The 70233-nt window shown below is 54.6% G+C and overlaps 1 protein-coding gene across 1 annotated transcript; it reads left to right on the top strand.

Annotated features, from left to right (window-relative positions):
- Positions 1 to 9763: 9763 nt before the first annotated feature.
- Positions 9764 to 46583, top strand: KLF13 (KLF transcription factor 13; the record flags this gene model as incomplete). Its single annotated transcript, XM_084254482.1, has 2 exons — positions 9764 to 10343; positions 46294 to 46583. The coding sequence occupies 2 exons, from the start codon at positions 9764 to 9766 to the stop codon at positions 46581 to 46583; spliced, it is 870 nt and encodes a 289-aa protein (XP_084110608.1).
- Between the last annotated feature and the right edge of the window lie 23650 nt (positions 46584 to 70233).

Raw genomic sequence — 70233 nt, 5'->3', positions numbered from 1 at the left:
TTTATTTTTTTGTTTTTTAAACAAAATCAGCTCTAGTAACTACTGACTCTCAGTGCACCATTCAACATAGGCAGCCCAAAGCCCAGAAAACCAACTGAACACACAGAGAGGAGGGTGTCTCCCAGAAGTTGACCGTAGACGCCGGTACCCAACTGAGGACCTCAGCTGACTGGAAGTGGGGTGTCTCAGCAGATCACTTCTGGCTCCACTTTCTTTGCTTTTCAATGCTGCTTTCTACCCCCTTCAACCAAGAACACTGCTTCATTTGTAACACCTCAGATACCCCTTACCATCCTTTAGTTCTTCACCAAATCCTAGAACACAAAGAGCCAAATATCAAAGTCTCACCCTACATTGTTCACAGAAAAACCTTGCAATCCCATTAATGGAATGCTCAGTATACAGGATTCCCAGGAAAGCCCCACTTAGACCAACATTGCTTTTATTTATTTGATTTGATGAGTCCCCACATTAATTAACTAGCTTCCCATAGGCTGGCGGTGGGGGGCCGTTGAGAGGTGAGAGAACTCCTGGCTGAGACTCAGGGCTCTGTGTCTTGCTATGTGTGGCCTTGGAATGTCTGCTGGTTTCCCTGAGGCTCAGTTTTCTCCCCTACAAAATGGAAGGAATGGCACTTACCCCACAGCATGTGTCAATGTCACCTTCCACGTGTGTCAAGGTGTCAGAGTATCTAAAGTGTTCCTGAGGTTTGGGTCTTACTGTGATTGATCACAGCTTGGCAGGAATCTCAGAGTCAAGTCCAAAGGAGGAAATGTAACATTTGACCCTGAGCAGCCACCCAGGGAGGGTATTACAAATTAAAAACGACAGATGACCAATTTGTTGGTGGGAGGGATGCACAGAAGGATGGACAATGATCACCGAGACTGACCGGAGACCCTCCCAGATCATCCTGAAGGAGAATGGGACCCCATGTCAGCTGTGTTGCTTGGGAGGGGGCCATTTGCTCCAGCAAGTCTGGAATTGACCATCATTTCAACATGCTTTCCTGTAGATTTGCAGACACTGTAAATACCTCTGTCTTTCAATGGTTCAGTCTCAGAAGCTTGCTGGTTCTAATCCCATGTAAATGTGTCCCAAATGTGGAGTCAGCTTTGGCCACTTAGGACCTGATGAATTATTTTGTACTCTGGATCGCTGCGAAACAGGACATGAAGATGGAGTTTTCAACTCCACCCCCAAGTCTATATATAGAGAATGGCTTGTTCTTTTCACAAGTTCAGCCATCGGTGACTGTGATGAGACTTCAACGAGAAATTTCTCCTTCAACCATTCCATTCTCAAATGGTCAGGCTTGAAGGGGGCAAAACTCTAGGGTCATAGTCCTTTTTGGAGTTCTTTATGGTCTTGTGAGTAAGTCAGGAGATAGGTAGAAGTGGGGAAGAATTTGGGGGAGACTCGGAGTTTAACAAGTGACCTCTGGACTGGGTGAAGAGGACACTGCTTACCCTCTGTGAATGGGAGCACTGAGCCTCATGAGATGATCCTGGATAAGCTCCAGCCACCTCCTGCTCAGCCCCAGGCCATGACTTGAGAGCAGATGCAAGGTCTATAGAAAGAGCTCACCTTGGGATGGAGAGAGGATGATCCCCAGTCTACACCCCATAACCTGGCTGCCACCAGGATGCTAACCCCAGGGAAGAATAAAGTACAATCTCACTCTGCTGGGCACCATACTCTCTCTTCTTCCTCTCCACCCCCTTCCACTTTATATCAGCTAAGGTGGGCTACCCTCCAATAACAGTGAAGCCCCCCCCATTATCATGGCTCCAAATATAGCGCTTTGGCAGGCTCCTGGGTCGCAGGCTCCATCATCTTCTAGGGGTTTGTGCTCTTCAGCATCCAGCTGGCAGAAGGGGAAAGAGAAGTTGCAGGATAGAGAGCCACTCTGTTCAAAGTCCCTGTGCAGCGCTGAGCCACCTGGTCACCCCCTAATTCTAAAGGTGTGTGGGAAGTAGGGTCAGTCACTGCTTTGGAAAGAGGGGATGGATTTTGCTGTAGTTTAGTCTGTGTTATGCTGCTATAACAGAATCCCACAGACTGGGGGCTTATAAATAGCAGACATTTATTATCTGTACTTCTGGAGGCTGCAAGTCCAAGATCAAGATGCAGGCAGACTCAATGTCTAGTGAGAGTCTGCTTTCTGGTTCACAGAGGCCATCTTCACCTTCTGGCTCTATCCTTGCTAGGTAGGAGGCAGGGAGCTCTCTGCGCCTCTTTCACAAGGACGTTAATCCTATTCATGGGGGCTGAATAGGACCTGACTTAATCACCCCACAAGACCCAACTTCCTATTTGAAGGAGGGTTAGGCCTTATGAATTTATTTTGGGGGACACAGACATTCTATGTACAAAAATTGGGTGACTGGTTGTCTTGGACACAATCTTTTAATCTTAGTTTCTCCTTATAGCAGAGTTATACATACAGTTAACTAAAGCTTCAAGGTTTGAGATGAAAACTAGCAGTCCTACCCCTTCCTCTCCCCAGACAATCCCTCCGGCCTCTTCTACCTGATTACTTCCATGACTCAAACAGCCTGTGCTTCTATTTTCTACTGGTGGTAACAAATTACCACAAGTTAAGTGGCCACAAACAGCACCCACTTAAGATCTGGTGGTTCCAGAGGTCAGAAGTCTGGACCGGTGTGGCTAGATTTTTACTCAGGTTGTCACAGGGCTGAATCAAGGCATTGTCATGGCTCTGTTCTCCTGTGGAGCCCAGGGCCCTGCTTCAAACTAATGGGGTTGGGATAGGCTGTGTCCTTGTGGTAGGGCTGAGTCTCCAGTTGTCTGTCGCTGGATAACTCTCCCCTCCCAGAGGTTCCTTGTCATGCAATTGCTACATCTTCAAAGTTAGCCACAGAGAATCTCCCTGACCTCAAATCTTTCTCATGCTTCCAGTTTCTCTGAGCTTCATGCCTCTGAACCCTAAAACCAGATAAAAGGGGACCCATTCAGACCATCTCCTTATCTCTAAGTGAACTAATCTGGGATCTTAATCACATCTGCAAAATCTCTGCACAGACACATGTAGTATTTGACTAACAGGGAGAAGTTGTGTCTAAGTCACAGGCCAGAATGCTGGGGCCATCTTCAAATTCTGTGGCTCACAGCATGATCGCCTTGCTCCCCACTGGGTTCTCAGTTTGCTGGATCTTTCCCTAGGTAGAGGGTACACTTAGCTTCTTTTCCTCCTGCCACCCCAACCCCTAACACAAAACAGAGTCCCCAGCACACCCTCCACATACTGAGCATGAAACCTTTGGTATTTGAAGACACTGCACTTTTGCAATTATTTGTTACTGTGGCTCAGTTTAGCTGCTCCTGATTGATTCTGAGAATGAAAACCAGAAGTGGGAGTTGCTGCCACAGAAGAGGGATGGGTGCCCTTGGCTGCAAGTCTGGCCAACCAGGCAGTAGAAAAACTCAGGTGACAGTAAAGGTGAAGGATGGTCATCATGGATCAAATGGTAGAATCTTAGGTAACTGTCACTGGGGATTACTAAGAAGTTTCAGAGAAAAGAGATTTAAGGGTATTCTAGCATCAAAGATCTAGAGGCTGGAAGAAACTGTAACGAAGCTGAGAAGCATGTCTTGAAAAGCTCTATCAGAGAAGCTATTGCAATGAAGCTAACTGGAATCCAACAGATTAGGTAAGAAGTTAACTAAGATTTTGAGAAACTAGTAATGCCATAAAACCACATACAAAGACTAACAGTTTGTGTTGGGAACTTAAGATAAAATCCTTCAACTTAAGGGAACAGAAGATTGCTCAGTCTCTAGTGACCCTCGCTCCTACCCACTATGCAGCCAAGTAGGATGATGGTGAAGGAGCAACCTTGTTCCTTCTGCTAAGAGTGTAGCAAGGCCCCATAGAACAGTGGACTTTTCAAGGAACATTCTCACTCCAGGATTGGGGGCAGGATCTGCCCAGCAGGACTGGGTGATGTGTGCGGGGCATCTTTTACTGCTCCACTTTCTGAAATGGGCTCTTTGTTTTCTGGCCCTATCTGTGCGTTGGAACAGTGTATAGGGGCTGGCGGTGGGATGGGTTAAGATAATTTATCTTTAGGTCATAAATCTCCAGGCCAAGAAGAACCACATGAACTAGCCCCACGAGCTACACACAGAAATCACTAAGACTGACTAGGCGGCCAGACCTGGAGTGGGTGCTGTGGAACCTTCCTTACCTCCAACCTGTCATCCTTCCAATCGCTGATGCCTTTTTGTCTCTGGCCTCTAGATCCAGATTGAAAGGACTCACGAGAGGGGGATCAAATCCACTGGGGCAGGGAAATTATATTTCATGGGTGCACAGTGCTCTCCCTCCCGCTCCGTGCCAGTGACCAGTGTGCTCTAGATGAAGGCTACTTCCTTACCCCATGTGTCCCTGGGGCCGGAAAGAAGCCTTTGAGATTTGCAGGTTGTGGGCCTGTCAGTGCAGTCCAGCTTCTCCTGAATCCACAGGGGTTCTATCTAGCATGCTTCCAGAAGTGCCCCCGGACTTCTGGCCTGCTCTGACCTGGCCAGGTGAACCCCTGTGCCTCTCCCCTCCCTCCTTTGGTAAATACCTACTTTGTGGCTCACCTGCTTTCCTCTTTCTTGGCTGGTTTCTTAATTTTTTTTTTTTTTTTTTTAGAGGCATGTTTTATTTATTTATTTTTTTGTTTGTTTGTTTATTTATACAAGCACTGGGTACAGTCAGAAGCGCGGGAGGGTGAGAGAATTCACTAGAGCCAGAGCGGGGAGCAGAGCAGGCAGAAGGACCGAAGCACACTGCTGAGGGGAGCAGGGGGCGGCAGGAGAGGTCTGCGCGCCATGTGGGACCCTCCTCCGGCGGCCGGGGAGCAGCCGGAGATTGAACCGGCGCCGCAGAGGCCGCGGGCAGCTTCGCAACCCAGCGCTCAACCGCTGCGCCACTGGGGAGGCCCTGACTTCTTAATATTGGTGAAGTATCTCTCGTAGCATCCAGGAGAGGATGATGCCTCTAAAGTAATTTTTTTGAGATCTTGTGCATCTAAAAATACTTGGTTTGTGCTTATCCAGGTAAAAATGGTTTACTCATTGTCCTTTAGATTTCCCAAGGCTTTGTCCTGTGTCTCTTAACTTCTGTCACCGTGAAGGCCACAGCCATTTAAAGTCATGCACATCTGTCTGTGACCTGCTTCTAGCATCGGGACACTTTGGGTTTCCAATATTCTGAACTTCAACAATCATATGACTCAGAAGAAGCAGAAGAAGGCTATTTCTCCCGCCCCCCCCCCCCATTTTGCTGAGTGTTCTGTGGGGCCTTTCAACATATATTTGTCTGTCGTGAAGATAATTTTTGGATCAATTCATTGGTGATTTCCCCATTCCTTACATGCTGTTTACTCTGATCACCCTTTTGGGGGTTTCCCTTACTTAATCAATGGGTTTTCTGGGTGTTCCTCTAAATTTTAAATCTTACCTCTCCTATTTCCCATTTCTTAACGATTTATTCAAATTTATCTTCCAAACCCTCTTCTGAGGGTTTATTTTCCCTTTTTCATTTCTGCTGCCTTGTTTCAAATTTCTAAGAATGCTTTGTGTTTGTTCTCTGACTGTTTACATAAGTCCTGCTTTCATGGATTGCAACATCTTTAATTTCTCTGATGAGAAATTATGAGAGTTATGATGACATGTCCTTCTCTCTGCATAGTCCCTATTTCCTCCAAGATGCTTTTAAAAAAATCTGCCAGGGCTTTAGATTTCATGGCACCAGCTTGCCGAGATGCTGGGTCAGCTTTGACTGCCTGTGAGAGGATTAAAGCTCTGCATGTGTGTGGGGCCTGCCTGGCCTCCCCTCTAGAGTGCTCTGTCTGTTTAGTCGGGGAGTGGTAGATGACAGGATGCTTAGGTGTCCCCTTGGCCGGGTCTGATGCCCTAAGCAAGACCCTTCCACCCTTGTCTGTGTGTGTTCCAAAATCCCAGGAGGGGGTGCGGTGGTCATAACATCCAATATCCTTATGTTCATTTAATTCCTCTGTTCCATTTTGGCACTTTTGTCCTTTCACACTGTGCTGCCTCCCAGTCTGAGAGGCTTCCTTTTACCTTCTTCAGACAATGCAGGTCTTCCTCATTCTCCTAAAGTAGAATGTTCCTATTTGGTATGATCTAGTAGGTTATTTTCAGGGTCTGGGAATGCTATTACTATTAATTTATATGGAAAAATCTTGAACTTTCCTGACTCACCAAATAACCTACCAAATCATACCAAATAGGAGTGTTCAGGGAGTGGAGAAAACTGCAAACATAGAGTCTTTTGTCAGGAGGGGAAGGCTGCACAAAGCTAGGAGGGGTTCTGGGTGTAAGCACTTCTTAGGCAGACTTTTCCCTAGTCATCCTTACTTTAACTCCATTCACACCCATCTTGTGCCACCCATTCCTAAACCTTCTGGAGAGTTCAGAGTTTGTTCTTGGCTTTCCTTCCTGGTTACCATTTCAAGCTTTCTTTTTCTCAGATCTGCTATAATAATTATGCTGCTGTTACTTCCTACCTGCTTTCCCCATCCCCGCCAATGTCTGCCTTACAGCAAATTATTATTTCAGGAGGCTCCAGAAGTGAGAGGCAATACATGCTGTCACCCCACCACCTTCAGAAACCGTGGCCCCTTAAGCAGTCTTTAGTCTCTTTACTCACAGACACACCTCCATCCAAGAGTTCTCTGATCTTCCCTAGCATCCTTCGTTTATTGTTTCTTCCACTCAACACCTCGATCCCCACCCACCCTCCTACATACTTAAGCCACCTCTGTCAGAATTCTATGTAGCAAGGAGAATAGGGACTGTGGCTATGGTAAGATTTCCTTTGGGAAAGAGAACTGTATCTATATGGAAGATACTTCCACAGGGGTTTGGCATCAAATAGGGCTGGTGAGATGCGGGTCTCCGGGTCTCACCAGCCGAGACTTCCTTCAGTGAGCTCCTAAACAGTCATTGACTACTTGAGAAATCAGCTAAGGGATTGAGTTTTGCAATTAGAATGTCATGGGACACAGCTGAACCCCTCGGGGAGGCTGCACTCATAGGGAGGTCTGTGCATTGTTTCTCGTTGTGGGTGGAGAGGCGTGTGTGCCAATGCAGAAGACCTTGACCCAGGGCAGGTGCCCTGTCCAGGGTTACCACTCGATACGTAGTACAGTGCATAAGCCTAAGAGGCCATCAGTGGGTGCAGGCTGGGGCCACCCAGCAGGGCTCAGGGAGAAGGCAGAGAATTGTGTTACCTTGAAGGCTGGTTGGGTAGACTCCTTGCGGCTAGAGTGCAGTGGGAGGTGGATGGGTGACTAGCAAGTCCGTGCAAGGCCAGCTCCGTCCTTAATGAAGTGACTGATTGTAACATGTGGTGGGACTAGAGGAATACTCTGAATCATGATTTGGTCAGAATGCAAATCTCTTAAATGTCATCCACACAATATGCCTGGAAGGAGAATGACTATTTTCTGCCAAGAAAAGACCCCCTAGAAGGATATTACCCAGTGGGCCAGACAGAACCCAACCCACAAGCTGGGTGGCTCCCCAGAGAACCAGTGCCAGGAGGAAGAGGACAGTTAGGGCTTTCGTTAGATACCCAGAAGAGAGCAAACGTCCAGGCCAGTATGCAGTTCACCAGAACATGCAACCCACAATGCCTGTTTTAAGTCCTCCTTGGTTGCCTGCAAAGACAATTATTTTTTCTACTCAAAATTAATTCCGTGAGAAATGGCGGCTCTTTGTTTTCCGACCGGGATGTCTTTGCCCCATCCACTCCTTCTCTTCTCATCCTCAGGGGTGGGCGTGCTAAGGCTCCCTCCTTCTCTAGCCCCCCCCCCCCACCCCAGCAGGCCTGGAGGCTGACAAACTCCAAAGTCCATTAAAGCAAATGAGCCAGGGGTTGCAGGCACTCTCACCCCCCTCAATTTCCTGGGATCAGGGGCTGCTGGCAAGGGTCCGGGAAGCAGCCTGCAGCGCTTGGTTCCTAAGTGGCAGGAAACTACGCACTGGCCTTTCTGGGATGGTGACCTAGGCCAGGAGAAGGGAGAATGGGAGAATGGGGCGGGGCGGGGCGGGGCGGGGGAGGGGGTGTTGGAGGGCAGTCCTGGGGATAAGGATTGGGGCGCCCGTGAGAGTCAAGGGCAAGTTGGCAGGTCTGGGGAGACCACAGCAGGACGCAGTTTCTCTGGGAGGCCCAGACAGCGGGTGGGTGGGGCGCGGTGGGCGGGGTCCTAACAGCTGGTGGCATTTGAAGCCTCCGGTGCCGCGGTGCGCGAAGGGCAGCCTGGAGAAGTTGGCAGCAGGCCGAGGGCGGAGGGGGGGCGAGGAGGAAGAGACCCCGCGTTCTCTGTCTAGCGACGCCGGCTGCCCCAGCACGTAGTGCACTCCCGCAAGCGCAGGGCGCGGTGGGCACGTCACCCTCGCCCCTGTGCAGCCACCGTCCCGGGGACAGTCCAGCTCCCGCAGCCCGGACTCCAGAGCAGCTCAGTCTGGCCCGGTTCCCGTCCAGCAGGAGCCAGTCGGGGGAGCTCCGGGTCTCACCAGCGCATCGGCCCCGCCAGCGGCGATCTCGCCACCGCTCGGCCGCGCGGAGGGCCCGGGGCTAGCACAGGGGAGCGCGGAGAGGGCGAGCGAGCGATCGCAGCGGCCTGAGCCCAGGGCGCGGCCGCCCGGGCTGCGGCGTGGGGCGCAGGGAGCTGTTCCGCCCCCAGACGAGGCCCGCCGCCCGGCGCGCAGCCGGCGCGGACACGCCTCCTCGACGTGCAACCCTCACTCCGCGGGGCAAAGAGGAGCAGCGGCGAGCGCCTCCGGGGCGCACCCACCCACGGAGCCCTTCCCGGGCGAGGCTGGAGGGACAAAGGCGCGCCCTCGGGAGCGCTCGCCCGCGCGCCGGGTCCAAGGCTGTCACGGTACAAAAGCCTTGGCAGGAAAATGCCCCGCGGGGTCCCCGCTGCGGGGGAGGGGGGCGGGGACCGGCCCCCGCGACCACGCCCCGGCCTGCCACCCTCGGACGTCGTGCGTCAGCGTGCCCAGCTCCGGCTCCAATTTCCGCCCCTCCTCCCGCCGGCCAAGGTGTCACGCCCATTGGCGCACGTCGGTCCCGAGACCGGTGAGGCCCCTTCGGCGGCCCGGATTGGCCCGGTCCCGCACCCACGGGCCAATGGCGCGCGCCCCGGCGCCCGGCCACGCCCCCTCCCCAGGAGCGGGCGCGCGGCCGCGCTCCCCGGCCGGTGCGCGCTCCGGGGTCCCCGCCCCCCGAGCGCGCGCAGCGCCCCGCGGCCGCCGCCTGTAACCTGCGCCGCCAGGATGTGGCTGGGGGCTGACGTCGGGTCCAGATGTGGCCCCGGCCCCGCCCACCCCCGGAGCCGGGCCGCCCACACCGAGCCGCGGCGCGCACGGCGGCTGTCCCGCCTGCTACAATGCGCGGCGAGGCTGCGGCCGCCACTCGGCGCGGGCGTCCTTAGCGTCGCCGCTCCGCATCCCTAGGGCCGGCCGCCCCTGACGCCGCGCGGGGCCCCCACACGCCCGCGCCCCCCATGCGCTCACTCCTCGGGGCCGGGTCGGGCGGGCGCCTCGGGGACGCGGAGCCGCGCGGGTGACGGCAGAGGCGGCTGCGCGCCCAGCCCAGCCCGCGGAGAGGGCGCTGCGCCCCCGCCCCCCGTCCGCTCTCCGGAGGCCGTGGGCGCGGATGCGCCGCTGACGACGCGCGGCGAGGAGCAGTGTCGCCGGCCCGCTGGCCGCCGCGCGCAGCATGGCAGCCGCCGCCTATGTGGACCACTTCGCCGCCGAGTGCCTCGTGTCCATGTCCAGCCGCGCGGTCGTGCACGGGCCGCGGGGGGAGGCCGAGCCCGGCCCCGAGGGCGCGGCCGCCGCGGTGGCCGGCGCGCTGCCCCGCGTGGAGGAGCGCCGCGAGGGCAAGGACAGCGCCTCGCTCTTCGTGGTGGCCCGGATCCTGGCGGACCTCAACCAGCAGGCGCCCGCGCCCGCCCCGGCGGAGCGCAGGGAGGGCGCCGCGGCCCGGAAGGCGAGGACCCCCTGCCGCCTGCCGCCCGCGCCGCCGCCCGCGCCCGCGCCCGCCTGCCCCGGCGGCCAGGGCGCCGCGGCCGCGCCCCTCAGCCCCGCGTGGAGCGAGCCCGAGGCGGGGCTGGAGCCCGAGCGGGAGCCGGGGGCGGCGGGGGGCGGCGAGCCCGGCCTGAGACAAAGGGGCCGGCGGGGCCGCAGCCGCGGCGACCTGGAGTCCCCGCAGCGGAAGCACAAGTGCCACTACTCGGGCTGCGAGAAAGTTTACGGGAAATCCTCGCACCTCAAGGCGCACCTGAGAACTCACACAGGTCAGTGCTGCGGCGCGGGCGCCCCGCGCGCGCGGACCCCGGCCGGCCCCGCGCCCCACCGCGCCCCCGGGGCGGCGGCGGGCCCCGCGGGGCTCCCCCTTCCCCGCCGACCTCGCGCGGCGCGAGGCGGGTCCCCGCGCTCCGAGCCGGCGCCCGCCCGGCGACCGCGCCCCCGCCGGGCACGCCCCCTCCCCGGGCGCTCGGGCGGGGCGCGGGGGCGGATGTCGTCATCGGGGCTGGGGGCGGGGACCCCGCCCGGGCCGGGGGGCGGCGCGGGCAGGTGCCGGCGGGCGGGGCGGGGGCCGTGGGCGCCGCCGGGGGCGCCTCGGGGCGGGGGGGGCCGCTCCCCGGCCGGCCCCGGCGCGCGCGCGGAGGGGAGGGGCCGCCGGGCCGGGCGCGCGGGCGAAGTTCACGCGGGGACAGGGCTCGCTCCGGCCGCGCGGCGCCTTCTTCGCTCGCCCCTTCCTGTAATTTTTCCAGCGCTCTAAGGTTTAATTTGTGGAAACCGGAGCCAGAGGCGGCCAGCGGGGCAGGGGTGAGGGGGGCGGTCCCCGTTCCCGCCGGGCTCTCTTTGTGGGAGCCCCGCCCTGCGGGCCGGCGGGGGCGCGCCCGGCCGGGGGGCTCCGTGGCCCGGCGGCGCTTTCCCCGCGGAGCCGCCCCACGCGCGTCGCCCCGCGGGCCCCTTCCCGGCCCGGCGCTCACCTGCCGGGGCTGCGCGCGGGCGGACGCACCTGCCCGGGCGGGGGGCGGCGGGAGGCCCGGGCCGGCGGCCCCCGCCTTTCCCCGGGGCGGCGTTTCCCTCCTGGCCGCTGGGACCTTGTAGTTGTCGCTTGTGCGCTTGTTTTTGCTTCTTCAGCGCAGACCTGGAAACAACATTTTAACGCGTGGCAGACCCGACCCCTTTTTCAGTTCGATTTACCGAATTGTGCATGTCCGCGGCACCCACCCCCGCTGCTCTGGGACTCTTCAGTCTCCCCGGTTTGGGGCAGGGTCCAGACCCCTATACTTAGGCTGTTACCTTGTTCCCAAAGGTTTAATAGATTACGAGCAGATTAAAAGGCCGACTTAAAAACAAAAACTAAAAAAAACTGCAGCTTTCAAGACCGTAAAGCCGAAGGGCCTTTCCCTCCCTTCAATTTAAGCGGGTGGCAGAGATCGGCCGGTGTCCAGGCCCCCGAATCTCAGGGGACCCCTGCCTAGGAGGCTGGACCCGCTTTTCTGGGCCGCTGTGGTGGCCCCAAATCACGTGGCAGGCTGTGGGGTCGAGGGTGAAGGCGGGGCCATTTCTAGGCGTTCTGGTCAGAATTAGGGGTTTGTGTACCCAGGAGAGGGGTGGGGTTAGGAGAGGGGTGTTGGCTCAGCTGGGGAACATGGCTGCGAGGGTGGGTGTGGTCCTGCGGGAGGGCCCGGACTGAGATCCCAGCCTTTGGGCGCTGAGTACCCACTTGGGGCGTGACCGGTCGAGGACCACTTTGGGGGGGCGGGGCCGGTACTGGGAGGGAAAATGAGTGGAAAATCTCTCTGCAGTTAGTTTCACAGCAATGTGGCCGCTGGGGTTTTAGAATCGCAGAGGGCTTGGTGGAGGGGCGGGTTCCCTGTGCCGAGCCAGGTGGGCTGGCCTGGGCCTGATCCAGACTCTGGGTTTTCAGCCATCCCCTTGGCAGGAGGGGGCGAAGGAGCTGGGAAGTGGGGCCTGCCTCCCTCGGTGTGAGGGGCTTCAGTTTCTCTGGGGTGCCTGGGAACCTAGACAGTGAATAAGCGGGTGGAGCTAAGACTGCAGTGTGCTTTACCTCTTTAGCCGTTATTAGAACTGGAGTCATTCTCTCCCCGCTCCATCCCCGAGGTGTACGAAAATTTGAGGCCCTAACTCTAGAGTGGGTGCAGACCTCAGAGCTAGCAGGGCACAGGGTTCCCTTGGGAAATGCAGATTTCCAGGTTCTAGATGCCCCCCCCCTTTAACCCTGCACTGCCATTTAAATGCTGTCCCAGGTGACTTTCACCGTCAACCAAGAACCTGCCCCTGGAGGAAACCTCTTTCACGCTCTGACCCAGGGCAACTCTAGGGCACCCACTTCCACCCCAGCCCAGGTGTGCAGGGTATAAGTACTGTAAATGGTGTTCAGAAGACAGACTGGCCCTGGGGAGACTGAGAGGCCGCACCAGGCTGGGATGGCTGAAGCTTCAGCCCTGCTCTCAGGTGGCTGAGGTTTGCTTTGTGGGCTTCTAGCAGGTTGTGGGGGAGGAGGGATCTGTGCAGGCAGTGGCTCAAATCACCCCAGGCCTTCTATTCCACTAGTAACCACCCTCCCCCACCCACGGGGATTTCATGGCGGAGGCTGAAAAGCAAAACCACTTTAATGGGTGGGTAAATCTGGTAAAGGGATCAAATATACGGTGTATGGAAACTAGACTTCTGGTGGCGAACATAGTGTCATATATGCAGATGCAGATTTTAATTTATAAAGTTGTATACCTGAACCTTACATGTTAATAATTAAAAAAAGAAGTAGAAGCCTTTTATATGGCAATGGTAATAATAAAAAGCAATTCTATAGAAAAACGAAACAAAAAACTCACTTTAACCAAAGAGGTTGTCGATGACTTGCTCTGTCTAATCAGGGTCAGACAGATTTGTGACCTGGGATTGGCCCCAGACCTCTCTGAAGTGTGTTGTCTCCCCACACCCCCCTGGAGAGTCTGTGGCAAATGAGGGCGTGTGTGTGTGTGCGTGTGTGCGTGTGTGTGTGTGTGTGTGTGTGTGTGTGTGTGCTGCCTGCAGAGAGCTACCTGCCCGGGCTAGCTGTATGGCAGTCTGGTCCTCCCCTCCCATCCCCAGGTGTCATCTTGGGCACTGATCACCCTCTGTCACATTTAGTAACTAGTTGAGGTTATGGCAACTGCATGATAAAGTGATTCAAGACACTTAATATTTGCTTAACCAGAACTTCCCAGCCCAGACCTGGAAAGTTTGCTAAGATGTCTTTGGGGAGAAGCAAGGCCAGGCACAGAGTTCATGTGAAAAATTTGGGGATTACAGAAGGAAGGCCCTGGGGGGCATCTGAGGAAGACACCCCATGACTCCCATGAGCATGGTCACTCAGCCCCGGCAGGGACGCCCCAGTGCATGCCTACCTTTTTGTTCCCACAAATAATTGTTTTCAGAATGCCTGTCTACTCTGTTTCCCCTCCAGCCCCAGTAGCTGAAGCCTCTTGTGCACTGCCTGGGCCATGTCCCTCTCAGACCCCTGTGCAGACCCCAAGGCTCATCCTGGTCACCTGGCCCTGTTTGGGATCAGGTGGCGACTAGAACAAGATTGTATTCTCTTAGGCAGTTCTTGTGATAATTTGGGTGAGGTTAGTTTGAAACGTATCTCTTCCCCACTGAACATGGGGTTTGATCCTGAATGGCATTATTGAATGGGTATTTAGCCTCCCACAGCCCCTCTCCAGCACCAGCTCTGCCTGCAGAACCTGGTTCTCCAGCACACTGTTCTCCCCGACCCCTTGCAGGTGCTCCCTGGTGCAGCTGCCGGGAGAGGCAGCCTGTCAGAGCTGGGGCTGAGTGGCCCGGATCTCCTTCCACACACCGCGAAGCCAGGCTAGGCTGGCTGTGGGCCAGCACTTTGTCCCAGACACATCCAGGCCGGCGGCCGGCCGCTCCCGTCCCTGCACCCCCACAGCCCAGCCTGCCAGGGGGCCTTGTTGTGAAACTCTTCAAAGAATGCAGAAGCATATAGACAGAGTGTGCAAACTTTCTCCTTCCCCTGCTAACCCTCTTCCCCTGGGTTGGTGTGTCTCTTTCCAGACCCCTCTGATGGGTTTGCACCTCAGCACTCATATAGACACGTACAAAATACACGTGCCGGATCCTCCAAATCACACTCTGCCATAGGCTTTGTGTTGTGTGTTTGCTTAGCGAGCATATTCCTCCTTTTCCTGGCTTAGTTGTGCTCCAGGTTGTGGGATGTGGCTCTTCTGTCATTATTGTCCCTTGCCTGTTGGAAGGACAGCTTGGGTGTCTTGTTTTTTGCTGTTTCTAGCCTGCATCAGTGGCCTCTGGGTGTGTCCTGGTCCAGAGGAGTTGGTATTTCTGTAGGAATGAGACCAGGCAGTGGTGTTGACTGTAGTGTAGGCAGCATTTAAATCAGATGCAGAGTTACTGTGTTGATTTAAAATACCCATTATGTGTTTTTTAGGGAAATAGACCAAGACATTCTGCTGTGCTGCTGTGTTACACCCTGTCTTTCCTCTTTGACTTCTACTTCTCCTTTTGCACGTGTGAGAGCATCACATGAGCTTGTGAAACAACAACACTGCTGTCACTCTCACCTCAAGGCGGCCTGCCCTCCATCTTCATGCCCCGGGACATCTCTCAGACCTCAAGGCGGTCAGGCCTGCTCCCCCACCACAATCCTTCCTCCACTGACTGACAGAGGGCTCTGGGCCCCCTGTGTGCATAGGCGGTAGGGCCACACTTCACTTAACCCTATGTCTGGGGCTTCCGATCTCTGGGATACAGTAGAGCTGGGGGCTCTGCCCTTTCTGAGTAGGTGTCTTGAAGTTCACTCATTGAAATGGGCCGGGGACAGCCGCACACTTGTAGGCCTTTTTTGTTCTGACTTTATTCTGAACCCAGTTGGTTGGTTGGTTGAGACCGAGATAGAGTAAATCAAAAGTTGGAAGGCCAGGGAGGTTGGTAATGGCTAAAAGAAAGGGAAGAAACAAGCCAACAAGTTACTGAGATGTCTGCATGTATGTGCTTACTTCAATCTATAACTCAAGAAACCCCACAGAATGTGGCAGTCCTGGAACAAATGGGCCATTTGTGGATGGCCTGTCATCTCCCCAGGAGTCCCTGTGGGCTGCGTTCTGTCACAACTGACATCCATTCAAACTACGATCTTGACATGCTAGGGTGCTGTTAATTTGTGCCTGGTTTGTGATTGAGGAAGGCAGTCAAAATAGTTTTTAAAATAAAAACTTCTAGAATGGTACACTCAGTGCTTATGGTTATATCTCATATTTCGATGCGACTTGCCAGGGGCAGCCGTTGTGCTGTTTCCATTAGTTAACAAGAAATTGTTTGGTCTCATAAGGATCCTATGAAATAGGCACTATTTTAATTATTAGTTTTCAAATAAGAGAACCAGAGCTCCAATGGGTTAAGAAATAAATCCAACATCACACAGCAAAATGAGGGTAGAGCCAGGACTTGTGCCTGGGCAGCTGCACTCTGGGATACACCTGCCGTGCTGACTGCCCCTCCTGCCCAGACCTGCATTTCAGGTGGTGACAGGTGAGCAGGGGCCTGTGGTGATAGATGCCTTCATGTCCCTGGTACACTGCTTCCCCGCAAAGTTGTAGTACTTCTGAAATCTTTTCTTTTCTTTTTTTTTTAAAGATTTATTTATTTATGCATACAAGTGCTGGGGTACAGGCCAGAGGTGTGGTGGGGTGAGAGGATTCACCAGAGATAGAGTGGGGAACAGAGCAGGCAGATCGACGGAAGTACACTGCTGAGGGGAGCAGTAGGCGAGACAGGAGAGGTCTGCTGCGCCATGTGGGTTGCTCCCTGGCCAGCCGGGATGGAACTTGCGCTGCAGAGGCTGCGGACAGCTCTGCAGGCTGCGTCTTAACCCCTTGCGCCACCAGGGAGGCCTTACTTCTGAAATCTTAAGGGAGGTGCAGTGAACACTCAGGTACCCTTCTAGATTTGTCAGTTAATCTTCTATTGTGCTTTTTAGCCTTCCCTCCTCTCTGACCTCCCTCTAAATACACTTTCTCTTGTCCCTGCCTCTCTTCTCTGTAAATACTACATGTTATCTTACATACAGTCTGTATTCAGTTTCCCTAACAAGCCTCACAGTGTTCCATGTAGGATTCTGGATCCAGCTAAGCACACATTGCATCCCTTTGTCCTATCTTTTTGGTTTCCTTTCATCTAGAAAAGCCCCCTTCCCACCCCCAACCTCCCAGCCCCCCAGTTTTTGGACTTTTGTTGTATTGGCATCTTAGGGCTCCAGGTCTGTTGTCATGTAGACCACCCCACACTCTTGATTGGTTGGACTGTTTCCTCACGATTAGATCCAGTTTAAACAATTTTGGGTCGAAAATATGACCCAGAGGATGTTAGGTGTGTCTGTGGCACCAAGGTAGGGGGGCCGATGGTGTCAGGTTGTCCCAGTGCTGGGTCACGTGGTTAAGGTGGTGTCTGCCAGGTTTCTCCCCTGTAAAGGGACATTCTCTTCTTGATCATTAATAAGTAACCTGTGGGGTGAACTCTGAGACTCAGGCATTTTGGAGGGTCAGGTTGCTGCCGCTCCTGCGCACAGCCAGGTGCCCTGTGGGGGCAGGTGTGATATCTCTTCACCTTTAGATGTTCATCCCCTTTTGTCCAGGCTAGCTGGTAGGTTTCTACTTCATCTTCCAACTTCCTGCACTGCACAGGTGCTGGGTTGTGCAGGTACCCCTGCTGGGAGTCTTTTTAAAGTCAAAGAACAACAGGGTGAGTCTTAGGCGCTCCCTTACCCAAACAAACAAGACACTCTAATTTTACCTTGAATGAAAATGTCTCCAGATGATATTTATAGCCAGCTCAGAAGGTGGTTATGGGCATTTTCTTGGCCAAACCACCCTTGCTCTGTGGCCACAGGTGACCCGCCTCCCAGACCTGGGCAGAGCCTGTCCTGGTGACACACACGTAAGGTCCTGGTGAGTCTCTGTGCTTTTCTTAAAAACAACACAAAAAGCAGAACCCACTCTCCAGGTCTACACATTTAATTTGAGCCAGTTTTTCTCCCTTCTCGTTGCCCCAATTGGGATTATTTTCTTGAGATGTCAACTTCCTGTCAGGATAGGAAAAACTTTGGGGTGTTCTCTCCAGTGTGACAGTTCAGAAACAGGTGCTGCAGGGTGACTGGAATGGGAGGCAGGGGTGCCTCCCTCCCCAGTGGGTTGCTGAGCTCAGAGGCTTTGGCTACTGTGCTGGATCAGTAGAATGGAGACTACCCTTTTACCCTTTTACCCACATTGCTGGTTGGCAAGCAGTTTGACATTATGCCCCTAAAGTAAGACAGAGAAATCCTTACCCAACCGAAAGCTCTGCAAAGCGCGCGCACACGCACACACACACACACCCCACTCTCAGACACACAGACGTGGTCACCTCTTCCTTGCTGGGCAGAACTGAGCACTCAAACCTGGGACATGTTTGTGCGGAACCTGTGATTTCTGGCTCATTTGTTCATTTGTAGATCTTAGAGTTCCCTCTGACCAACACCTCCCCTGCTCCTGTGTATCGGGCAACTGTGAATCCGCTGTGTGAGAGTTAGGCCTCCTGGGGTGGGAGGGGGCACGGAGTTCCCTTGGCGGGAATGGGCCGTGGTAAAGATGCTGTTCCTCTGTACCTCTCCACCCCCTCGCTCCCTCCAGTGAGTGCCCACAGCTGGGGTGGTTTCCACCTGCTTCCCTTGCCCTTGCATCCAGGGTGGCAGCCTTGTCCCTATTTGCTGTTGGGTTATGTGTGCATGGGGGAGCACACAGCCCCCATCTCTAGTTTTTACCTTGGGGTACGCGTGTGTATGCATGGGGGCATCTGTTTATTGTTCTCCTTTATTGAAGTTCATCACACAAAAACACTTGCTAACCAGGAACTTGGCCACACTCTGTGGCCACTGGCCAGTTTGTCCCAAGGTGACCTGTTCGGAAAAGCGCTGAGGCTTGATGTCTCAGATTAAATGTCCCTGTGCCACTGCCACGGGGGTGTGGCCTGCCCTGCCTGGGTGGGTGACCTGGGGTTCCTGAGCACAGGGCACGTCTCCTTGTTGCTGAGCCCATAGTACATCACGGAATAGCACTGCAAGAAACAGTGGCACAAATTAAAAATCTCTTGCTAGGGGCACGTGATTCCATGCCTGGCGGGGCTCCTGTCTCAGAAGGTGCTTGTAAAGGGGGAGCTCTGGCCTGTGCCTGTCTTCTGTAAACACGGGCTGGGTGGAAGGAAGCTTGGGCCAGGAGAGAGGCCCAAGTTGGCTCAGAGGAGTTCAGGGTGACGCACAGACACGGAGTGGGGGGTTAGCAAGGAGACAGCGGGCAGCCTGATGGGTGGTGGAGGACTCCTCAAGGCCAGGGGATAAGTCCCCTTAAGTGAGTGCAGGGCCTGTGATGGGCCCAGGCGTCTCTGAGCCTCTCACTTGTTTCTAGCTCTTGTCTGTTGTATAAATGCTCTTTTTTTATTTCTCTTATGTACATCCAAGGAAAAAGTACTTGGATTAGAACTACAAGTAGAAACCGAAGAACAGAGGTTTTTGCAAGGATGTGTCAGAAAAGAGAGAGGAAGCAGTAAGGCCTAGGTGGGCCCAGAACTACACCATTTTGGAGAGGAAGAGCAGAGACCCAGGGTCTGGGCGTGTCCTTGGCGCAGGGTGATGTTTTGCCTGGACGGTTGGCTGGGTGTGTTGCCCAGAGCCACGTGGGGAGTCACAGGGAGGGCCTGGGAGTTGGAGGTTGACACCATGGGTACCCAGCATCTTAAGCTGGTATCAGACAGTGCAGTGCATTTGACAGTATGTGGTTGAGTGGGTTACATAGTTGCTACTGTGTAATACTAATCTGTATTATGTAACCATTGATGGTTACTCACTTACTGCCCATTGGCCTCAGTCCCCTCACTGGCAAGGTCTGGTTTGCCCCCTGGTGATTGGTGGCTTCCACGTGTCCACCGAGGTCCTCTCCCTGGCTGTGCCAGTGATGGTGGAGGGGGGTGGGGACACAGGCCTGTCAGTGTCTGCCCACAGGTCTCCTCCGCCCCAGCACCGAGGTCTTGCCAGCTTCCTCCTGCGCCAGGCGCTCTGGAAGGAGTTCCCCCCGCCTGTTGCTGTTTCCATTTCTTAGCAAGGGCGGTCAGCAGTCAGCGCCGTGGAGGAGGGGACCCACAGGGACGGGCTCCCTGCAGCCCTGCGTGCGAAGGGTGGTTTCCCAGAGCTTCATTGTCTTTCACAAAGTGCCCCTTTTGGTCTGCTCGCATGGCAGATCCTGTTTTCTAACATGACTGTGCACTTGGCCTCAAAGAACAGGGAGTTCTCTAGGAGAGCGGCTTTGCAGGATGCCATCCTTTACATGATTGCCATGTAGGTCCAGCCTTCTCAACACAGTGTCCTCACTGCGGTGGGGTCCTGCGACTGTCCACTCGCAGGCGTCGCGGGGATATGCTGGCAGGCACACAGCGGGTTGTCTGGAGTTACCACCCGGTCTTGAGGTCCTGCAGGAAATTCCGTCCTGGCTTCCAGTCGCGTCTGATTTGAAGCTGCCCTCCTCTCAGAGCTGGCTGGGCAGCACATGTTAGCATTTTGCTGTGGACACGTTGCATCATTCTCCAGTTCAGCCGCTATCCTTTGCAAATCTGCAACCTCCTTTCTTTTCCCTGGTCTTCCTCATCTCTCTAAATTATTCTCGAGCATTCAAACGTCCCACGTTCATTCCCTTCTGCTGCACATTCGACACTGCGTGGAGCCTTGAAGACAGATATGTGTGTGTGTGCAGGTGTGCCTGATTACGTGTGTCCACGCGTATGTGTTCCTGTAATTGTGTGTGTGCGTCGATATGTTCCTGTGTGGTTTGCCTATGTGTGTGTGCATGTGTGTGCCTGCAGATGTCCCTGTGTAAGTACACGCATGTACATGTGTGTATGATTCCGAGTGTGTCTACATGGTCAACTGCCCGCCAGGTCTCAGGACAGTAGTTTTGGGGAAGCAAGTCAGTCATGAGGCGTCTGGCCAAGGGGTGCAGCCTGCGGCGAGGGTGTTTGTTTCTCCACGACCCCCGGTGGGGCTCTGCCACGGGAGGCGGTGTGTGCTGGCCTGGCCGCAGAGGTCCGTGGAGCTGCGCTGGAGGATGTGAGTTCCTGGTCCCAGGCTGGCAGGCCTTCTGGGCCATTTTGCCCTTGACCTTTTCACTGGGCCTGGCAGTCTGGTGTGGTGGCCTGGAAATGAGCTCTTTGGCTGCCTAGCTGAGGGTTCAGCTTGGGGCAGTCTCCTTCCTGCTTCTCCGTCCTCTCCACTCCCCTCCTCCATCTCTCCTTCCCACCCAGTAGGAGACCAGCGGGGTTCTCACCTGCCGCCAGGGTTGTAGCCCTCAGGACTCTCAGTGGGCGGACATGCTGGGCGCTGGGCGCAGGCCCCCCTGGGGCTTGGGGAGGTCTGTGGATAGGAGCCTCTCTGTGATGCAGCCCAGGCCCCGCTTGGGTCTGGTTGGGAGACCCGAGGGGATGCTGAGCCTCTGGGGGCAGATGCCTGGGCGGCCGGTCCCCTCTTGCGTGTTGGAGGCAGCGGGCCAGTTGGTTGTTCCTGGTTGGTCAGTCCTCCCACCAGGGGAAGCAGGGTAAACACTGGGTTTCCTTGGCAACCAGCTGAGCTGGGGCTCAAAGTGCTCATGGCAGGAGAAGTTCTCATTGTCTCAAGTTTCTAGGATGGGTTTCTATTTTGATTTTTTTCTTTAATTAGCTGTGTGACTAAGATACCAAAATGCCTGACCTGGTTCTTATAATTTCTTAATAAACATTTATATTCCCTTCACAGGAGGAGCATTTCTTTCAATGATTCATTAACTTTTTCTTTTTAACTGTGGGAAGGGCCTGGTGAAGAGTGGCCGGGGCAGCACAGAGGCCCCCCCCCCCCCCCCAACAGCTGGCAGGGCCCCAGGCAGGGGAGCGCTGGCCGGGGTCCAGGTGCTGGAGTGCTTACGTAAACACCACACCAGGATTTTATTGGCTTTGAGGTTGACGAAGGGACATGGAAAATTTTGGGGAGATGCCTGTTTCATCTGGCGGTGCTCAGATCCCTAGAACTGGAACTTCTGGAAGTCGCCTGGTGGATCAGTGTGTCTGTCTGAGCCCAGGCAGCATGCTCCCCACTGATGCCACGTTCTCTGGAAGGCCCAGGTGGGAACTGGTGTTGTACCTGGTACTGGGAAATGGTCTGGTGTTTTGCTGGCAAAATGGAGCTGCTCCCCTAGGTAGCTGGGACTGAATGTGCTGTGTTGGGTGACTTCCTGCCCACCTGCCAACGTCTCTGGGACCCCCGGAGGGAGGACCAGGTCAGGAGGACCTAGAGGGCACATTGCTGTGGGCAAGATTCACTGGCTTGTCCCTCACCTGCTCTGTCTACCTGAAATAACCTGGCATACAGTCACTGCCCCCTGCAGGGAGGAGCCAGGTCAGTGCATAAGAAAGCTGACTTCATCTTCTCATCAGACAGGCTGGTCCAGGCCTCCCTGTCATTGTGGGAGTGCAGGGCCCCTTGGGTCCCTTTCTGAGCCACTGACAGGCTGAAGAAGTGCTGGCTTGGGCTGGGCTACCTTGTAGACCCCCCTTCTCTGGCCTCCCTGCCCACCGCAGGCCTGGACCTGCTCATGGTGACCTCCATGAGGGCAGGGCCCACCAGCGACACTGGAGGAAATGTCCAGATTTGTTGCTTTTGTTTTGGGGTGAGTCCCTGGTGTTACTTTCTGGGCACCTCTCCTGGGTATGACACAGGGCCCTGGGCAGCTCAGGGCTGCAGCACCTGGCCTACAGCACCCCTCTTTACCTGGACACTTAGCAGCCTTCTTGCCAGCATCCTTTCTCTCTTTGTAAGGGACCCTTTCTTTTCTTTTTTTTTTTTAAAGTTTTATTTATTTTATTTATATGAGCACTGGGTACAGTCAGAAGCGCGGAGGGTGAGAGAATTCACCAGAGCCAGAGTGGGGAGCAGAGCAGGCAGACCGACGAAATACACTGCTGAGGGGAGCAGTGGGCTGCAGGAGAGGTCTGCGCGCCATGTGGGACCCTCGCCGGCGGCCAGGGATTGAACTGGTGCTGCAGAGGCCGCGGGCAGCTTCGCAACCCAGCGCTCAACCGCTGCACCACCGGGGAGGCCCTGTAAGGGGTCCTTTCTAATGACGTATACAGAATTTGATTTTTGGGTGAGGAATTCACTTTAATAGTCTTTTATGGTTTTTTACTCAAAGATATTGAAGTGTTATTAAAAGCCTGGAAAGCCCGAGACACTAACACATCCTTTGGGGTTTTGTGAACCACCCAGCACCTCACCTCTGTGTCATCTGTAAGTCCTGACAATGTTGGCTTTGGCTCTGAACCCCACATCACTGCTGCAGCTCGTGTATGGCCACGTGGGGGTTCGACTGCAGATGTGTGTCTCACTGACCTGGTTCAGGAGCCTCTGGAAGTTGTGTTTCTATCCAAGAAAGTCCTTTCTGTGTGATTATGCTTTGTCATAGAAACAGACCAAAGGGACCCCGGGCTTGGAGTGAGAGCCGATGGAGCCCAGCCCTGGGTTTTCATCTCTGCAGCAGGTTGGGGGGTGCTGAGCTCTGAGGTGGGGAGGCGCGTGTGTACAAGTGTGTCTGTGCTGTGTGTACATGTAGCATGTATGGTATGCCCATGTGTGCACACACGGTGTTTGTGGTATGTGGTATGTATGTATATGTAGCGTGTGCTGTGTCCCTGGGCGTGTGATGTGGGAGTGTGCACATGATATGTAGTGTGTACATTGCATTGCAGCATGTTTTATGTGTACATGTGTGGCACGTGACACACATGGTATGTCCATATGGAGACATCCATGTGTGGTGTGTTTGCTGTGTGTACATATGTGCACACATACACGTGGGGGGGTGTGGTGAGTCTGTGGGGAGGCGTGTGGGGTGTACATGCACATGCGGCAAGTATGTTGTATTGCATGCATGTATGTGCTGTGGAGTGTGTGGCCATCTGTTTAACTTGCCGGAGCAGAATTTTACTGCTGTGGTATTGCTCGCAGGCACCTGAATGAACATTCTTGTTGCCTTCTCTTTTGAAAAGGAGCAAACAGATAGACAATTTGAACTACTCTTTTGAAGCAGGTGCCAGCTCTTGCCCCAGGGTTCTCCCAGAGCCTCCCTTTGGAGATGAGCTTCAAGGGCCGTGTGGCCCCATGATCACAGCCTTGGCTCCAGTCTGTAAGATGCCCATCTTGGACTGTTTGAGGATAAACCAGGACTGGATGCAGAAAGGCGGTGCCCATGCGAGGTTCTGGGAGCCATCTCATTGCTATAGAGACCCTTGCCTGGTGGGCTCTGCTCAGACTAGGGAGTGGCTGCCCACGTCAGGTGAGTCTCTTTGTACCTGGTAATCTAGCCTTCCCAGGGACCAGCCGCTATACCTGACCAGACTTTACAGAGCAGAGGTAGGTGAACCAGAACCTGAAGGTGAAGCTTCAGTTCCCAGAGCAGTTCTGGATGGGCCCACTTGCTTGTGGTGGGCTCGTGGGTGATGTGGCCCCTGCTGTCCCCTGGAGAATAGTCTCAGTCCGTCTCACGGCACAGGCCTGCAGTGCCAGCGTGCTGGGTGACTCCACCTAATAGAAGGACTGTCTGCGTTCACATGTGCTTGGGAGACTCCCTGAAGTGTGCGGTCTTGGACCAAGGCGCCATGACCAGTTTTCCAGCTGGCAGCCTCTCTAGCCCAAGGACAGAAGCTGCAGCAAAGCTGCTTCATGGGAGCAGCTCAGACGGGTGTGCGTGCAGCGGGGAATCCCACTCAGGACACCGCTTGCTATTTTTATGCTGTTCCTGGGCAGCCCTGGTCGCTGCTCACATCCTATCCTGCATCTTGTTTACATGAGTAATTGCTGCACGAGCTTCCGGCTATCTGTGGATATGATTTTTGGGTATTTTTTTTCCTTTCTTTTTTGGGGCAGTAATTCTTTTTTTTTTTTTTTTTTTAAGATTTTTATTTATTTATTTTATTTATACAAGCACTGGGTACAGTCAGAAGCGTGGGAGGGTGAGAGAATTCACCAGAGCCAGAGCGGGGAGCAGAGCAGGCAGAAGGACCAAAGTACACTGCTGAGGGGAGCAGCGGGCGGCAGGAGAGGTCTGCGCGCCATGTGGGACCCTCCTCTGGTGGCCGGGGAGCAGCCGGGGCAGTAATTCTATATTTACAGATATGAGACTGGTTTCCTAATGGGAAGCATGGAAGCATCCTCGGGGCTGGCTCCTCAGCCTTGAGCCATGGTTTTGTGCCCCTTTCCTGCCTGCTTTCATCTTCCTGTGAGTGTTTGGCATTGGAATGCTTCCTGTGTGGTCCAAGGTGAATGTTTTGAATGGATGGGGAGAGCCCAGGGCACTTATTCTGAGATAAAACCTGAGCCACCAGCGTGGCCTTCCTTTCTCTGTCCCTGCATCTGACTGTTCCAGTGGATATCTGTGAACGTCCCTCTGCAGTGCCCACTGTCACCATGGGTGGCTCGTTCTGAGTGCTTGGGGAACATACTTGGCTGCCACTTCTGCCCCTTGAAGACTGGGTGTCTGTGAGGCCCCATCCCCATGTGCTGCTCTGGGCCTAGCGGAGCCTCTGCTTCTTGCAGGCCGGGGAGCCACCTCTCCTGTGCCCCTTGGGGCTCTCCTTCCTCCTCTGGTGCCTCCTTGAAATGCACTGGGATCAGGGAAGACAGGGGCCTGAGTGACCCTCCCTCTGCTCAGCACCCACGAGCAAGGGAACGTCTCATTGAGTGTGAGGAATGGGTGGAGACCTGAAAGCCAGAGGTGACTTGCTTCTGTGTCCCCGCTCAGCAACCCCTTCCCCCACCCCAGCCATCCCTTCCTGAAATGCCCCGATGCTCCCTGCCTGATTGGCATGTGGGCCTCTGGGAGGCACCACTAGGACTTCTGCTCGTCTCCTATAGCCTGTGCTGTCCCCCATGGTCTGGGGAGCCTCTCCCTGTCAGAGAACTGAACACACCTGGTGGCCTGTGCCAGTTCTCACCCAGTTGTCTGCCCAGCTGGCCTGGGGAAAATTTTCCTACAGTTTTAGTGCCATGATATTATCCTTGCACACACGTTTGCCATGGGGTGCTCCAGCTGTCACCCCAGCTCCCACTTGCCCCTTGCCTCTGCTGCCCATAGGTGAATTTTGGGGTCGCTCACGGGGAATAAATGTGTCTGTTCCAGAGGCTGGGAGCAAAGGATAAGGTCTCCTGGGAGACCCTGAGGAGGCAGGCCTGGGGCTGGGAAGGGGTGCTGCGTAGGCGATGAGAGATGGGGGGTGAAGGTGTAGAGATCCAGGGGGTGGGGTCAGGTGCCTCCTGAGATGGTAGGGAGAGAAGTTCTAAGGTAGCCTTCCACCATCGGGAGCTGCATGAGGTACCCCAAAGGGGGAAGGCAGGCAGCAAGAAGCCCAGGGAAGAAGTGGCTAAAGTGGGATCGCAGTGGCCGTGCCTGACAGAGCCTGTCCTGCCCTTTGGGGTCTCTGGACCTCTGGGCCCCTTAGCTGTGTGCATGCCCTCCTCCCCCGGGGCTGGAACTCCTGCTCAGCCCCTGCCCCACCTCCCCAGGACGGTGCTGCCCATAGGTGAGGAGGAAAAGTGTGTTTCCAAAGTCACATCTGGTGTCTCCTGGTTGAACATTCCAGCCCATGCTTCTTGGCACCCTTTGCGGATCTGCCTCAGCCCTGGTGCTCCTTGCTCTTTCTGGACACTTCCTATCCGTTTCTGAAGGCCAAAGACAAGAGACAAACCCTGGGTTTTCCTACTGGTGGGGGAGAGCAGGAAACACAGGACTTGGAAGGGAGGGAGCATGCCAGTTCCTGACCCGGGGAGCCAGCTTGGTGTGTTGGACATGCCGCCCACCCCCGTCAGGAGGACACTGAGAACGGGCAAGTCCAGCGAAGAGAAGACTGCAGCAGAGGCAGACAGCGGGCAGCTCTGCTGCAGTCTTTAACTAGGTTCTGCACTGGAGTGACAGCAGGACCCAAGGGTCTGGTGTATCATCCAGCCTTGGCTCTTTCTGGAAGGAAAAATGCCAGGCGTGGTAATGCATGCACACACACATTTTTACTGAAAATGAGACATTTACTTACAAGCCATTTGGGAAGAATAAAAAAAGAAGAAGTTGCAGCAGCCTCAGTTTTACCTTCCAGAGGGCACTGTTGCTTGGCTCATCCTCCTGATTCACCAGGATGTGGCCCTAGGAGGTTCCCCTGGTGCCCGGAACAAGGTGGCTGTGACTGCAGTCGCCTGCCCTCTGCGGGGGCACTGGCAGCTTGTACAAGCCCAGGATTGGACGGCGTGCCAGGCCCCGGCGTCTTGGGCTCTCGTAGTCAGCCTCAGCCTCTGGTATTGCTTTTCACTTCATCGAGGGCTGTTTTCACCAGAACCAGAGAGCACAGGAGTGATGTGGGTGCTGGGTCCTCTACAGCCCTATTTCCCCAACTCACGGGGGTGTTTTGTCACCTGACTTTGGAGTCTTTGACTGGGGGAGACTGAGGCCCAGGGGAGAGGCTGCTGCCTGATGCTTTCTGGTGGCCCACCTGTGTGGTTCCTGGCTTGGACTCCGCTGCCCCAGGGACGGGGGTGGGACCCGGTGTCCTCTCTGCCCAGATGTTGGGGAGAAAATGGCCCCTGCCAGGCTGTGCCTCCATCTCTGCACAAGAGCAGCAGTCAGTTAGGACTTGGGGGGGCCCCTCTTTCCTAAGGACTCCCTGAGATCATACCTGCCAGCTCCCCTCCTGCCAGTGTGAAGTGGGGTGTCAAGTAACAAAAAGCAGAAGAATTCAAATGTCTCTGGAATTCACATAAAGTTAGAGAGTGGAATAAGCGATCAGCCACATGTCCTCAGCTAAGCCGGAAGTACTTGGAGAGCTGCTGAAAGTGCCAAGTCCTCGGAGAAGCCCTTGCGGGATCTGTGACCTTCCCTGTGGATGCGGTGGCTCTTCACCAAGTGAAACCTCACAGAGGAGTTATCCTGACCTCCCAGACCTGGCGGTGTGGTGGGGCCCGCAGTTCTTGTTTGTAAGCCAGCGTGCATGGGGGTGTGTGGGGAGAGGTAAAACTAGCCCCTGGAAGGCCCCCTGCTTGTCCCATAGGCTACCAGGCCAGTTGTTCAGAGCCTGTCCTGGGCTCCTCCACCTGGGGCAGGTCTGAAGGACTGTCCCTCAGCCAGGCAGGTGGACATTATTTGAACTCCATCTCCTTACAGATTTCAAGTGGGAAGCATTTGGTTCTAGGTGAGGATGCTGCCCTTAGGTGCTGTTTTTGTCAGATGCTTAAACCTGGTCTGTCAGGGGCTGTGTCCCCCAGAGTGTGGGGTAAAGGAAGTGAGGTCCAGGCTTGGTGCCTTGTACCTGCTCACCCTCCCAATGTTTCACAGAAAGTAGTAGGCATTTCAGGAGGCCTGACTTTACAGGACCCACAGGGTGACATTGGTCGGGTACAGTCCTCTGGGTAAGCCCTGGAGCAGGCCAGGCCTGGTGAGCCCTGAAAGGCCTCGAGGTCAGGTCAGCGCCGCGGCCCAGGGTGTTTTCATGGCCATAGCAATGTGGAGTCGGTGTGGAGCCTAACTTTTGTTGGCCCTCACGTAAGAACACGATAGTGGCGACAAGAACAGGGACATTAAGAGGGGATGTTGGTGGGCATTCAACTAGTGAGTCCCACAGCATTCAGGAAGGAGTTGCCCTTTCAGATGGCCCATGTCTGCGCTCCCTGGACCTGGTGGCAGCTTCTAAGCTGGGTGCAGCCAAAGGTCAGATGTTTGCTCCTCTCTTATTATGGCTTAGCTGGACTTCCAGGGTGGCCTCTTGGGTTCTTGGGGGCAGGGAGCTCCCTGAACATGGACCCATGACGAGGCCTCACTGGCCTCTCTTGTCCTTCCTCAGCCCAAATTCCTGCCTCACTCTGACTGGGTTGCTGGGCCCTAGCCTCCCAGCCATACCCCCTTCCCCCCGCCATGCCTTGCTGTGGTGCCGCCTCTGAACATACAGGTGGGCTTTCTGGAGGAGGTGGCGGCACTGCAGAGGGTGGTGGCAGGTGCTGTGCCCTGGGTGGCCCCACTGCCTGCTGCTGTAACCCAGGACGTCGCAGACCCTCACTGGGCCTGTTTTCCTGTCTGTCACTGGGGCAGTTTTGCTGGCTGGTGTTAGAAGGAAGTGCCCACTAGAGCAGGTTCTCGTAACCTGGTTCCACAGCACAGTTTCTGGGAGTTTTATCACCCCTGACACCGAGCCAGGAATGAAAGAAGAAACCAGGCTAGTACCTGGGGAGCCCAGCCCAAGTCTTCTGTAGCCACAGCCGTAGGTGCTCCTCAGGCCGTGGAAGGCCAGCGAGGGAAGAGAACCAGGGGACGTCCCTGGGGGAGGAAGAAGCCTGAGAGGGTCCTGGGCTGGGCAAAGCCTTGCCATCTGGCCTGGCCCACCACCGGCCCAGTGACTGGCCTTGTCCCGGCAGGGGTTGGGCTGCTTCCAGATATGTTTTCATTTTCAATTCCCTTTATTGCTCAAACCACCTCAGGGCCGCAGAAAACAAACCGTTATCCTTAGCTGACCTCGGATTCCTGGCCTCAATTGTTTGCCGTTTGCTAATTTTAGCTTCTGATCATTTCCACCCTTATCCTCCCCCCAAAGGGAGACACAGACCAAGAATAGTTGCCGGGAAGGGGGGCTGCGGCCTTTGTGGCCAGAGTTCCCACAGTGATCTGGCAGAGTGTGTGGGGTAGCTTGCTGCACTGGCCTTCCTCCCCCTGGGTGGGTGGGTATGGGGGGCCTCTTAGTACACAGGGGATCCCCCATCCCCTCTGACTGTACACTCTGTACCCACAGGCACTGATGTGCAGAAGGGAAGAGGGGTTTCTCAGGCTCTGTTTCTCCTTTTAAACAAAGCAGGCCACTTCTGGGAAAAGGCACCCCTGAGGCTCCCAGACTCTGGGACCAAATAGACATGCGTAGTCTGGGGTGAGACGTGGCGCTTGGCCATAGCAAGGAGACAGCGTCAGGCCGGAGGGCCCAGTGTGGCCTCCCCGCCCAGTTATAGGCCCTCCTTCCAGCCACGGAGCCAGCCCAGAGCCTCGTGGCTGACCTGAGCCAGGCCTTCAGGGCACACCCTGCCTTCAAGAGGGCAGGGCGAGGAGCAGCTGATGGAGCCCCAACCTGGGGTGTGCAGTAAGCAGGCCTGGGGGCAGCCAGGGATGGATAAAAGGGGCCTCCAGGCTGGGCTTGAGGCAGTTACCCCTCACCTCTGCATGGTCATTCAGCTTCTCCGAGAAAACATCAGATGGACCCTGGGGTTCAGAGGAGCATGTTACAAATACTTGCACCCACAGCCTCCCCTCACCCAGAAATCTCAGATACTCGTTTCACCCATAAACACTTCTGTGCTGCGCATTTTAAAACAAAAGCCCCACGAGTCTAATTCTAATGCCAGAATAACAGAGATTGGCGGTGGAATAAAGGAAACTGAGGCCTGAAGTCTGGGTTCCCAGAGCTGGAGGGGCTGGGCCCACACTGAGTCCCGTCTCACTGGCCCTCCTTGCAGACGCACACATTTATGAAGTGGAAAGTGACAGCAACAAAAACAATCCAACGTGCTGCCAAGGTGACCCAGGTAGACAAGGAGGGGCCGGGCGGCCCCCACGGGACTTTGTGGTGTGCGAGGGGCTGACACTTGATTTTTGGCTTGGCTTTTCTGGTGGACTGGGTGTACAGTCATCGGTCTCGTGGCTTGCTGGTGGGGTTTGGAAGGCCTCGCCCACTGTCTGGACCCCTGAGGTTGCTGCCGGGAAGACTGAAACATTCTGTTTCCTGATCGCTGGTCCCTGACTCATTCCTTCCTTCTCGGGAACTTGAGGCTGTGTCCATATCCCAGGCTCCAAGCACTGCCTGGAGGTGCCCTGGCTGTTGCCTGCAGGGGTTCCTCCGGCTTCTGGGTCTGGCCTTTCACGTGCTCTGGCCGGAGGGCACCTTCTGTGTCCGCAGGGCACTCTGGAAGGGTTGCCCTGAGCCCTCCCTTTTCTGACCTCCGCCCTCCTGTCCTCCGTTTGTCTCTTGGCTGTCCTCCGTGAGGCTTTCCCGGTGTTCTCCTTCAGTGCGGTCCCTGAGATTTCAATCCACCCTGTTTCCCCTGCTGTGTCTTTACTTTCAGACTTGGGTTTCTGGGTCCCCTTTGAAGGCGCACCCTGTCTTTGCGTCATGGCCGCTGTTGGGACCTCCGAGGATGATGAGTGCCCGTCCCCACACGCCATGGCCTTTGTGTCCTCTTGGCTGCCTTTTCCACCTGCTGGCTTGGAGCCCTCACCCATGTGCCACAGCCAGAGGCTCTCTTAGGTGTCTGTGAGCCCCGGAGGCCTGGGGGTGCTCCCCGAGCTGGGCGCCTGGTGACAGGCAGTAAAAGAACTTGCCCTCAGGCCCCTGTTTGGAAGGCGGCCTTGCCCCAGTCACCTCTGGGGTCACCAGTCTGGAGTCCCCGCCTCTGCTGACCTGCTCAGATAGTAAACTGGCTTTCAGCAGGCACGAGAAAGGCGGCAGCCATCTGCGAGGCTTCCTATCCCTCAGTTGTCCTCTCTCAGCCCACCTACCCTGCCGCCAGGGCCGCCTGTGCTTTCGGGCACTGTTCCGTGTGCCTTCTGCTCTAATGTCCAGTTCCTCAATTATTATTGTTCACTCCTTTCCCTTTCATTTCTTTTGTCTCAGAGGGCCCTGGGGACAGAAGGTAGTGATCTGCCGCTTTGGTCCAGCAGGGAGGTCTGGGAGAAGAGAGGACGTGATGAGGCCTCCCTTGGTCAGCACCAGCTCCCCGCCGGGCCCCCCACCACCGTCATGCTCTGTTGTCTAGCCCCTCGTTGGCCCGTGTCCTCCTTCTGCTCTTAGCCGTAGTGCTGTCTGGGGATGACAGCCAGAGCTACTCTAAGCAATGTTCTAGAAGCCTGTGAAAGCAGCTCAGAAAAAGGTATGCAGGGCAGGAGCAGCCTGGACCTCAGGGTAGCAGGTTTAATTCCGTGCTCTGAGATGGACCGTCCAGGACTGTAGCGGAGACCCACGCGCGCGGCTCTGCCCCTTTCCCTGGTGGTGGTGGTGTATGGGTGTAGCCGTGCTTCCCGCCACGAGCACATGCCAGCAGCTGTTCCCCCAGCCTCGGGCAGACTCCAGGCAGGAAGAGAGGCAAGGGTGGGACAGAGGGGGCATGGCCCTCTACTACAGAAATGCACCCGGTGGCTTATCCAGCACACCTTGGTCGGGACCAGCTCATAGAGCCAATCCTGGCTATCGGGAGTTGGGAAGGAAGTGTTTTTCACCTGGTGCATTTTCACTGCAAAACAAAGTCATGTTTCCTGGGGAAAACATCCAGGGAAAATGAGTGCTGGCCAATAAGCACTTAGCTGTTGCTGCCAAAGTCTCGTGCATTGGTCCCCTAGGTGGACAGTCATTGATCAGAAGTGTCCGTTGGCAGAGATGACCACTGTGCGAGCCAGTGCTCTCGGAGCATTTGAAGAACCTTGGAAATCACTTTCTCCAGCATTTACTTTCCCCCAAACAAGCAAGGCTGTGTTCTTCGCCATTCGTGTTATAGCCAAGAAGTGTTGGTTTATTACTCAGAAATAAGCTGCTGGAGCGATGGCAAAATGTGGGTGAAGTGGGTTTTTGATAATTTGTTTTCTGAACTAGAGTCACTCGGTCTTCTTAGCCACTTTTTGGCTGTGACAGTTTTCTCAGACTTTGTTTTCCTGACCTGGAAGGTTTTGAGGTGTGCTGGCCAGGTGTTGTGTAGAATGTTCGTCAGTTTGCATTTGTGTGATTTTTTTTTCCCAGTTAGGCTGGGTTTATGGCTTTTGGGGAAAAGTCCCACAGAGTGACGTGTCCTTCTCTCACGTCCCGTCGTGGGAGGACATGGCCCGTGATTCGTGCTGCTCCCTGGCATCTCTGCAGGTGGGCTTCGGTGTCCCTTTGCATGCCCCCACCATTTTGGATTTGGGGGACATTTCCTTACTTTCTGCTATGACGAAAAGGCTTGAGGCTCCTCTTGTATTTTTCCTGCTCCGGTCCTAGCCAGTTCTCTAAGGATCCCTGAGTCCTTTGATTGGAAAATGGTCTTTAGAATCCAAGACTTGGTGCGGGATGGGGTGTCGCTGCTTGTGGCCTACCTGAGCAGACAGAGCTCTGTCTGTGTCCCAGCCTGTTTGCTCACGCCCACCTGAAGCCTTCTTCTCTCTGCTCTGTGCATACTGAGCTAAGCTGGGGTCCACACTGCTGGTTCCCGAGCAGGGGCAGCCCCTCTAGACCGCCCCACCTCTCGTGGCTGCTCTGTTCCCTCCCTCGCCCACCATCCTCAGAGCCGTCACCTGTTTGTTCAGCTCCAGTGAGCACTGAGGCGGTTTCGGAGTTGTTTACCCACTCACGAGAATCTAGAACAGCGCTGAAGTACAGTTCCTTTTGTCTACAGTCTCTCGGTTTCCGGTCAGACACCCTTATCCCTAGTTACTCAGATCAGCTCCCCCCCTCCCCCTTCCAAGCAGCCATGTCACACATCTGTAATACTGGGAGAGTCTGGTAGAGTCTGCCTTCCAGCCTGGGGCACCCCCACCTTCCTTCACATCTTTAGCATTTGTGTACATGAAAGTGCACTCTTGGCAACACACATTTCTGTGGGTCTTGACAAGCAGTCTTTTCTCCACCACCCCAGTACCAGGCAGAACAATTCCATTGCACCCCAAACTCCCCGTTGTGGTCAACTCCCCATTGTGGTCAACCACTCCCTGCTCCCCTAACCCTTCCAATCCTGGTAATGTTTTCTGTCCTTAGCTTTGCCTTAGAAGAATGTTGTCGGAAGGAAATCACCAATAGGTAGCTCCTGGGTCTGGCTGCTTTGACTTAGCAGAACACATTTACACTTCGCCGGGAGGGAGTGTGTGAATCAAGAGCGCCTTCCTTTTTAATCATTTGTGCAGACTGTCACTGTAGGGGCACATCACAGCTTGTCCACTCACCTGTGGCAAACGCTTTCTTCCAGTTTTGATGATTTGAATAAAGCTGCTGCGTGTTGGGGGTTGTATGTGACATCAGTCCTGTTCCTGTGGTGAGAGCCTAGGAGGGCCGTGCCGGGGTGTGTCATGAGTCTGTTAAACTGTATGTGTTACAGACTCTGCCACATTGCATTCTCACAGGCAATGCTCAAGCATTCACTTGCAACCCCAGCATTCAGTATTGTTAGTTTGGGACTCTGGTCATCCTCCGAGCGTGCGGCCCCAGCTCAGTGGTGCTCTGCGTTCTGTGATGACACATGAGCACCTTCGTGCACAGTCGCTTGCCATTGCGTCTTCTGTGGGTCCTTCCTTGAGATTTAAGAGAGTCTTACATATTCTGGATAGGAGTTGCCTTACGTGAAGAACATTTTTATCAGGCGAGTAAATCTCCATCGGTAACCGTGGAATCCAAACTCAGGTTCTTGCTGTCACTCATGCCCTTGGTGTGTCAGAAAATCTCGGAAAAAGCCAACTGAAATGTCCGTCGTGGCGAGGGCTGGGCGTGCAGTTGGGGTCACAGATTCCTAGAACAGGGATGTCGATGGCCGTGCGGGAAGCATGCCTTTCAAGATTGCAACAGGAAGGGGGGGGGGTGGAGAACTGGACACGACAACTCTGCTCAGTTTGGGAAAGTGCACCTGACTTCCCGTGAGGCAGTTAGTGACAAGACTGTGAGAACAGAGAGAAAAGAAATGGAATCCTCTGCTCTTGGGCTCAGCTCACGAGTGACTCGTAGCGATCCGCCACCTGGAGGAGGACCCTCGCCTGTGGCAGTCCAGGGTCACTCCTGTGCCAGTCCTGCAGGGTGAGAGCTGATGTAACTCTCCCTGCATGGCCCTTCATGAGAAATAAGGGGTGTCTGTGTGTGCCTGGGGGGCGGGGAGAGACCTCGATGGCAGAAACCACTGGTATTTTATTATTGCTCTTGTAAAAGGGACCTTGGGAACGGAAATTTTCAAATGTGTTTTGTATCCCGTAGCAAAAGGGGGAAAACACCTTTGTGAAATTCCTGGCATGTGGTTCTCTGACCTGTGCAGGCACTCGTGCACGCCATGTGTGTAAATTAGTGCTACTCCCTTGTCAGGGACCGAGATCATGGGTTCTATGGAAGCAGGCCCAGCTAGAGAGCTGGAGTCTGGGTGAGCCTGTTATCATTTCATAATAGGAGTTTGTAGTGCACATATGTCTGTGTATGTATGCAGCTTTGCACTCTTTCTGACTGCAGAAAGAATTCAGTTGAAAAGGGTAGCATTCAGGAGGACAAGGGTGCATGAACCCCTCTTCCCAAGATAAGACTGCTTCCTGCCTGCAGTAGTAGCTCTGCAACATGTGTACTTCCTGTGTGCCTTTGGGCAGTGGGCTTGGCCCCTCAGTGGTCTGTTCTCTTGCTGGGCCTGTGGGAATGGGGCTGCTCATTAGTGGGCCCCTGTCAGTGGGTTATGATGACTGCAGCCTCCATGCTCATCGTCCTCGTGACTTAACCCAAAGCTCGTTTCAGTGACCCTGGGGGTCTGGTCTGGAGGAGAGCATGGAATGGAGTGGAGAAGAAGCAGGCTGGAGGGGCAGGCAGAGTATGAGGAGGAAGGGACAGGCAAGGAGAAGCATGGGCAGCTAGGCCTGTGACAGGGAAGGGCTGGCCTTTGTCTGCTGAGCCCTGCAGGCCCTCTGGGCACGCTCTTTCCCACCCATCAGGATGGCCACCTGTCTTTCTGCTGGGCAGGTGCAGAGAGGGCTGGTGGTGAGGGGTGGACCCTCCTCCCCAACATGTGTGTGCACGCCTGAACAGAACTCAGGTTTCCTGAGGGACCAGGCCTCAGCTCACTACCCCATCAGTATATTCTCCGCAAGTTGGTTTTGGGGAACCAACTGGTTTCTCCAACAGACAGCACGCATCAATCCTCAGCTCCATGTGACCAGGCTGGCCAGCAACCTGGGGCAGGTGGGAGGGTCATTGTCCTGGGCTACTGCAGGAAGGGCCCTGGGAATGTGCTGGCTCCTCCCAGCTGTCTGCGACAGACCCTTCTAGAAAAGATAGGTCAGCAACTGACTTTTTTCTTTTTACATCCACTCCCTCAAACACCAAGACATTTTAGGACTACAGTAAAGTGACATCTTCCGTTTTATTTGCTTGTAAAGTCAACCCTGAGAAGTAGATTGCTTTGTTATGTTCTGTTTGAGACCTTGTGCTGCTTCCTGTACCTGGAGCCAGCCAGGTCGAGGTGCCAGGCTTGGTGGAAGGGCACCTCCCAGCATGCCCCTAGCCAGGACCCACTGAGCCCCATTGTTGAGCGTGCTGCCTGCCTCAGCCTTCTTCAGCAGGCCCCTAGCTCCTTCCAGTGTAGCTTCTTCCTGCTGAGGAACTGGGGCTGCCTGCCCAGGACCCAGTGGATCGTCAGGCAGGGAACCCCCTTCCCTGAGGAGCTGGGGGCCCTGGGATGCAGAGGGTGCGACTTGATGGTTCTTGTGGGTTGCCTCTCAAGAGGCCCCTTGAGATGGGGCACTGGCCTCTACAGTTCTCTTCAGCTCTTACCTCCTGGGGCATTCATGGCTGAGGTCAGCTTGGGCAGCTCCCCAGCAGTTCCTGTTCCATGGGGAGAGTCATGAGAATGTCTTCTGGGTGACCTCGACACTCTGAGACCCACACATTGTGGGTGTGTGGCTTGGTGGGGTCACTTTGACTTTCCAACTTCATTCCTATTTCTCAGATGGGTTTCGTCTTGACCCCTGTCATCACCTCTCGGGGTTGGTAACAGAAGATGGTGCTGTAAGAAATGAAGGCCCACGCAGCCACCGGTGAAGTTACGCGCTGGCTGTTGTCTCTGCTGGGGAGACCCTGCCTGCCCCGGGAGTGTCTGAAGCCAGGCCAGGATGAGGAAATGAAGACCGGGGAGGAGTGGCCCAGGAAGCGGAAGTGGGCAGAATGGCCGCCAAAGGCTTCGCCGAGAGGGGCCCCCCTTCGTGTGCCCAGAAAACAGGGGTGGGAAGGGTGGTGTGGGTGTGGGGTCTTCATGGGCGCACAGCAGATGGCAGCAGGGAGGGAGTCATTTTCTCTATGCTGTGCCCTCCACCAGGGTCCCTGACTGACCTTGGAAAGCTTTGTTCCTTTGGGGAGGGGAGGGGAGGGGAGGTGCGGGCTGCTCAGGTCGCTGTGGGCTTGTCCGTGTCTGGGAGCAGCTTGGCTCCTCTGCGTGTCTCTCTGGACCTCCCTGTGTGGCCGCCAGTGACTGGTGCCACCCCAGACGTCACAGCCCAGCACGGGCTGCCAGAGGCTTTTCTGTACTGTGCCACCTACCAACCCTCCCTCCCCCCCACGCCCTGGCTCTGCCTTCCTTTCTTTTGATTTTTTTTGTCCAAGAGAAAACCCTCTCCCAGAAGCCTGCACAGCCCCCTGCCCACCACGGCCACCTCCTCACCAGTACCTGGCAGAGGGAACGGATTCTCCTGCCTTGAACTTGGGTCTGTGTCCTGACAGCTGGGTGCACTCGCCTGGGTAGCAAGTGGGGAGGAAGGGCTGGCAGCCAGCACCTGCCCTGTCCGTCCACTCCGGCTGGTTTTCAGCAGACAGTCGTGTGATGGTGGAGACAGTGACATTTATGACAGGAGCATGGTATTCAGGAGCCTGGAGGGGCCTCTGGCGCACGGTTACAAGCCTGGTCTGCTGCTGTTGAAATTCCTCACTATTGTCTCGTAAGTCAGGAGCCGTCTGTCAAAGTGCTTATCAGGGAGTGCCCTCCAACAAAACCATTTGCTGCATGACCAGCCCCGGGGCTCCTGAACCCTGGAGTCCTGCTCTGGGAACACCTTCTAGAAATGTAGATTGGCCACTTGTTATTTTACTTTCTCACACTGCAAGAAGCTCTCCAGGTCCCTACGACATCCTGAGTAGAATCATTTTAAGGGACCAGATCAGGAAGCTACAAAGAGTGTCAAACAACATTCAATGCCTGTTTTTGTATTGGCATGATTGTGGCGCCAGGCTTTCCTAGTTTGCCAGGGGTGATTTTTTTAGCCTTTTGAATTAGGTAAATGTATTTGTGTGTTTCAAGATTCAAGACCTGTAAGTAGTTTTCCAAGGAAAATTCTCCCAACTCCTCTTGCCCTCCATCCGCCCAGACCTCTGCCCCTAGGTGGTCTGTGTTCTGAATGTCTTCTGATCCTCCAGCAGATCTGCACACACCAACAAACACACAGACACACTCACTATTTATCCTGCCATCTCCTGCATTTTGCAGGAAGCCTGGCTTCCCTCACTCAACAGTATTGCTTAAGAGACCTTCCTGTCTCAGCAGAGAAAACTCACGCTGTTTCTTTTCATCATATTCTGTTATGTGGGTGCTCCATAATTTGTATCACGGGTCCCAGTGGAAGGGCACGAATTGTCAGGCTTTTGTTACATCACATAGTCAAGCACACATCCCATTTCGTAAATGTACGGGTGTGTTTGGATAGGTTCTCAGAAATTGAGTTGTGAGGTCAAAGGTAAGCACGTTTGAAATTTTGATAGGTATCACCAAGCCACCTGCCTAGGGCAATTTTTGCTTCTATCAGCAGTGTGAGGGGCTGTCTTGCAGCCTGGCCACCTGGAGAAGCAAAAAGTAACTCTGGGGGTGGGGTATGGTTGCCTTGGGTCCTTTTTGTATCCTGTTGGGTGAGGGGGAGCATCTGTTTTTTTTTTAAATCTTTTTAAAGATTTATTTATTTAGGGCGGTTGAATGCAGCGCCATGAAGCTGTCTGCAGCCTCTGCAGTGCGCATTCGATCCCAGCCGGCCGGCGAGAAACCCACATGGCGAGGCAGACCTCTCCTGTGTTGCCCACTGCTCCCCTCAGCAGTGTATTTCAGTCTGTCTGCCTGTTCTGTTCCCCCTGTCTCTGGTGAATCCTCTCACCCTCCCGCTCGTCTGACTTGTATCCTGGTTCTTTTATTTGTGAATAAATAAATCTTAAAAAAAAAGTATCACATTTAAAAAAAGATTTATTTATGCATACAAGAACTGGGGTACAGGCCAGAGGTGGAGGGTGGTGAGAGGATTCACCAGAGACGGAGTGGGGAGCAGAACAGGCAGATTGACTGAAGTACACTGCTGAGGGGAGCAGCGGGCGAGTCAGGAGAGGTCTGCTGCGCCATGTGGGTAGCTCCCTGGCCAGGGATTAAAGTCGTGCTGCAGGGGCTGCGGACAGCTTCACCAGTTGTGTCTTAACCCCTTGCGCCACCAGGGAGGTCCAGGGGGAGCATCTTTGCTGCTGTTAAAGTCAATTGTATTGCCCTTTTATGGGCGGTCAGTTGTAGCCTCTGCTCAGGTGTCTGTTGGGTGTTGCTTTTGCCTTCTACCTTCTGGGAGTCTTTCTGTATGGCGGCGAGCCTTTGTGATCAGAGCTGAAACTGTTCTTCTCTCCATTTGTCATTTCTCTTTTGCCTTTGCTTATGGGGACTCTGTCCAGAGCGAAGTGTTTCATATTTTGGTGGTCAAATACATCAGTCTTTCTGTTTATGATATCTATATATTGATTCATAGAAAAAACTTATGTCCCATTTTCCCTAGGACATCTGTCATTTTTCTTTCACTTTCAACCCTTTGACCCATTGAGAATTTATCCTAGTGAAACATGGGCCTTGGTGTCTTGCCAGGTGTAACCTAGTTTTCCTAAGGCATTTCTGGATCCTCTGCCCTCATCCCGAGATGTCACTTTATGCTAAACACGGTTCCCGCTGTCTTGGGGTCTAGTTCTGGCATTTCTGCTCTGTTCCACTGGCCAGTTATCAGCTTCTGTGACAGTGTGTTGTGACCATCTGGTGGTCTAGTCCCCCAACGCAATACTTCTTTTTCGGAGTAGTGTATTTTTATTTTTCGGTAGGAATTTTTGGACCAGTGATCCTACTCCAAAACAAAGCAAAGCAACAACAGAAATGCCTATTTTAACAACACGCTCGCCTCCATTGTAAGCACGGAGACACACATGTCTGCAGAAGGTGGCTTTTCTGGCAGGCGCCACCTCCCTCCGTCTCCTGCCAGCTCTGGCATGTGCAGGAGCACACAGTGTAGCTCAGCGACACTCACACCCACGACAGCAACGCCGACCAGAGAGCTCCTGACAGAGCCCGCCGGCTGCCTGGTGTGGGCTTTAAACCTGCAGTCAGTACGGCCCTGTGCCACAGGCTGGCACTCACGCACCCACTGCCAGGAGCCTCACCAGTGATAGCAGCTGATCTGCGGTCATGTGTGTTCTCACTTAACCCTCACTGAGAAACAGGCAAGATGACACCCTTGAGGCCTCCCATGAATGAATCGGGGCCTGGGGTGAGGGGCTGGTGCTGATCACTGCAGGACTGAGTCCTAGGCCGAAAGGGTCCCGTAGCGCTCTCCTCACCTATACAGTGGTGGGTGGAGCTTCTGACCTGGACTTCCCAGGAGATGGGTCTGTTCCAGGTGGGTCTACAAACCTCCATCAATTTTGGTGACCAGTAGAGTGGCAGCCAGATGGCCTCAGCGAGAAAGTAGGGAAGGCCACCATAGAGGGCAGGGTCTTCTGCTGCCTTCAAGCTGTAGTCCTGGATTTCTCTTGGAGGCTGGCAGATAGGGGTCCTAATAGCTGCTGGCTCAGCACACAGTGGGAGCAGGCCTCTTGGACTAAGGGACATGGCAGACTGGGTGCAACTGGCAGCAGCCCCATGCCCGTGGCCACAAAGCAGAGCTCTCTGTTGATAAACAGTGGCTCAGGAGCTGGTGGCATATAGCTGGGGACTGGGCACAGAGGCCAGGGCACTGAGAAGCTGTTTTGGGAACAGCCTCTTGCATGTCTTGGGTCTCCTCCCCTGTGTTGTCACCCTTTGACAGACACCCCTGGGGCTTCCTTATGCCCACTGAAGCCCACTCTTGTGATCCAGGGTGCCCTGTTAAGTTGATGGCTCCTTCTGCCTTTGTCTCTTTGGAGCCGGGGCACGCAAAGCAAGGGTACCCAGTGAGGGGGATAGTTAGGGACATGGGGGGGCATGCAGTGAGATGGGCTGTCAGAGAGGTAGTCCCCACTTCCTTCCACCAAGGGGCTTTTAGCCTGCTACCCAGAGCACTGGTGCTGCCAGCCTGAGTGAAAAGACCCAGTAGGAGACAGACACAAAAAGCCCTGGTCTGCAAGTACAGCTCTCCCTCCACTCCCACCCCCAGACAGAAAAAATCTGCTGTGGTGGATTGTGCAGGTGCTTTTGGAGCCAGGAAGCCCACTCACCTGCTGGGGACTGGCAGTTTGGCCAAGGCTGGCTGGAGGAGATAACTGGGAGCTTGCCCTTTGGACAGGAGGGCAGAGCTGGGGGGGGGGGGGAGCCACCCAGCAAGCCTGAGCTGCGTCCACCGGGACTGCAACGAGCACCCTCATGAGCCTGCTGCGCTTGCAGGACGGACTGTGGCCATGGTGGCCTGCGCAGGTGGGCCGAGGGCTCAGTGAGAGGACACCCCGCCTGCATCAAGCCCCGGCCGGCCTCTCTCTCCAGCCTTGCCTCTCGGCCTCTTGCAGGGAACACACCGTTCCCGCCCGCCCGGCCTGCGGCTTGGGCAAGAGGCGCGTGTGGGACGCTGTGTTCCCTGATAAGATGAGGCAATCCCTCTCGGCTGCCTCTCTGCGGCGCCAGGGAACATTTATGTAACTGCTGCCTGGCCCCCCAGCTCCTGCCTCACTGCACCCCTGCCCCATGCCCCTAACTCCCTGCCTTGCTGTATGCCCCCACCCTGTGTCCCCTTAGCTACCACCTCTCTGCACGCCCATCCTGCACCCTGCCCACACCCCTGACTGCCCACCTCACTGTGCGCCTCTGCCCTGCATCCCTGCCTTGTAGGCCAACTACCTGCCTCACTGCTTGCCCCCTACCCTAGCCCCCAACTACCTGCCTCACTGTGTGCCCCTGCTGGCCTGCTGGTGTCCCTTCACCTCTCTTACCACACCCCTGCCCGAAGCACCGCTGCGCTGGCTCTCACTCCACCCCGGCAGCTGAGTTCCCTCTCCATGCACCCTCCCTTCGTACCCCGAGTTATCTTCCTCACTGGGTGTCCCTGTGCTCCAGCCACCTCCCTCACTGCACACCCGCCCCAATTATCAACTGTCTCCCTCATTGGGCACCCCCACTCCACATGCCCCTACTGCAAGCTCCCCCTAGTGCTGGAAACCTGCCCCCCCACCGCAGGTCCAGACATGTGTGCCAGCAGTCCAAGCTGTATGCCCAGCGCCTTCCGTTACCCTCTGTCAGGCACCGCAGGGGTGTGTGGGTGGGGGGGGGTACCACCCCAGCAAGGCCTGGCCCCTCCCCCAGCTTCTGATTTCCCAACCCCCACATAGTTCCCCAGCCTTCCCCAGCTTCCCTCCTGTGTGCCAGTTCCCTGCAAGACCTCAGCTCTGATGCTTTCTCCCTCCCTCCCCCACCCCAAATTCCTCTAGTTCCAGGATGCCCTATGGCCCTCCCATCTTCAGAAAGTGGGGGTGCCAGTGTCTGTTCTGGCTGTTCCCAGACTTAGGCTTAGGATGCTGCCGGGGAGTTCTGGGATCAGGGATCAGGTTTCCTTCCTGAGATGGACACTGTCTCCTGCACTAGGCTGAGTGCTCCTGGTGGCGGCCTGTGCTGCTGCTTCTCCCTGCCACATGCCAGCAAGGTGGCAGATGTAGAATTTGAACCCAGTGAGAAGGAAACACAGGTGTGTTTAGTCCAGTGGACCAGCTCCCTCCAGGGCCTAGACCTGCTGGGTCCTGGGTGCATCCCCGTGCTCTCGCTCAGCCCAACCACACCATCTGGGGTCAGTCCCTACAGCAGCAGTTTGCAAAGAGAGGCCCAGGGACACCTGCACGCATCCAGACCCTTCCATCAGACTATGAGGTCAAAACTGTTTTCTTAACAGTAATGTTATTTGTCCTTTATTCTCTCAAAAGAATACAGTGGATTATTTGAGAAGCTACGTGATGTGTGATGACGTCATCCCTCTGACAGCTACTGGAATGTGTGCTTGAGTTTAAGCTTTTTTCAGCTTTAATTTCGAATAAGATTGATATCCAGGGGCATCACCCACAGGATCAAAAGCTCTTTGGGTTCCACACGAAGAGTGTGAGGCGCACTGTCCTGGAGGATTCCGTCCTCTGTCCCCCGGCCGCGGCTGCCTTTCCCTAACCTGCTCCCCATGTCCCTGGCTCCTCTCAGCCTCCTTGAATGTCATCACACTCAGAAGCCAGCCCCGCCAGAGCCTGGTGTGAGTCCTCGCCAAAGTGAATCATAACTGCTAAATGTTTTATCCTTGTTTGTGGACCAGTTTATTGGCGGTCTCCCCTTCTAGAACAGAGCAGGGAGGATCCCTTCTGTCTGTCTGTCTGCCTGTCTGTCTGCATCACCACCATGTCCCCAGGGCCAGGCATCAGGTGTGTGTTCTATGAAAGCGTCAAGCTGCTATGCCCAGACAGGCCAAGTGTCCGTGATAGCCGGTGGCAGTCTGGGCTGGCCCCCTCCCTCACTCCAGGCCGCCGCCACCCACACCGCGTCCTGTCGATCGCTGCAGATCTTGGTGGCCCTGACATCACCTCACGTGCCTCACAGAGTTGCAGACAGAAGCCCCCAACAAGGGCCCAGGATTCTTGGGCAGCAGGGCAGAATCTGCATTTGGCTGGCTCCCTGCCTAGCTCAACTCCGAGAAAACCGAGTGACACGAACAGTGGATGAGATCCACGTCCCTTTCAGGAAGGAGTGTGGCGTGTGCCAAGGACTGCTTGCGTTTGACCCCGCAGAAGCACCCTGTGGGCCCCACTGTGAAGATGGGCGGTGTGTTCATTTCCTGGGGCTCCTGAAACGGACGCCGCAAACTGGGTGTCGCAAACGGAAAAGTCTTTTCTCTCCGTTTTGGAGGACAGAAGTCTGAAATCAGGGTGCTGGCAGATTTACTTCCCTCTAGAGGTTCTGAGGGAATCTGTCCCAGGCTTCTCTTTATTCTCTTTATTGGCTTACAGACCGTCCCTCCGATCTCTGCGCTGTCACCACGTGGCTTCTCTGTTCTTGCTCCTTTTCTTTTTTCAAGGTCCTTACCATATTTCTGTTTGCAAAGACCCTTTTCCCAAATAAGGTCCCATCCGCAGGTTCCAGGGATCAGGAGTTGGATGTACCTTTGGGGGCGCGAACAGACACTATTCACCCCGCCACAAGCAATGTGGCCCTTGTCTGAGGCCACGCCGTGGAGCCTCACCTGTTGGACACCGTATGCCAAGTTCTTGAGCACAGTGCCCAGTCGCATGAAATGAGATGGCTGTGCTTAAGCCGGACCTCTCCAAGCATTTCATGACAACGTGGGCTGGGAATCTTCTCGTATGTAGTCAACATGTGGTGTGTCTCAACCTTTTTGAATGGGGCTAGAATTTTAAAGAATTATATTTACATATTCCATTTTATTATTATCAAAGAAATAAACATTTGATTTTTAAAAAAAGATGTATAACATGGAAGAGCTTACAATTAAAAGCAGACTCTTCCCACACCAACCCTACTCCTCAGGGACCAATACTGGTCTAACTTTGATTGTCTTAGTGGTTATACCAGAAATTAATTATATAATTTTGTTGCCGTTCCTTAATTTATCAAATTAGCTACTATCTGTTAACTCTCTGCCATGCACTTTAAGGGTTTACCTCTTTATTCCTGTCTCCCCCTTCCTGAATTGATGGATATATTCTTATTGTAGCTCTTTCGTTGATTATCTGTATATCTTTTACCTTATTTAGATATTTCCTTCGAGTAGGCTAGGGTGCCTACCTTTCCATTAAATCTATATTCTCTGCTGAGGCCATGAAGTGGGATTGTATGGGTTTTGTCTATAAGATTGATTCTAAATACTGACAGCTTGGGCTGGGGTTTATATCACCGCGACTATAAATACTTCCGTACACAGGAACTGTGCTGGGGTTACCTTCCCTTTTATATCATGGAGTTGTTCTGAAGGATAAATAGTATAACATACTGTAAGCCCTCTGGATTACTCATCATCGTGGGACATTTTAGTTTGCTTCAAACTTGTGCCACAAATTTCTTGCTTGTCTTTTTATTTTCCCTGAAGTTTCTAATTGCCTCTTTTTTTTCTTTTAATCAAATAGTGTGCGCCTTCACTATGTCCTGAAGTTTACTCAGCCTCCTGATACTCCCTCTGGCTCACGGAAACCTCTTTTTTCTTGGAACTATCCTCCTGTGAGTCTTGGCCACTAAGTCCTGGTCAGCTGCAGTGGCCCCCAGGCTTCTGCCTTGCTTTTGTCCTGAACTGCCCCGTTATTATTCACTCACTCCCCTGACTTCTTGGTTTACTCTCATCTTTTTTTTGCTTGAGTGTGACAGGTAGACTTAGAAGACCTTGTATCTCTGTCTTCCAGCACCAGTGTGACTTGTGAGAAATCTGGCATTTGTCCCACCCTCATGGATGACCTGTTACTTGTTTCTCCCTCTGTATTAAGTTTTGTGATCTTCTCTTTTTACTCAGTCTTCTGACATTGCAGAAATTCCCCAGCAGGGCCCTTTACTCACTACCCCGCCCACTTCTGTGCCAACCCTTTCCTTGTTTGTTTCTGTTTTCTTCTTTCTCTACCCTGACAGATATAGCCCTATTGGTTCCTTTGTGATTTTCTCTCTTCCATTTTTCTTTTCACTTGGTACCTCCTATTCATTAGATGTTGCACCTGCAGGGAATGGTTCCCTGAAGCTCCTCTGTAACTCTTGGGTTTGGGAAACAGTAGTCTGTTCTCCTATTTGTTTTTGAACAAACCCCTCCCCCCAACATAAAGTCAGTATAAATAGTAAATAGCCACACACAGCCCCAAATGTCAGCATTACTAGGAGACAGAACACTGCGACGTACACACATTTTCTAGAGCCATTTTTTGTTTCTGTTTTTCTGGACTGTGTCCTTGGCTATTATATTCCCCGCCTTTTTGAAATTTTTGTTTGGGCAATGCTTCTCTCAAATTTTAAACACTATTAAGTTCTCAGAACTTCCTTTCTATGGAATTCTGTTTGTTTTATGCATAAAATTCTGTCTGAAATGTCTCTGGAAACACTAGGATTTTTAGGTTAACATTCTCTTCTGTTTCCTGGCTTCACTCTTCTTCCTCTGGAGTCAGTGTTTTTGTTACTCTTGGCCTTGCTTTTTCATACTGCTGGTTTTTCTTGGCCATCCAGCCATCCTTGGGTGTCTTTTTATATTTCAGGTTGATGGCCTCATTTGGGGTGAGTGGTGTGGGTTTCCTCTGGCATAGGTGGTTCAGATTCCAGGAGGACTGGCTCTCTGCCTTCCGACCTGAGAGGGAGAGGCAAAGGGGAGCGTTGGAGCAGGCGGGTGGCTGTGTGGCCACCCCTAGTGCCAGAAGAGCTGCATTCTGGGATGCCAGAATCCCCTGCTGGTGCTTCCCAAGTAGTTACTGCCTTTTTTTTTTGTAATTTAGATTTTGCCTGTGTAAAAGCTGGCCTGTCCCAAACTGTGAGCACGGGGTGGGAGGAAGGTGCTGATAAAACTGACCTTCCTTAACTCCCTCTGACTGGGTACTCTGGGCAGCCACCCTGCAAGGGTCTGCAGGTAGCCGCTGCAGTCTCCTGCCCTGTTGGCTGTTCCTTTTGGCCTTGTTGGAACTTCTCCGAGACAAAGGACAAAGTGGGAGCCTACCTCACTGAAGCAGACATCTTGGTCATAGACTCCAAAGGCCTGGAAATTGCTCCATCTGACCTGTCCTATCAGAAATGAGACTGAGCAGGGTTCGAGTGGTGGTAGGGTGCTCGGGTTGGGGGATTGTCTCTGCGCCCTGCTGGGGCTCGGAGCTCTGGACTGTGGCTTCCATGGGGCCAGCATGGGGTGCCTGGACTCTTGCAAGCATGTGAACCCACACTGGATCCTCCACCCTTTCTTCCTGGCTCTTATTACTAGAGCCAGAGACCCGGCTGTGGTACTCAGGGCTGTTGTACCCCAGATGCTGCTGATTTGTCCTGGATGTCAGCTTCCATCTTGCCTGTGCCCTGATGATTATGTGGCAGAGGCTGAGGAGGTGTGGCACGGGCAGGGGGTGGGGGCGGCAGGTATCAGGCCCTGCCCTGGGGTCCGGGAGTGGCAGCGCTGACACTGACCCCCTGCCCTGTCTCTGCAGGTGAGAGGCCCTTCGCCTGCAGCTGGCAGGACTGCAACAAGAAGTTCGCGCGCTCCGACGAGCTGGCGCGGCACTACCGCACGCACACCGGGGAGAAGAAGTTCAGCTGCCCCATCTGCGAGAAGCGCTTCATGCGCAGCGACCACCTGACCAAGCACGCCCGCCGTCATGCCAACTTCCACCCGGGCATGCTGCAGCGGCGCGGCGGGGGCTCGCGGACCGGCTCGCTCAGCGACTACAGCCGCTCCGACGCCAGCAGCCCCACCATCAGCCCGGCCAGCTCGCCCTGAGCGCCCCGCGCCGGCCGGGGGCTTGGCCCTGCCAGGTGGCTCAGGCCCGCCCGCCCCCGGCCCGCCCCGGCCGGCCCAGGACCCCGACTACAGCCATGAGCAGACGCGCTCTCCCCCTCTGCGATGTCTCGTCCTTTTGTAATAAGTAAGAAGAGAGAGGACTTTTTGAAATCAACAACCACAACGAAAACCCAATTTTCTTCACCTCAGGTGTCAAAGTAAATTTGTAAAAAAAAAACAAAACAAAAACAAAAAAATTTCGAAAAATACCATCCACAGATTGCACAAGGGACATCCCCACAGAGGTGAGATTCAGCGGTGTTGACCCCCCTTTCTCAGGGATGGACATGTTCCACAAGGTCAGTGAGGACACCCCTTCCTGCCGCCTTACTTTGTATATAGATTTGCACTTGGAGTTGTGTGTGGGGTTCAGAACACACTGGGGACACAGCAGCGAACCAGCGCAGGTGGTGCCCAGTGCCCGGCCTGTGGGTCAGTCCATCGTCAGGCATTTCAGAGTGGACGTGGTCACTGACGTTTGTGCTTCCAGGGCAGATTCTTAAGGGGTGCCCTGCATCTCCCTCCCCTGCCAACCCGCCCAACCTCCAGCCTCTGCCCTGGCGCATGCTAGGCTCAGGACGAAGAAGCTTCAGAGGGATGCCTTAAGCCAGCAGAGCTGGGCAAACGGGCACCCCCCTGGGGAGAGGCAGGAGGCCGCCATCTCCCTCTCCTGCCTCCAGGAGCCTCTCCCCATGGCCTCCTGCAGCACTGGGAGCAGAGAGGCCAGCCCGGTCTGGGCAGACCCTTGCTCCATCCCTTGTCCAGTGTGACAGGCCACCCTCCACCAGCCCTCAGCCTGCAGGAGGTGGGGCGCGTGCCCTGCAAAGAGGTGTCTGCTCCTGTGTGTCCCTACAGTGGGCATCCAGGGACCTTTCACTCTCACCCCACGTTCTCTTACTGGAATATAGAGCCTGGAAGTTCTGGTCCTCGGCAGCACCGTCACCAAGTGGCAAGGGTGCATCCAGTCCCGGCGCCTTTCTCTCAGGCCCACCCTGCTGTCTCCCAGACACTGTTGCTGGAGGAGGTGGGTGAAATTGTCGGGCTGCCTTGCCAGAGGCTCTGCGCCTATGGCCGTGTGTGTGACGGTGGGGGCACTTCACGGAGGCTCTTCTGTGGCAAGAGACTGGAACCTGGTGACTTGGAACTTTCGGGTGTGGTGAATCGGATGTCGTGGGAAATGCTGTCAGGGAGCATGCATTCTGCTTCCTCCCCTGGGAATGCCAGACAGAAAGTTGGGGACACACTTCCCTCTGGCCCACCATGAGGTAGCTGGCCCTGGCTTCTCTAAGGACTTTGCATCCCCTGGATTCCTCCTTTTCCCTCCTGCATCTCCCCTTCCACCTGGGGGTGGAGAGGTCCCAGCCCAGCCCTGCCACCAGCCTTCTGCTAAGAGAAGAAGGGCAGAGAGCTGGGGCAGTTTCTCCCAGAGCCCCCCAAGGCTCCAGCAAGCTCCTCTGGAGACAGGCAGGTGTCCACCCCTAGCCCTGCTGCCCGGGCACTGCCTTCCCTACATCTCCCTCCCCCCCCCACCCCAGAGTTGGGGCCTGTAAATACAAGCCCCAGGACAGAAGTGTGTATGTGTGTGTGTGTGTATATGTGTGTGTGTGTGTTGGGGCAGGGATGTGGGTTAGGGGGCAAACTTGGGGTATCTTGCAAAGACCTCTGCTCATTTTGATGAAGAAAAATGACCCTTGGGACCTCAGAGGGCCACAGATGGGCTTTCTGGGCCCAGAGTGCCTTGGTTGTGGCTATCCTACTTCTCCCCACCCTCCCATGTTGTGGGGTGCAGCACAAAGAAACTCCAGAGCCCAGGTCTGGCAGGTGCCCATAGCCACTGCTTTGGGCCACTCTGGAATGGACTGGCGGTTTCTGCCCACAGCCATCCCTAGGGTGGCAGCCTACCGCCTGCAGCACTCCGGGTCCGTTTCTAACTCTCCAGCACGGTGGTGGCTGGGACCGGCTGACAGCGTGGTGGTGGTGGCGGCGGCATCTGTGTAGCATGATGGACCCCAAGTGGGGCCCTAGCGGAATTCCTGCTGCGGGCAGGGGTGGGACAGGAACAGTGGGGGGAGGGTGGGGCTCGTGGGGGGGGTGTTGGCAAGCACCTTGCCTGGCCATGTGCTCCCCTGGGGCGGCCCGATGGCCCTGCTTGCATTTGGCAAGACCTTGGCGGAGAGTGCCCTGGGCGGTTGGGGCGAAAGAGCTTCACGTCCAGTTCCAAAGTGAGGTCCGAATGGGCCCTCGGAGGCCCCTCCCAAAGTTGTTTCTGTGTGAGGCCGAGAAAGCCACACTCTGAATACATTTCACGTCTCAGGAACTCACATTCCAGGTTCAGGAATTTTATTCCAAAGTCCTTTTGGTGTGCTTACCGTCCCCGGGTCCCTGAAGGCAGAGAGAGGGAGCTGCGTGCTGTGGAGGCCGCACAGCGCCCGCCCCGGGAGGAGCCCGGGGTCTCCTTGGGATCTGCCTGCGGCATCTCGGAAGAGGGATTCTGACCCACGTCTGTATGCCATAGACGGGGACAAGGACTCTAAACCCAGACGTCTTGGAATAAAAGAAGAGCTGGTTTGTTTTAGAGGTGGGGTGGGGTGGGGGAGGGGAGGGAAGGTGGGCGTTGGCTGTTTCCAAAGAGAGCACTTAATTTAATTTTCTTCTAAATGACCCAGGGCTTGTCCGTCTGACAGATGGAAGGGTAACATTGCCTTAAAACAGAAATATGCAGGCGTTGGCTATTTTTGGCAAATGAGCATGTCTTCATTCCCAAGTGGCTCTGGGTTGATGACAGGGTGTGGCCTTCCAGCCGTGGGCCTGGCCCGGGAGAGCGGGCGCTGCTCTTCTGACTTAGGGCACCTGGAGGAAATTCCTGCCAGACACCCCTGGGCACTGGGCCTGGGGCTTCAGCCAGCGGACTGTGGGCTGTCCTGACTCATCTGGGGCTAAAATTCATCTCACTTGAAGGGTGGGAACAATCCATGAATCTCAGGCTAGGTTCCGATGGGCTCTCGCCAGCCTCTCATCATGAAATGCAGAGTGTGCCTAGGAGGGTGGGGGGCGGGGACAGCCGCCCTCACTCAGGCCCCTGCTGACAGCAGGCGCGCAGGGGTTCCCGAGACAGCCTGTGTCTTCTGCTAAGATGTAGAATGTCTCCCCAGCCTGGGCCTGCTTCAGGTTCTTTCAGTTTTCTGGTTCGAGGCCACGCTTGCTGTCTTCAGCGTGGCTGAGACGCCCAGGGGACGCCCAGGAAGAGTAGTGAACGCTCATACCTTTGTTTTGTGGCAGAATTCAGTTCTGGCAGGACAAGGGGCCGAGAGGAGCTCAGCGCAAAGGTTGCCTGAGCGGAGGGAGAGGCTCCCCCCACAAAAGGCCTGCAGGTGGCCACCAAAAAAAAAAAAAAAAAAAAGCCCATCTTTGCATTAGCCATATTAGGGGACTGCTTGTCAGCTCCCCCTATGCCTGTGGAGTCCTACAGCCACTGGAAAGACCAACGGACACAACACAGCCCCTTCCACAAGGGCCCCGGGTCTTCTCCTGTCGGGTGCTACATCGGGATGGGCAGTGTTGCACTTGGAGGGAGGGAACGTGGTCCGGGAGGTGCACCACCTGCATCCTGTCGCACCCCTAACCACCACACTTGAGGTGCAGAACCCCTCACCTTTCTTCCAGGCATGCATTGGAGCAGGTGCAGGCTCTGGGTGCAAAAATTAGTGGCACTGGAGTCCCCAGACCTCACCCTGCTGTGGCTCACACTTCAGACCGATAAGGGGTGATCAGAGATGGAGACAGACGGGGGCGGGGAGGAGTGGCCTCAGGCAGCCCTGCTCACCCCCCCAGCGGTGGTTTGAGTGTACAGAGAGAGCCCGCGGCTGTCTGTCTGTGGCCCCAAGTGAGACATGACAGAACTGGTCTCCAGGTCGCCTGCCAGGGCGCCTGCGTCTCCAGCCCCATTCTTGCCAGAAGCAGGTGCTAAGGAGGCGTGGGCAGCACTGCCCGGGAGGCACCCTTGGCCGCAGCTGAGCAGATGCGCTACCTAACAGGGAAACGTGACCTGAGCAATAGTGTCCCTTCGCTTCTGGACACCTGCTCTGGGCTGTGTTTACGAGGCTACCTGATTATGATGATGACTTTTGACAAAGTATCACCGATTTTTTTTCCCCCCAACCCATCCTTTAAAAAGTCATTCAGTCATGTACGCAGAGCTGTAGGGTTTCAGGGTCTATGCATTGGTCACATGACAACCAAGAGGAAATGCTTGGTCACCCCATCTCTTGCTGTCCAAAGATTCCACATATGATTCTCGTGACCATAGTTTCCAAAGCTAAAATCAAGAGTGTGGGCGGACACTTGTGAATTCAGGATCGCCCGGGAAGAACCAGGTCCTGCGACTGATTTTCCTGATGCTGAGGCTGAGGCTGGGTCTCAGAGGTTTGTCCTCACACATTCCAGAGAATTTTGTACTAGAATTCGGATGCACAGTCCAGCTTACTACTGATGAATGCCTGAACATCGTGTAGGGAGAGGCCCTTTCCCAGCTGCCATCTCGTCTGGAAGAGTCGGCCTTGGCAGGCGGCGGGAGCCACAGTTCCAGGGGTGAGGGGGCCGCACTTGCTTTCTCCAGACCCCGTGGGGACAGCCTTGCAGCACGCCCGGCCTCTCCCCTTCTCACACAGCTTTAAAACCTTACTGCTTTTATCTGAAGATGAACCAGATGGGAGAGGACAGTGTCCCCTGCCCTGCACATCACACATTCCCTGTGGGGGGCGCAGCTGCAGCTTTCTCCCGGGGCGCGGGGGCCTTCCTAGTGACCAGTTGGCCAGCGCACACATTCGCTAGGACGCCGATTGTGTGAGCTGCATGCCTGCCCGGCTCGCCCAGGTCTGGCTGAGGCTGTCCCTCTACCCTGGGCACGGGGCTGGCTCAGACATATTGCAGGGGTGTGGTGGGGTGGGGTGGCCATTCCCAGCTCAGCATGTCTCTCCGGGCATGTGGGTAGGAGACACAGCTCCCTTGGCCTCACTCTGGAGGGCGTCCGGGAGCCAAGTGCTGGGTACCCCGGGCCTTGATGTGCCAGTGTGACTCTGCTGAGCCTCTGCGCACTGTCAGGCGTGGGGCTTGCCGCGGCTCCCGCGTGCCCGGGGAACGGCTCGTGTGCGTGTGTTCAGTACAGGAGGGGCTCGGCCCCAGACACACGTGGGCCCCTTCCTGTCCAAAGCCATTGATGGGGCTTCTCTGGAAGTGCTTGCCAAAATCATAAGGCAGAATCCAAGGGTCCAAGACCATTTCCATGGAGCATATGTTTTCTTTTTCGGTAGAAAGTTTTTGTTGTTTTTTTAACCAGTTCCAATTTATGCTTCGGAAGACCACGTTTCATCTTTCCTGGATCACTACAGTGAAGTATTACCGTTGTACAGTTCCCAATCTGGCCTTGGCTTGCTCGGATAAAACTTTGTATGTATTTTGTATGGCATAGATTCTATATTGTAATGATGTCCTATGCAAAAAAGAAAAAAAATTAACTAAATTGTAAATTTTATTGTTTTAACGTGTATGCATGTTTAGTGATGTTTACATTTTGAAATAAAATTTATGATTCATTATTTTATTGGCTACAGCTGGTTCCTTTGAAGGGCATGCCTTGGAGAAGTTCTGGGAAGGGAAGGGAACCAAAATGGACCAACTCAAGCAGTTGCATGAAATTGACCGAGGGGCAGAAACTGGCTTGCAACTTTGCAGCACTGACCCAGGAAGGAAGGCCTGTAAAGGGTGGGGGCCCTTCTGCCTGTGCCCTGCTGCCTACCTCAGCCTATTTCAGCTCAGCACATGCCCACCCCTCAGTTCAGTTCATCCCCTACTCTCCACCCCCCCCCCTTAAAAAAAACCCTCTGGGCCTCCCTGATGGTGCAAGGGATTAAGCACAGCGCTGTGAAGCTGTCCACAGCCTCTGCAGCACCATTTCGATCCCTGGCCAGCCAGGGAGCTACCCACATGGCACAGCAGACCTCTCCTGTCTGGCCCGCTGCTCCCCTCAGCAGTGTATTTCAGTCATTCTGCCAGTTCTGTTCCCCACTCTGTCTCTGGGGAATCCTCTCACCCCCGGCATCTCTGGCCTGTACCCCAGCTCTGGTATGCATAAACAAATCTTAAAAAAAAAAAAAGACCCTCATCACACTTCCTCCCCCAAGAGCACCAAGGAGAAAGGTGGCTTCCCAGGGAGACGGCAATGGCAGAGGTTTCCCTGCAGAGCACAGCACTGGTCCCTAAAACTCCCCATTAACAACCCCAGTCAGCCTGAGGTTCAATGGGATGGAAGCTCACTCCCTCACCCTTCCACCCAGGGTCCAGACAATGCCCCAAGAACAGCCGTGGGAACTGGCCCAAAGTGCACAGCTGTGGGGGGATCTGCCTGGCACAAGGGGGCAAAGATGGGGGCCCTGAGAATCTGTGTGGTTAACAGAGTCCACCAAAGTCTCCTGTGACCATTAACCACCCCTGGCTGTGCCCCCCACCTCCTCCAAGCAGGGCTAGTCCACAAAGGGGAAAAAACCACACCTGGCACACCTGGCACAGGAAGGGAGGGAGGGACCCTCCCTGGTGGCACAAGGGCTTAAAGCACCATACTATAAAGTAATCCACAACCTCGGCAGCATGAGTTCGATCCCCGGCCGGCCAGGGCGCAACCCACATGGCGCAACCCACATGGCGCAGCAGACCTCTCCTGACTCAGCAGGAGCCCAAATTCAGTGTTCATCTGTCCAGCCCTCAGAGTGTTCAACCCCATCAAAATGGGGCCGGCATTATCGATTACCAGCTTGAATAGACAATAATACCCTCCCCTCAGCAGTGTATTTCAGCCAGTCTGCCTGTTCTCTTCCTACTCTGTCTCTGGTGTATCCCTTCACCCCCTGCACCTCTGGTCTGCACCCCAGCTCTTGTATGCATAAATAATCTTTTAAAAAAAAGTTAAAAAGAAAAAAAGAAGTGGGGAAAGGTGTTACGGGATTGGGGACTGACCCATGGCCGGTGCCCACCGCACAGCGTGCAGGGGAGGTGCAGGTGCAGCCCCCAGAAGGGGCATCCGGGTGCATCCGGGACTGTACGTGCTTCTCTCGTTAGCACCTATTGCTCACGGGTACATGAAAACCACGAAGAAATGTGGCTGGTAGCATCAACGGAAGGCACCGCAGCTCATCAAAAGTGTCTTCCTAAAGCTACGTCTGCAATGACAGGCATCTGCTGATGAAGCTGGTTTTCTGTGTCATAGATTGGGGCTGGGGTGGGGTGAAGGAACACACTCAAGCACTTACTCAGCTGTCCGAAAACAGCAGACATTTTCAAGCAAAGGTCTTGTTGGTGCTGACAATGTGGAGCTGGTCCTGCTTGGAGCTCTTTCCCAGGACGGCCTCGCTCCGCCTCTCAGAGACGTTCAGTTTTGCTCGGGAACTCCCCAGACAGCAGCGAGGCAGGATGGATCCGCTTCCATAAATAGCTGTGTGTGGAGGGGAGCCCACATGCTTTCAAAATATTGACAGGGAAGAAAAAAGTCGTGACGTCACCCCTGAGGGTGGAGAGGGAGCTGGGATCCTGCTGGGCTTCCTTCCAAAAACACCGGTCAGGTATTCTGAGAGGCACCATTTCAGGGGTGAAGCGTCCCCCAAGCCCTTGAGAGACCCCCCAATGACACAGGAGGGGGAAAAATGCTCACACAGAACCTTTTCCTGGTGTTTAAAATCACCGGCAGGGCCAGCATCCAACATGGGACATTAAATGGGACTGAGCATTTCCTCACCGGTGCCACTAGGGAGTCCTCCACAGTATTTTCCTCCATTGCTCAGTTCGAAAAGTAGAAATAACAACAATGAAAGAAATAACAACAATGCAGTTGATCTTTGGATAACTGAGGTTTGAACAGCGCCAGACCATTTAAATACAGATTTTTTTTTTCAGGAAACTCAGTGGGTCCTCCTTATCCTCTGCTTCTGCGTTCACCAATGCCCCAGTCGCAGGTGCTGAGTTTGAACCCTTGTGGATGCAGAACCCCAAAGATTTGGAGCTGCAGAGCATGGACTACAGGGACTTGAAAATTGCAGTGGCCACAGAGCTCCTGGTACCAACCTCCCAGACACCCAGGGACGACTGTAGATAATTCAAGGAGGGTTTTCAAATGCTGGGAGGTTGGTGCTGATCCCTTTCCCCACAGAAGGCCTCCCTGCAGCCGTGACTGCCCAGGTGTCTGGGCGTCTCTTCCCAACTGGGACCTTCTGGTACCCACAGTGAGCTCCAGGAATGAGAGACTACAAGGCTCCAGGGGAACAGAGTCCTGGGGAAAGGCACCTCTGGCTCAGCCTACACCTCCTGACCCAAATTCAGGGCTTATCTGTCTGGCCTCAGAGTCTTCAATCCAACCCCACCAAAATGGGGCTGGCATTATCGATTACCAGCTATGAATCGACAATAAATAGTGAGATTTGTGTAATCAACAAGCTGTCCCTTGCACTTCCCCCAAGTAAGAGGAGCCATCAACATGCACCCCAACCATTCTGTAGCTGCTTACTGGTTTGGGGAAATAGTTAATGTTTGTGCCAAAGAATACACATTGCTGGGCCTCCCCTGGTGGCGCAACAGTTGAGCGCAGGGCTGCAAAGCTGTCCGCCGCCTCTGCAGCGCCGGTTCGATCCCCGGCTGCCGGCGAGGGTCCCACATGGCGCAACAGACCTCTTCTGCGGTGCCCGCTGCTCCCCTCTGCATTGTACTTTGTCAGTCTGCCTGTTCTGTTCCCCGCTCTGGCTCTGGTAAATTCTCTCACCCTCCTGCGCTTCTGACTATACCCAGTGCTTGTATAAATAAATAAATAAATCTTTAAAAAAAAAATACACATTGCTCCTTGCCCTGGTCCGTCTCCTGCTCTTTCTGAGAGCCCACCCCAGGGCCTAGCTGAGTCTCATTGTCCGCCTCACTGTCCAAGGGACACCCTAGCAGCGAGGGCAGCTCCATCCAAAGCTCTGCAGCTCCCTCCCAACCCACAGTCTGGGACTTTGGCCGGCCCTGGCCCTGGGGGATCCCTCCCTGTGTACCGACATCTCAGGGGACCTGACATTGCTACCTGCCACTGTGAGGCTGGCTGCCGGGCTGGTGTGCGGGGGGGTGGGGTGGGGGGTGGCGGATGTTTGCTTTTCTGTGAGCCTGCAGCCACCCATACCTTGGCCGGCTCTGGGAAGATTCTCTTAGCATTGGGGGCAAATTGGATGAACACATTTTACACTGCATCCGTGACTTAAAACCCTGACACATTTTAGTTTGCCGGTGTTGGAAATGCAGCGTCCTGTCTGCAGGCTCTCACTGCTTTTTTGCGTGTTAACAAGGGAATCTTGTGCCTCTGCCATTGCTGCCATCATCTTGCTGTTGTATCCCCCACACTTGCTGTCCTGCTCCTGCCCCATCTGGTCCTTGCTCCCTGGGCTCCCAGTGCTGTGACTTGGGGGGCTAGTCTACCGCCCCCCAACCCTAGGGTCACCCTGCAGGCTAAATACCAAGTCTTTTTGGTGTTGTTTTCTCACTTTGCTGGAAAATATCAAGTAACTATCTGAAAAAGGATGCGTAGACGGTGTATATATATTTTGTTGAGTCCTTGAGGGTGTGAAATACCTTTATTCTGTGCCATACTTGATTGCCGGTTGGCCAGGTATAGAGAACCAGGTTGGAAATTATTTCCTGAGTGTCTTCTTCTGCCGGCCGCTGCAGACGGAAGTCTGGTGGCACGGCAGTTCTCACCCCTCTGCTGCAGGCGCTTTACTTCTATTCACTTGGAAGCCCTTCCGCCTCTTCTCAGCCCCTGCTCCTGCACCTTCACGCCCTGTCCCTAAGGGTGGGTCGTCTACCCTCCACCGGCCCATGAGCCAGGCCCTCTGAAGAGTTTGTGTCTCTTTGCACTAGAGATGTCTTCGAAGTTTTGTTGCTAGTTTTCTTCCCTCTGTGTTCTCTCCTCATTGGGATTCTTATTAGTTGGAGGGAGACTTGCTGAAACCACCTCCTCATCTCTTCTGCCACGTTTTCTTTCTGATCCTTGAAGTAGCGCCCATCTTGTCTCCTGCTCTGCCCCCAGGGCTGGAATGGCTTCTTCACTCCAGCGCGCCCCCCGTCCTGTCCTCCAAGGCCCAGACCACACCCCCTGTCCTCTTGCAGCCTTTCCTGGCATCCCTGTCCTTGGGGAGAGGCCACAGCCCGGCAGCCGGAAGCACCTTCTCCTGACCCTTCCGAGGCTGCTGGAACAGGAAAGGGTGTGTGATTCCTACCAGGTGGAGGGGGCTGGCGGCTGTGAGGGGGCTGGGCTGTGGGGGACTGTGGGGTGGTACTGTAGAGTGGAGCTGAGGGGTACTGTGGGGGGCCATGGAGAAGGCCTGGGGGGCTGCAGGAGCTGTGGGGAGGGCTATGAGGGCTGAGGGGGCTGTGAGGCACTGCTGTCCAGGCCACCAGGAGTTCCCAGGGGCATGTGGGGAGGGAGTGGGAGGGAGGGAGGGAGTCAGGCGTGGTGGCCCCCCCAGCTTCCCAAGGCTCTCTGAACTGTTGCTCCTCATGGCCAGGGTTAAGTGTACACTGCAAGGGAAGCAGTGGGCCTGCAGGTGTGAAGCGGCCAGTGTGGGAGACACCAGAGCCAGAGGCAGAGGGTCTTCTCTGAGCCCCGGGCTCACAGCCACTCCCTCTGCACCCCACTCACCAGGCTCTGCTTCCCTCACAGCTCTACTAGCTCCAGGGAAGGTGACATTCTTGTGTTTAGCTCCCAGGTCCCCCCACAGCCTATGTGTCTCCACAGCAGATGTCTAAGCAGACACCCTGCAGTGTCCACGCCAAACTCTGACCCCTGGCATGTCCCCTCTGCAACCTCCCTCATCCTGGGAGTGCCTTGTGGTGTCCACCCACATCCTGGACCAGGGTGGGCAGGACCAGGGCGGGCAGGACCAGGGCGGGCAGGACCAGGACTGGGCTGACCCCTAGTGTCTCCCTTCACCCCGAGGCAGGCCCTGAGCTCAGCTCAGACCCAAGACTGCTAGTCGCTGCTCCTGCTTGTTCCCCGCCCCCTCCAAGTACCTTTCAGTTCTCTGGTGCTGAGTCCACTCTAGGACACACACTCACTACCTCAGTGATAGAAAACTGAGGCTACACTCTCTGGCAATAATGATATTAATTGAACATATGCCATGCACTTCGTAATTTCAAGGTCTTTTACTCACAAGAATTTATTCCATGTGAGCGATACTTCAGAGAGAGGGGCACGCTCCATCCTTCTCACTTCCAGGGGGCACTGAGGCTGGGCAGACTGCACAACCGCCTTTGGCCACAGTGAGGGGCTGAGCCTGGAGCCGGTCTATGTTCAGCTCCCCCAGGACTGGGCAGGGCACTTCCCCTGCCTCCACACCCAGAGTCTGGTACCCAGAACCTCCCGCTCCGCCCTGATTCTTCCTTCCACAAGCACATGTCCTCCCTCTTTTACCAGTGCAGGGGTCACTCAGCTCCTGCAGATGTCTGCAGGGGTCCAGCCACAGTCTGCCTCCACTCATGTCTGTCTTTTGGGGCCTAGTGCTGCTGTGTCAACCCATGGGGTTCCTCCCTTCATGTTATATAGTGAAGGGCCTCCGGGCCACAGTGTCTGGGGGAACTCTGGGGATGTCCTGGGAGGACCCAAACAAAGGGCCACAAAGCAGAGTGACTTGAGCAGGTGAAGTTTTGCAAATATTGATACAGTGAAAAGTCTGTTGGCTTTATTTTGTACTGTGGGCTCTGCACAAGCTCCTGCACAGGCCTCACTCAGCAGCTCCCAACATACACACACACACACCTGCACACACCATAGAAGCTTCCAGCCTTCTGCAGCAGATATAGCCTTGCTCACAGCTCCAGATGCATGTGCAGTTCCAGCTTGCCCCTGCCTTGCTGGAGAAGGAGAGATAGAAGCACTTTCTGTTGGCCCCACCTTTAAAGCAGAGCCTCCCCAGGGCATTGCCCCACCACTGCGCCCCTCTGGGTGCAACCCCAGGCAACCTCTGACTTATTCCCAGGCCAGATCCTCTGGGAGCATTTCAAATCTGGAGACCTAAGGAAGGGGCCTTTTCTGATGAGAACCCGCAGAAGGTCACCCCTGGTATTTGAGGGTGCCGGACCCTTTCTCGCCTGGTACCAGCTTCTCTCCCAAAACTGCCTCTCCCCTGCCTTCTGCCGGCCCCACCCTGCCGGAACCATAGGTGCCTCCCTGCGACTTCTGGTCCAGACTGGCCTCCCAGGTTCTGACCCAGGAGCCAAGCCAAAGCCCTTCATGCTTTGCTGACCTCTGTCCCCAAAGCCCCTCATGATACAGGCCTGGCCTGGAGACCAGCTACAGAGCACCAGGACACTCGTGCCCACTCCACTCTTGCAGATCCTCCCCATACCACCCCATATGGGTGCACTGACCATTCTTACTATAGTGGTATGGGGGGGTGCTCCCCAGCATCCTTCCTTCCTCCATCCTAGGGCCCCACCACACCTGCTCTCACTAGTCTCAACCCTGCTGGGCTTTGGGGGGAGATGGGGGTGCTGCAGCTGCTTCTGCTGGCAGATAGCAAGCAGAGCAGCGGTGCTGTGCCAGGCAGCTGTCAGAGCTGCCCAGCCAGGCCTCAAAGGTGAGGGTGATGATAACAAGCATTCCCACTCAGATCATGTTCGTTACGTCCCAGACACTGCTCTTGCTCCTGACCTGCAGGGACTTGCTCTGCTCCCACGGCAGCAGGTGTATGGAGTAGAAGATGAGGCGTCTCTGGGGAATCAAGGACCAGCTACATGGCTAGAGGGAGAACTAGGGGTGGGATTAGGTGGGTGGTGGGGTGCGGGGTAGAGGGAGTGCTCAGTGTTGGCAGAACCTGAGCTCCTGTGCCTCTGATTCAGGAGCCTCCACTGCACGGACTAAGGAGCGGGCAAGCCCTGTGTTCCTGGGGTGCCTGATACCCCCACCTGGAGGTACTGTGTGCCATCAAAAAGGAGCGAGATGAAAGCACTCAGGGTGCACTCATAGGGTGCACCAGTGAGTTAAAAAATAAAAAGGTGAGGTATCAAATATATGTCTAAGACAATACTACTTGTGTAAGAAACTAGAGGACACATAAAAAGCATTTGTGTATGTGCCAAATTTTTCAAGTTGATCCTTTAACAGTGTATGCTTTGGGGCACTGATTTCTTCCCCTGCCCATAGCAGTGGAAATCCAGGTGTAACTTTTGACTCCTCTAAATCGAACTATAGGGCCTCCCCTGGTGGCACAGTGGTCGAGCGCTGGGCTACGAAGCTGCCCACAGCCTCTGCAGCGCCGGTTCGATCCTCAGCTGCATTGCAGACCTTTCCTGCTGTGCCCGCTGCTCCCCTCAGCAGTGTACTTCATCAGTCTGCCTGTTCTGTTCCCTGCTCTGGCTCTGGTGAATTCTCTCACCCTCCCGTGCTTCTGACTGTACCCAGTGCTTGTATAAATAAATAAATAAATCTTAAAAAAAAAATTGAACTATAGGCGTTACCTTGTCTCTTTGGGGGTTTGGCTGCAGGACCCCGCAGACATCCAAATCTGAGGCCCTTGCAGTCAGCAGTTGCATCCTTGGATTACACACCTGAGGGTTCAACAAATCCACATCCCTGGTTGGCTGAATCTAAGAATGTGGATCCTTCAGTGGGGAAAATTCACATAAAAGACCTGTGAATTCAAACTCATGCTGAGCAAGGGTTCACTGGATATATCTTATTTTTGTACAAATTTCTGTGGCTATAAGCAGAGAGCATAAAAGTGTAAGTAAGACCTCTCTGGGCATACATTTTTCCCCCCATCATAACTTTATTGAGATATAATTCACATATCATACCAGTCACCCCTTTCCTGTACACAGTTCAGTCGATTTTTGTGTCTGTATAGACAAGAGTCACTCTCACCGTTGTCAATATCCCCGCACATTCATCAGCTCAAAACACTCTCTGGAGTTATCTCCCCACTGGTCCTTCCTTCCATGGCACTAAGCAGTCACTAGTCTCCTGTCTCCACAGAGTTGCCAATTCTGTGTATTTCTCATAACAGAATCAGACACTCCGTGGCCTTTGTGTCTGGCCCCTTCCAGTTGACAGAGTGTTTTCCAGGTGATTCATATTATACACATGTTTTGTTATGACTGAATAATCCACTGAAGGATATTTCACTTTTTTTTTAAAAGACATTTATTATTATACAAGAACCGGGGTACAGGCCAGATGTCCAGGAGGGTGAGAGGATTCACCAAAGACAGAGCGGGGAACAGAACAGGCAGACTGATGAAATACACTGCTGAGGGGAGCAGCGGGCGAGACAGGAGAGGTCTGCTGCGCCATGGGGATTTTTGTCAGCCAGCTGGGATTGAACCCGCTTTGCAGAGGCTGCAGACAGCTTCACAGTGTGGTGCTCAACCGCCTGCACCACCAGGGAGGCCCTATTTCACTTTTTAAATTCATTCATCAACTGATGGATGTTGACTTGTTTCAACTCTGACATTTCTGTGAACACTAGTGTGCGTGACTTTGGTGAGGATTTACTAACATGTACCTGAGGCATGGAGTTGCTGGGTCCTATGGTAATTCTATTTACCCACCTGAGAAATTGTCAGACTGTTTCTACCTATATCTTCTTTGCCCACCAACAGGGCAGGAGAGTTCCAGGCCCTTCACATCCTGGCCTGCACCACTGTCCATCTGAACACACTGGCAAGGGGGCTGGGTGCTGGGAGGCTGCCTGCGACCTGAGTGGGGTTGGCTCCCTGTTGGGTAATGTAAAAACATCAGGCTTTTCTGCCCTCCTGCCATTAGGATTGATGATGACTCTGTGGTCCTGAATGCATGCCTGATGGCGGGCACCTGGAATAGGGTGTGGGCATACGTAGGTGGGTACACCTGGGCTAAGGCTGGGCTTCTAAGGGTGGCATCATGGGGATGCCAGGAGAGCAGAATAGCAGAGAGAATGAGAGCAAAAGAGAGAGCGAAAGAGAAGCAGAGGCCACCAGAGAATGCCAAGAGCCCAGAAAGAGTGCAGACTTGCTGAGGGCTGGGAGGCCTGCCAGCCTCCTGGCCTCCCCGGCACCCCTGCCTGCTGTGTACCCAGTAAAATCCCTAAATAAAAGTCTGATCCGTCTGCTCGGATCATAGAAAACCTGCACTGTATACTTCCTGCTGTTACACTCCCGGACACACTGGCTCTTGGGACTCACAGAGGTGCCAGGGCACCCAGGTCCCATTGGTGCTACTGAACATCTGTTTGTGGTGGGCAGGGGTCATTGGCTGGCAGGGTCTCCTTGAGACCAATGAAAGTCCGATTAGGGGGAGATGATCAGGACATCGGGTCACATTACCAGGCAGCCACAGTCGGGGGTCCATGGGTCAGGGAAGAGTGAGCCACTGAAATGCCTGCCAATTTTGTGAATACACAGGGCGCTGTGGGCCAGAATGCAGAAGTGAATGGAGAGTAAATAGAGCAGCTGGAAATGATTAAGTGTGGAGCCATCAGGGCCCGAGAGGTCTGTGAATGGAGACAGCCGGTAGATGGCCCGGAACGGCATGCAGGGCCTTGACCAGCAAGACGCACCCTTTCCTGGATCGGAGGAGGGATTATCGTCAAAGCTACTTGTAGCAGGTGAAGCCCTTTGTCACATTTAAGGTCTGAAGTCCATCTCTGCCAGCCCAGAATGTAACCCAACGTTCCCCAGAGAGGTAACTCTGATGCTGTTTTGGATGACAAAATTGTAGAATTGTCCATCCCAATGTCTGTAAGAAACAAACCCAACATTTTATTTTATTGGGGGGGGGGATACCTAGATATTTATAGAATTACTCTTGTATTTTGTATATGCTTAAAAGAGTTCATTCAAAATGGGTGGCATTGTTTTAATTGCTTGCAAGTCTCCTGTGGGTCTAGTTTGACAGACTGGATGCGCTCATCTGCTTCAGCATTCAATCTTTTGTGAAAAACAACAACAAAAATATCTGGAATACAAGTCAAAAAAAACAAGGCTTGCAGTTAGATGCTCAATAGTGTAATTGAGTTAAAGGGAATCATCCTCTGCCACTGGCCACCACCTTCGCTGCCCAGCAGTGGTCAGGCAGCCTCTCCATGCACAGGGTAGGGACCCGCAGGGCTTCCAGACACAGAGCTGGGGGCTGGGGTAGGCCCTGCCCCTCGGACACCAATGGGCTGCCAGACAGACCCACACAGGGACCAGAAAGGGCAGCAAATGTCGACAGGTCCATGACACACATCAGCATGGCCAAACACAAATTTTGACATTCTGCAAAATGCACTTGTCTCTTCAGCATTTGTGATATTGAAGATCATTTGGGCTGTTGAAGTCACAGGTCAGCCTTGTGATTAGAATTTACAGTTACAATTGCCCAGTTAATTAGACTTGAGAGTTTTAACTTGAAATCTGAGTTCTTGTATAAATGGAAAACCCAGAGAAGTTGAGCCACCATATTGTAATAGATTTATATAATATAGTAATTACTTACTTGGAATTTTTTGGTTTTTTGGTCATTGAGACTACGGAACTACTTCAAAAACAAATTAAAAATTAAAGATACAAATATAGTTTAATGTGTTTAAAGGATTTACTTCACAAAATGTGTGGGTCATCCACACAGAAACGAAAGCCCCTTCCCTGCAAAGGGATAGTCGCCATTTGCTGGTTTTTGTATGAAAGAGAATGTGGGTGCAGGTGTGCCTCCTTATCACACTTGCTTGATTGCATTTTGCAGATTGGGTTTTTACAAATTGAAGGTCGAAGACCATCCTGCTTCTAATAAGTTTATCGGCACTGTTTTTCCAACAGTACGCGCTCATTTTGTGTCTGTCATATTTAATAAAGTCACTGTAAGGGGCAGGAAGACACAGTGCAGATTTTCTGATCCCGCAGACTGGATAAAGGAGAAGTCCTGGATCCCTCAGTGGCTTTTGCAGGCTTTTATTGGGATTACCAAGTACATGGCAGGCAAGGGTGCTAGGGGGGCTGGGAGGCTGACAGGCCTGTCAGCCTCCCAGCCCCCAGCAGTTCTTCACTCTGGGCTCTCAGGCCTTCTCTCACCTTCTCTCTGCTCTTCTCATGGCTCTGCTTCTCTCAGGGCTTCTCTGCTCCTCTGCTTCTTTCTTGGCTTCTGCTGGGGTCCCCGTGATGCCACCCTTAAAAGCCCAGTCTCAGCCCAGGTGAGTCCCATCGACATATGCCCACACCCTACTCCAGGTGCCCGCCATCAGGCATGCATTCGGGACTGCAGGGTTCCGTCATTTATCCTAATGGTGGGAGGGCGAAAAAGCCTGATACTTTACCTTACCCTACAATCACGTTTAATTAAGTCACGTACATTGGATATTTTTAGACTCAATGCTATTGCACACTTAATAGACTGTAGCCTTTGTAAGCCTAAATTTTGGTTTCCCAGCACTGGGAAACCAAGAATGTCACGTGACTGGCTTTATTGTAACATTTGCTTTTATTGTTGGACTCTGGAACCCAACCCATAGTCTCTGCAAGGCGTGCCTTAGGGTTGAATTTAAAAGCTCACGAAAGAACTAGCCTTGATGTAGGTAATTTCAAGAAAAAGAACATTAGTTTTTAAGTTCTTAAATAAGCTCTGAACTTTGTTTACACAATGCAATTGTTTAGCATATATATGTGTGTGTATATATATATGTATATATATAATAAAATGAATCTCCCATTGGAGTGGGGTTAAGGCTGAGGGGTTTTAGGGAACTATTTCACTGCTCTGGCACATGTGGGGGCCCAAGGGGTGTCCCCAGGTGTAAAGGGCAGGAATGGACACAGTGCAGGCTTTCCTGATCCCATGCAGACTGTGTAAAGGAGGAGTCAGAGTCCTCGGTGGTTTTTGCAGGTTTTTTATTGGGATTTACCTGGTATACAGCAGGCAGGGGTGCTGGGGGGCCGGGAGGCTGGCAGGCCTCCCAGCCCCCAGCAGGTCTTCACTCGATCTGGGCTCTCTGGCCTTCTCTCGGCTTCTGCTTCTCTTGCTTCTCGCTTGGCTTCTGCTCGGCTTCTCCTTGTGTCCCCGTGACGCCACCCTTAAAAAAGCACAGTCTTAGCGCAGGTGTACCCACTTCAGGTGCCCTCCATCAGGCATGCATTCAGGATCACAGGGTTCCCTCATCTATCCTGATGGTGGGAGGGGAGAAAAGCCTGATGCCTTTTACCTTACCCTACACCAGGCTAGCCAGGGTGCCCTGTCAGTGGTCTGTCTGTTCTTGTTCTGTCCTAAGAGTATCTTCATCAAAGCAGTGGGACTATTTAAAAATGTCACCCCTGCTTCAAGGTCCCATCACACTAAGAAATATCCAGTTTGGCACACTGGCCCTGTGCCCTCTCAGGCCCTCTGCCCCCACCGTGCCTCCCCTACAACATCTAGCCTCCTGGCCTTCCAGCTGTCAGACCCGCAGGGCCCCCATCTAGAGATTGCTGTGGCTGCTCCCTCCTGCCCGGGGCTCCTCCCCAGCCTGTGCCCACCTCTCCTCTCCCCTGCAAGGCCCCACCACCGTGTCTGAGGCGCCTGTCCCTGGCTGTGGCTGGGTCCTCTCCCTCTCCCCACTGTCCGCCATTTCTCGTCTCTGATGTACGTGTCTCCTCCACTGAAACGTCAAGGGTAGATAGATCCCCCGGTGCCTGCGCCAGCATCTCATGCACAGTAGGTGACCCACCCGTATTCAGCGGGCACAGGGACCACTGAGGAATGTTCTCACCAAGTACAGATGGGAAAACAGGACATGGGCCCACCTGGCTCTTGTCTCCCAGTTCACAGGATCAGAGTTGGGAGAGGCAGCGGGCAGAGGGAACCCCACTCCAAGGGAGGAAGAGCTCTGTGCTTAAGAGACAGAGAGTTTGTTGGGGACTCAAGGTGCTTCTTCAACAGAAAACACACAAAGCCCCAGGAGCCGGCAGACTTAGCACTGGAGCAGAGGAAGGACCCTGGTGTGGGCTGCGCTACGGAGGGCCTGGTGTGGGTGGGGCATTCTGACGACTGGCTTGGCCAGGCACAGGGTGCAGAGGCTGGGCTAGGGGTGGGGCCCAGTGAGGAGTTGGAGGGGCCTGGGTTTGGGGGGTAGGAAGCCCCAGTGGGATTGGAGTCCCACACAACTCAGCTCATATATGCAGCCTGGTTCTGGCTGAGGGATTCAGAGTGAGCACCCCTCCCTCGGCTCTGACCCCGTGACCTTGGACATCAGGCAGGATGTGGTGGCTTCTTGGAGACAGGCCTGGAGGCCTGGCTGGGAAAGCCGGCCCCTCCTTTGTGTTCCTCATCTCAGGCAGGTGGAGGCTGCAAGGCCCGATGGTCCCCATGTGGATACTCAGCCCCCCTGTGAAGAAAGTAGGCCAGAGATTGAGACAGAACTATAAATCCCCTCCTGGTGGACGCTTAGTTAGAGGGAGGTGCCTGGGGGGCCTAGGGGAGCCCAGGGCTGGGGTGGGTGCTTGGAGAGGCAGGTGACCTGGGCAGGTCACCCCCCTGCACCCCTGGTACTTGGCCCAGCCTGAGCAATTACAGTAATTACTGGGCCCTAGGAGCCCAGGGCCCAGAAAACCTTGCCCCAAGTCTGTCCTTCCCTCTGACAATGCTCCGGCCTGGGCTGGCCTTCCCTTTCCAGTGACACACCTTGGGGCCTCAGAGCCCCAGTCTTCAGAGCAGGTGCCCCAGGATGCCCATGAACCACATCCCACAAGCTTGTCTCTTCTAAGAGCTTCCTGGAGCTGGTTCCTCTTTAGAGCTGGGGCTCCTTCTTGATTCCTGTCTCTGAGAGCTTGCTGGTCACTTGCTTGACATCTCTGAGACTCAGTTTCCCTGACTGTGAAGAGGACGGGTTTGTTGAAGGATAAACGAGCACTGTGTAAGTGGGAAGTATATTTTATTAGAAACTAGTGTGCTCATCAGCCACCCAGCAGTCAATAGTTCCTGGCCCATCATATGCCAAGGGATGAACTTTACAGATGCGGAAGAGGGAGGAGAGCTTGGGGGCTGGTGTGGGGTCTGCAAAAGACTCAGTCCTCTCTGGTACCCCGCACCCCATCACTTCTGTCTGTCTCTGCTGTGCCTCAGCTGCAGGTCCGTTGGCAAACATTCCTCCAAAGGAAAACACCCTCTTTGAGCTGCTCCCTCGCCAACCCTGAGTTTATCTTATGTTTTATGCAGTATCGGTGGGCCGGGGCTGGTAATTAGCCTAATAAGGTGCTGCTGTGCCCGCCTGCGCCTGGCTCACTTGGATGGCTGCCCAGTAATTGCCAGATCTCCTGGATAAGGCCTTTGCCTGGACAGGTTCCCACCACAAAGCACACCTTGGTTGGGGTGGGGCGGTGTTGGTGCTGTTTTCGCTGCTTCACCCCCCCCCGCCTTCCTTGAGCAATGTGGGAAGCCCTGTTCTCCCAGGCACAACCATCTCCCCCATCAAACATGTGTCGGGGGCAGGGCTGCACAGCAATAAACTGACCATGGGCTGCATTGACAGATGTTAAAGGGGAGGGGAAGAAACCCCCAAACCAAAGCCAGCTGCAGACACAGGTGTGTGGGGGTGGCCTGGAAGCATAATGGTCAGAGAGGCCTGGCTAGGCCTGTACCCCGGCTCCTCTCCGGCGCCTCTTCTGGGGACATACTTGGTGCTGTTGCTCCTCTGCTCTCCAGGAGTGCCTGCTTTTGGGCCAAGAATGTCCCTGGTAGCACTCGCTCCTGGGCCCCACGCAGGAGGGAGCTCACCCCTACCCATGGGACTCAGCACCAGGCTCCCTCTGCCCACAGGCTGCAGTGCCACATCAGGAGCCGCAGTCCCTTGGGGCAGGATCCCTGGCCCTGGAGGGACCAGGCAGGAGGCCGAGGCTGAGGGAGCTGAGAAGAAGGAGGAGTGGACCACACCATGGTACCGGCCGCTCCTGCCCAGGGCAGCCACAGGCGCCCTGGAGGGGGGTGGGGGTGGGTTGGGGCGGGCGGGCAGCTAGGCCCGGATGTGCTGGCCCAGCCCAGATGCCAACTAAACACCCCCGCAGTTCCTTTGATCCGTCCCAGCGGGTGGGGCTGGGTCCTGAGCGAAGGCTTTCCCGGAGTTTATGCCCGGGAGGCCCTTGTGTTCCTGCGTGTCCTGTGTATCACTGGCAGAGTCCATGGTGCCTGGTGCCCCTCGATACTGTGCTGGAGAGGACGGAGGAGGGGGCTGCCCTGGAGGTCAGCACTGCGGCAGAAGTGGGGTCCTATCTTCGTTCCCAATTGCCCTTCAGGGTTGCTGGGCTCGCTCCAGAAAGCAGCAGAGGCCCCTCAGCTCAGGAGCTGGGTGGGGAAAAACTCACCTGGCAAAGCATCCGTATCCCTGTTTTGTTCTGGGGTCAACTGTGCAAAACCACCAGCTAATCCCCCTTGACTTCCTGGAGCCATCCCGCCCACTCCTGAGCTAGGCTAGCCCCAGGGGCCTCCTTGACACCCACCACTCTGGGTCCGGGTCCAGGTCCAGGCCTGCCCTTCTAGTCCCAGCCAGGGTCCAGGGGTGCAGAGAGCCCTGCTAAACGCAGCCCAGGCTGGGTGTGGACAGTCAGCACAGTCTAAATTAAAGCCGATTCACCCTGGGCAGGGGTGCGCCAAGGCAGGGTGGCTGTTGGGGCAAGGGGCACCAGCCAGTGGCAGGGAGGGTTCTGGCTTCTGGGAGGGCTCTTTGTGCACATTTGCCCCACACCTGTCCTGTCCTGGGTCTGCCAGGCCTAAGGGACATGAAAGCCTGACTCTGGGCTCAGCCCTTTTGCCATAATGCACCCCTCGCTCGGGCCCCTTTGTTAGATGACCCATCGCACACTGGCAGTTCCCTGGCAACTGCGCTTCTGCCCTCAACCAGGGGCTTCCCATTGCGTGGCTCGTGGGAGGGTGACTCACACCCACAGGCATCCATCCGTGCCTCTTGCACCCACAAAGGCCACAGCAAGGGGTTCCCCACCACCAGGTGCAGCCTCTGAGTCTCCCATGCCATCCTCGCTCCCTCTCTCTCTGCCTGGCATTTGTCAATGGAAAAGAGACCTTTCCATGTGCATTTACTGCCAGGAATTGCTGGAGCGAGAACAGCGGAACAGACAATGAAGCCCCAATTCACTGTCCTGCTTGTACTTTACGTGGGAGGGGAATCGACACCTCAGCCCTGGAGGGGAAGGAGACAGGTGGCGAACCCAATAAATAGAAGCACAATGCAGGGAAGGAGATTCCACACGGAGAGCAGGCTGATCAGGACGGAAGGCTTCCTGGAGTAGCTGACATTTCAAATAAGGGCATGGAAAGGGAGCGCTAAGATGCTGGTGGGCACCTGGGTGAAGAGTCTCTAGGCAGAGAGAAGGGCAAGTGAAAAATTGTGTCATGGCGATGCCTGGTGTGTGGGTGGAACAACAACCAGGCCATGGGCCTGGACGGGCGTCGAGGGGTGACCGGCCCTTGGTACGTGCCTGTCGGCTCTTTGTCCCCAGTTCCTGGCTCAGAGCTCCTAAACCCTTGGAATTTCCTGCTCTTTATAAGGAGCCCCTTTTGAACCCACCTGCATTTATACTAATGGGATGACTTAGGATGGGGCTGGTTCCCGGCAAGAGCAAGTGATCAAAGTGGGGGGAGGGAACTTTCAACCCCACCTACTGAGCTCTGGGTGGGGAGAGGGTGGAGGCTGCAGATTAAGCTCTATAAAAACTCTTGAGCAAGGAGATCTGATGAGTGTCTGGGGTGGGAACACATCCGCGTGCCCGGAGGGTGGTGCACCCCATTGGGTAAGGACAGGGGCTCGCCCTCGGGAGCATCTGGGCCTCGCCCTGTACCTTCTTCCTCTGGCTGCTCACCTGCAGTGGGCTCTAATAAACTGGTAAGCCTAGGTAAATGTTCCGGGTTCTGTGAGCCACTCCAGCAAATGAACCAACCCGAGAAGGGGGACGGTTGGAACCTCCAATTTATAGCTGGTAGGTCAGAAGCACAGGTGACAGCCTGGCTTGGGTCTGGTATCTGAAATGGGGCAAGTCTTGAGACTGAGCCCTTAGCTTGTAGGTCCTACTGCGACATGCCAGGGTCGAGTTAGTTACAGGACCTCTAGTCAGTGTCAGCAGAGACCTGGAGGGCTCTTGGGGGAGGGAAACTTCCCAGAGTGCCAGCTTGGATTGTTCTTTCCACTTCATGAGGAATGGAAGGTGAGGTGGTCGGGGGAGCAGGGAGGCCAGGCAGGAGACCAATGAGGGAGCAAGCTTGGTGAATGTGCCCCCTGTGTGTGTGTGCGCGCGTGCATGCATGCGTGTGTGTGCGTGTGTGTGTGACAGCCGGGGGATGCTGAGCACACTGCTGAGGCACCAATGGTGGATATGATGGCTGTGTTTCGTGGGAGCAAGAGTGATGACATGTTGGCTCTGAGGTGTGGGTCTGAGCACCCTGCTGTCCAACGCTGCGTTGCTTTATCGACACCCGAGGCCTCCTTCTGGGGAGGCTGTGACGGTCCAAGCCCCAACTTGGAAGAGGAAGAAATGTCTTTTGCCTACAAAGCTATGTCTTTTCACTAAGTCCCTGTGCCCTCGCCATCCC

The sequence above is a fragment of the Talpa europaea genome (genome assembly GCF_964194135.1).
Source record: "Talpa europaea genome assembly, chromosome: 14".
NCBI lineage: Eukaryota > Metazoa > Chordata > Mammalia > Eulipotyphla > Talpidae > Talpa > Talpa europaea.
The sequence above is the reverse complement of the archived record's forward strand: the minus strand, read 5'-3'. Positions and strand labels throughout refer to the sequence as shown.